At 36.9% G+C, this 71,399-nt stretch overlaps 3 protein-coding genes and 7 non-coding genes across 11 annotated transcripts in view; 2 read left to right on the plus strand and 8 right to left on the minus strand.

Moving 5' to 3' along the window:
* Window positions 1–15,450: 15,450 nt before the first annotated feature.
* trnai-aau lies at window positions 15,451–15,524 on the minus strand. Its single transcript has one exon. It is a non-coding gene; the product is annotated as a tRNA-Ile (tRNA).
* A 664-nt stretch (window positions 15,525–16,188) lies between these two features.
* On the minus strand, window positions 16,189–16,262 carry trnai-aau. The gene has a single exon. It is a non-coding gene; the product is annotated as a tRNA-Ile (tRNA).
* A 602-nt stretch (window positions 16,263–16,864) lies between these two features.
* On the minus strand, window positions 16,865–16,938 carry trnai-aau. Its single transcript has one exon. It is a non-coding gene; the product is annotated as a tRNA-Ile (tRNA).
* Window positions 16,939–17,534: 596 nt separating this feature from the next.
* On the minus strand, window positions 17,535–17,608 carry trnai-aau. Its single transcript has one exon. It is a non-coding gene; the product is annotated as a tRNA-Ile (tRNA).
* Window positions 17,609–22,533: 4,925 nt separating this feature from the next.
* trnai-aau lies at window positions 22,534–22,607 on the minus strand. Its single transcript has one exon. It is a non-coding gene; the product is annotated as a tRNA-Ile (tRNA).
* A 2,235-nt stretch (window positions 22,608–24,842) lies between these two features.
* On the minus strand, window positions 24,843–24,916 carry trnai-aau. Its single transcript has one exon. It is a non-coding gene; the product is annotated as a tRNA-Ile (tRNA).
* Window positions 24,917–26,636: 1,720 nt separating this feature from the next.
* trnai-aau lies at window positions 26,637–26,710 on the minus strand. The gene has a single exon. It is a non-coding gene; the product is annotated as a tRNA-Ile (tRNA).
* Window positions 26,711–29,606: 2,896 nt separating this feature from the next.
* LOC122823058 (G protein-activated inward rectifier potassium channel 1-like) lies at window positions 29,607–45,259 on the minus strand. The gene is made up of 3 exons (XM_044102290.1): window positions 43,954–45,259; window positions 33,574–33,790; window positions 29,607–33,213 (listed from the first exon to the last, which is right to left on the minus strand). Exons 1-3 carry the CDS (start codon window positions 44,620–44,622, stop codon window positions 32,552–32,554), a joined length of 1,548 nt encoding a protein of 515 aa, XP_043958225.1. The 5' UTR covers window positions 44,623–45,259; the 3' UTR covers window positions 29,607–32,551.
* Window positions 45,260–47,813: 2,554 nt separating this feature from the next.
* Window positions 47,814–58,704, plus strand: znf281b (zinc finger protein 281b). The gene is made up of 7 exons (XM_044102287.1): window positions 47,814–47,985; window positions 50,800–51,326; window positions 51,468–51,581; window positions 51,969–52,092; window positions 53,713–53,796; window positions 53,893–54,011; window positions 54,603–58,704. The coding sequence occupies exons 2-7, from the start codon at window positions 50,874–50,876 to the stop codon at window positions 56,214–56,216; spliced, it is 2,508 nt and encodes an 835-aa protein (XP_043958222.1). The 5' UTR covers window positions 47,814–47,985; window positions 50,800–50,873; the 3' UTR covers window positions 56,217–58,704.
* Window positions 58,705–65,878: 7,174 nt separating this feature from the next.
* Window positions 65,879–71,399, plus strand: part of muc13b (mucin 13b, cell surface associated) — a 5,854-nt gene continuing 333 nt past the window's right edge. Inside the window, exons 1-13 of one of the 2 annotated variants that reach the window (XM_044102292.1) lie at window positions 65,879–65,994; window positions 66,786–66,814; window positions 66,917–67,130; window positions 67,244–67,360; window positions 68,397–68,503; window positions 68,675–68,733; window positions 68,838–68,977; window positions 69,428–69,556; window positions 69,633–69,678; window positions 69,761–69,798; window positions 70,324–70,411; window positions 70,581–70,848; window positions 70,931–71,399. The exon at window positions 70,931–71,399 is cut by the window's right edge and continues 333 nt beyond it. In XM_044102292.1, coding sequence (XP_043958227.1) covers window positions 65,952–65,994; window positions 66,786–66,814; window positions 66,917–67,130; window positions 67,244–67,360; window positions 68,397–68,503; window positions 68,675–68,733; window positions 68,838–68,977; window positions 69,428–69,556; window positions 69,633–69,678; window positions 69,761–69,798; window positions 70,324–70,411; window positions 70,581–70,848; window positions 70,931–71,092 — 1,440 coding nt within the window. In that variant the 5' untranslated portion in view covers window positions 65,879–65,951 and the 3' untranslated portion in view covers window positions 71,093–71,399. Of the gene's footprint in view, window positions 65,995–66,785; window positions 67,131–67,243; window positions 67,361–68,396; window positions 68,504–68,674; window positions 68,734–68,837; window positions 68,978–69,427; window positions 69,557–69,632; window positions 69,679–69,760; window positions 69,799–70,323; window positions 70,412–70,580; window positions 70,849–70,930 lie in introns of both variants that reach the window. The other variant, XM_044102291.1, reaches the window with a different exon arrangement.

Genomic DNA, 71,399 nt, shown 5'->3' on the forward strand with positions numbered 1-71,399 from the left:
TAGACCGCAAAGAGCTGATTAAATCAGGAAGTGCAAAACAGAGATAAAACTGAAGTGAAACAATGTGGGCACATACTGTAATAGGAAGGTAAAATGGCACAGCAGCAGAAGATTGATGTCATGGTAGCAAATCTACAGCACAATCCAGATGCACAGGAAGATCATTCTGCAAGCACACTCTGAGTTAATGCTCCACTGTAAGCTCTGGTAGATGTAGGTTAGTGAATGTGTCTGCAGCAGAGAGTTTGAGGCGTTTCACTGCCTTGGCATGCTGTAAACACTGGCAGCACACCAATTCTGTTGGCTATTAATCACCAACATCACTGAAAAGTCAGTTTGTTCTTTTATGCACAAATATACAATTTGTCATTTTTTTATTCATCCTACTCAAATTGCACATTTCTTTGAATGCACAAGTTAAAAAAAACACTCATGCTGTTTCTCCCTGATGCAAAGTCTCACTTTCTGTTTTAATATGCTAACCGTTGAGTGAATCTACATAACTTGGCTTCCCTTTCATTTTGCTGCTGGTTCACCTGAATTTCTCCATGGAGGAACAGTAAAGGTTCCTTCTACTGTATTCTGAACACATCTACTGCAATAGTTATCTAACATGACATGGTATACGATAAGAACAATCTGACAAATATTTGCCTCACTTTAGATGCAAGGTCTGATGGGAAACTTAAACTAATGCTTTTCTAACCATAACTTATTTGTTACTCTTATTATAATCGTAATGTGAGTTATTATAGATGGCCTTCTGAAAAGAAACCAAGAATAATCCATGATTCTAATTATTTGACACCAAAGTTACAGTTACTTGTTTTACTTGTAAGTGTTCCCACAAATGTAAATGTAAATGCAAGTATTCTTACAATAAACCAATATTAATATAAGTGTTTTACTTTGAATCTTATCCAATTACTCAAAATGTTTAGATTTCATTCTTTAAAACTTTCATGCTTTGAAATAAGGAATAGTCTCAACTATTTTTATAAATCTGCAGGCTGGAAACTTACTTCCTCTTTTTCCAGGAAACCTGCTCTTCCTGTTTCATGACTCTCTCTGTCTGACTATTATTTCTTATGATTAGATAGAAAAAGGTAGAATTAAAGCAAAGTTTGCAGGAGACAAAAACAATACACACAACCAAATTGATTTTATTGACATTTAAGTTATTTATTGACCTAGATGTCACCTGAGTGATTCATTTTGAAGATAACTTTATTTATTTTTACTGTTAAACTAAAATCTCCAGCATGGGGAAGTGGGATGAGCTTGGGTTTTCTTGACACTGCCGTTAATGAAAATGAATGCACACTGTTCCAAAGGATGAGAATAAAGACGAAGAGAAGTGGTTTAGTCTAATGTCCTGTATGTGGCATGTTGTTCACGTTCAGTGAGCGCCAAAGTTCATTCCAGCCTTATTTTCTGGGTTCTCTGGATCTAACTGTACAGCTGATGGCCCATCTGAAAACTTAAAGCTGTTCTGCTGATGATGCATCAGTCTGTCACTCTTCTTTATTTGACAAGAAAAGCAAAATTGATCAGTTCTTAACATGACCACAACTGCTTTATATATGCATGAAGCTAACCTTGTTATTTCAATCTGAGTTCCGCGCAGATATTCTTCAGGTTTTATGCTCTCAAAGGGAAACTTTAAAATTAAATCCAACAGAACCAAAATAAAGAACAATCGATCTGTCTAAATATTTCAGATTCTTTCTCCATCACACGTTATCTGTGGAGACGTTTCGATTCTAAATCAGGGTTTGTGACAAACAAATAAGAAAGCTATTCGTTGAACTTTTCACTGATTTAATTTTAGGACTTTTGGTTTTAAGGGTAAATAATATTTAAAGTGTTTGACTCACCTCATAAACTACTCCTGAATTAAGTTTAGCCACCGCAGTCCAACATGGCAGCGTCTGTCCACTGATGGTCGGCCCACAGCGCAGCACCCGCTGATCCTCTTAAGAAAAAAATAAATGTTTGACTTAAGGGCAGTGATGTGTCTTATCTACATACTTTAGCTCTTCCTTTAGCCCTTCTTCTGGTGCTTACCTCCAGCAGGATAATGCACAATTTTACAAAACTAAAATCAAATCTTCTTGAACTGTTACTTTATCTTACCTTACTTTAAAAAGTAATTGAAATATCACTGAAAATTCCTTTTTCCTTTATGCTTTTTCTAGCTAGGAGAGGACCTACAGAAAGTCAAGACACTCACAAATAAAATGTATTATTATTATTATTATTATTATTATTATTATTATTATTATTATTATTATTATTATTATTATTATTATTATTATTATTATTATTATTATTATTATTATTATTATTGTTATTATTATTATTATTATTATCATTATGATTTGGTCAAATAGGAAGATGTCAGCGCTCAAGTTGAATCCTGAATGACAGGAAGAGCATCCTGATGTAGACGTATGTCTTGACTCATATTCATCCTATCAGATGAAATGCAGCAGAGTGTGTGTCTGAGTCACAGACTGACACACTTATCATAATGCTAATAACATAGCTGCCAATCACAGGTAATGATGAGACAGGAAGAAGTCAGTCTGCAAACATCCTGCATTGCGACTGTCAAAGATTTACTTGATATTTTGATAGCTGTGAGTGATAACATCAGGGCACACAGCAATAATAACCTTCATTCTCAATATGAAGCTCTTTGTGAAATCTTTGCTTAGTACAGCACAGAATCTCTTGTACCTCAGTGTGTTCACTAAAGAAAGCTGCAGAGTTTTTTATATCCTGCAGCAATTTTTAAGCATATCGTCAATCCAGCATTCATTATGGATCTTGTCAACGTAATGAATGAGTTTAATTCAAGACCTTTTTTCATTTTGCTTCCTCATAGCTGCAAAAAAACTAATCAGTTAATGTTACAACATCTGAGCGGATGGTCAGCGTTAGATAAAGGAACTTTGAGGGATATTTACTTATCATGGCAACAATATTCAGTGCAATGATTTTATCTGTTTTTCCTGTCTATGGTTAATTAGAGCATAGCAAATTGTATCAAGTGCATTTCATGACACAAGCTTCACTGTGAATACTGATGAGAGAATACAGGAGATGCTCCGTCTCCACATTCAAAACCAACAACAAACAACAGCTAGCTATCTTCATTTCCAGTAAAATTAGCAAGTCAGTATATAGGATCTGGCTTTCACTCTGTAGGTTCATTTTAGGGATTTTCTTCAATATTTATGAATTTATCCATTATGTTTTTTATTTCCTTTTTGGACATAACTTTTTGCTTTATCAAATGTATTTACACAGCTAATTGATCTAATTAGGACTTTTTTTTCTACATTAATAGTTAAGAAAATTTGATATTTAGGCACAAGTTGATGCTTAAGTAATAGAGCTGGTAAAATCTAAATATCTACATATGCTTACGTTGACATGAAAGCAACACCAGATGTCGGAAATAACACAGGTACAAAGAAGTCAAAACAAATCACCCAATAATTACCTTAATAAAGTGTTACTCTGCCACTATAAAAGGTTTATCATTACTAACACCAATAGAGTTTTATAAAGCTGAACTTTGTACATCACATCAGAAACTTCATGCCAAACGCTGAGTGCAGGTGGGAACGTCAGCGTGGGCTGTTTTACAGCATATGGCGCTGCAGGACTCGATGCAAATAAAGGAATGAAATGTAACAGACATCATTGACAATAATCTGGAGATAAAATGTTCTCCCTAGACACACAGGCTAGGGAACTCTTAATTGGTTTCAGTGACAGAAGGCAAAACTGATAGAATTGACTTGTATCCAATTTAAAATCTATGGAGATAACTAAAGATCAAAGCATGGAAAATTATTCATTACAATGTATAAGATTTAAAGACAATTTCCATGGAAAGGGTCAAAGTCACACCTGAGCAAAAATGTGAAACAAGTTTGTCTAAACAAGAGAAATCATCACCAAAAAAATTGCTTTTTCACAAAGTTATTTTATCATTTCTGTTTCTGTGTTCAATTATTTTATTTCTGTCATTACAATTTTTTCCCCCACAAACTTCATTTGTGGGTTTTTTATTCTGTTTACTTGGGTTGCTGCCGACATCTAATGTGAGTTTTATCTCAACAGTTCCATCAGTAATATTTAAGCTGACAAAATCACTGACATGTTCAAAACTTATTTTACCCACAACATGGAGACTCATTTAAAATAATTTATGTATTAAGAGGGAAAAAAAACACCACTTACAGAAGCACCAGATGTTCAAACTGTCTTAATTTTAATGAGGGACAAATGTCAAATTTGTCTTTACAATACAATTAAACATGCATCATTTATCAGCACCATAACCAACAGGGCATGTTGAAACAATGACAAAATAATTCAGAAAGGCGTCAGACAATTATACATTGTCACAGATACAGCTGCTTAAGTGTAATTATATATATATATATGTGTGTGTGTGTGCGTGTGTGTGTGTGTGTGTTTTAACTAGCTATGTGAATTCTACCAGTTTGTATGTTTAAATTAGCCTTTTTCATGGGTATCAATGTTTTAAGGTCTTGACATACCTGCGTTCCTCCCAATTAGACACTTTAAATTTTACAAGTCTTAAATTGTTCAGTTTTGACATAAAAATGTTGAGTTAGTGACTGAATGTACTGATTTTTAGTTGACAGAATATCTAATAAACGCCTCAGGAATGTAACATGTAAGTCCAGGTGAATGGATTTCTGCTGAGCTGATGGTTTTCAGCGTCTTGGCATTAATATTCTGCTTCCCTATTAGGATACTGAAAGGAAGCTGTTAATCATAACGGAAATGAAGGCTGCTTAATGGCGGAGCATTAAGAACTGAAGCATAGATGTAATCTGTACATGCTCAAGGCAATAAGTGTTGAGGGTACAATACAAGGAAAAGATTAATAATAGAAACAGCGGCAAATAAACACAAAACTTTATCATTTCAAAAGCAAGTGTGAGCAGTTTAACAATGTAGCCTTTAAACTTTTTAATCTTTGGGTATTTTTTGAAAATCACTTGTGGCCTGAAGACAGTCTTAACGCCATTCAGCTTATTAATTCCACTAGCCCCATTGTTCAATCACACTGAATCTTAATGAAGCTCATGGAAACAATAAACATATTTTTGAGATCGGATTTTGGTGAAATCCTTCCTCCTCGTTTCCTTTGCACATTTCCTGTATTCACACGAAGCTCATTCAAACTGTGTGTGACCTCCTTCCCTCTGGTCTGTGCAATTAAACCATCTGTTCTGTTTATGTGAAAGCTTTAAACTTAAAACAGTCGGATATATCAAGGCTATGTACACTCAAAATACTGCTAATTTAATTTAATTTGAACCAACTGCTGGGTAAATGTCAACGATTCGTTCCACTGGTGGGAGAAACATTGGTTGGTTGTGACCAGTCAGTATGTGTGGATGTTTAACTGTTTGTTCCCTCCCGTTGTTTCTAAATGCTTTTCATGCTTCTTTTAATCAAATGTGATTCAAGTGAAAATGCACTTTTTTAAAATTTGTCTCTATTTGATTTTAAAATTTGCTTAGAGCTGAATTGCTAAAAGCATTAGATTTTAAACTAGAGATGGTTAAATGTCTGATTAAAGCAAATAATTGGCTCTTAGTGCTTAACCACAAGCTGTGAATAAGATACAAATCTTAGTATTTTTCTTCAAGTCTTTACTCTGTCAAACAGAGAAAAAAAATCCAACTGGTTGATCAGGTCAGCAGTAACCAACAGCAAAGACACAACAGACAGGTATACTTCTTTCCTTGTGACTCCCTCCAGGTCATGCTGCCCCAGGTGGACAGCCATATTCTAAAAATTGCCTTTGAACTGCGAGATTTTCTCATCAGGATGATACAGCACAAGTAGCATTTTTTTCTTATCAAATAAATGCCTTTCAGGAAAGCAGTTGACTATAAAAACGAATTGTGCAATACAAGTTACACATTGAAACCAAGAAAAGCTTCTCCTGAGTGCTAATCGTACAAACCTTCCCCTTGAAATAATTTCCCAACAGTCCAACAGAGCCAGATGGCAAAGAATTTCTCTCTTTTTTAACTCAACAACATCACAGATGTCACACTGTCTTCTTTCTTGCTGCACATATGGCTGTTTTTCTTGAAAACCGACTGGTAAGGCAGACACATACCAGGAAAACGGAACACATTTCCTCCAATCCTGGAGTTAGTAGATAACGATACCTACTTCACTGCGTTCAAAGACAGCCGTGGCTCCCTCGAGGACAAAATTTTAATGCCCTTTAAAGGTTTATTAAGTCCCCTGTAATAGGCTTGGTGTAACTTCTGCAGCAGATACAGTATGAGGTGAATACAAGGGCAAACATAGTGGCTGTTTCACCATTATTCTGTTCTTTATAGCTTTCAGCTGCAATTAGTCTTCAGGGATTTTTCTTTTCTAAAGCCCCTATTAAAACAGAGACACATTTGCTCTGTAATGTCCAATATGAAGATATAATAATGTTATATAAAGTACAAATTATTCAATTTTTTTTTTATTATTGAAGGAAAGAATAGACATATTTCTTTTCTGGTGGGATTGAATTGACTCATTTTTCCTGCTGGTTAGTTCTCCAGAGTGTGGATGAGAGGTACAGTAATTGTTGTCTCAGTGACTCCCACAGCGGCTTGGGCTGAAACATAATGCAGAGCTAATTGATTGGAGCTTGTCCCAACTGATTTGGGATACTTTAGCCAGAGCGAATAAACAGATAAGTCACAGCTGCACTGTAGTGTTCCACCTGACGAACTGACCAAAACATATTTTCTTTGTAATTTCACTGCAGTATTGCAAGCTATTACCCTGAAAAGCCCCAAAAATCTGCTTGTGGAGTAAAACGAGGGAGCAGAGGTCAGCGCTTCCTCACTTACAATTTTGTCTCCAGAACCATCCCTGTGATTAACCTCACCCAGATGCTGTAAGTCAACCTGGCAAGCACTCCATAAAAAAAGAAGAGAACATTTAGCCTCTACACAACTCATGTCCTGGCGAGAGCTGCATCATTTTCCCAGAGGACAGACCGGCTTTGTGGCCAGTCGGGGACATTTGCACTCAACATTAATGTGTTTGCCAGATTGGAGAGCTTGTTTGCTCAGCTGCTTTTTTCTTTTTTATTCTTTATTTTCACATGAAATTGGCAAATGTGTGAGACAAATTTATCAGATAGTGCTACACAGATGACAAATCTGTTATCTGTTGGCAGTTAAACACATTTAGCCATAGTGTGTATAAAACCACTGAAAGACTCACAGACTGTCTAAAATCAGTTCTTCTGCTTGGATTGCTTTTATGCCTTCAGCTTAGTGATTTAGCTCAAGAAAAACAAGAAATCTGACACTGATATGAAAACTTTTGAACAAATGAAAGTGTTCTGTGAAGACTTCTGAGGTTCTAAATACTGTAGTTGTCAATAAAACAAACCCCCCTCGGTGGGTTCACATAGTAATAACTCAGAAAGACTGGAAGCAAATGCACACAATACAATTGATTTTTGTTTTTAAATAATAAGCATAAAAAATGGATGTTAGATCATGGGAAATTCAATAACTTATGTTTTATCACCAAACACTTATATAAAGCTTTCTGTGCTGCATTCTGATTTACTGTTTTCATTTTTTCCTTCTTTTCTTTTACTGTTTTGCTCTAAAGTATTCTCCAGAGCTATTATAAATGGATTTATAACCAGAAATGTGGAGGAATGTAGTGGCAAAGGAGGTAATGTAAAAAAAAAAAAAAAAAGATCTCTTACTTGAAAGCAAAATAACTTTGAATTAAAGAAATAAAACCTGGAAGGAAATGGGATTGTGGAGGAGTAAAATTAATCAGGGATGTAAGAAAACCAAACTCCACCATCACATCACCCCACCACAAGCCACACCAGAAACACTCATTATTCCCTACAATTAAAAACACTTCAATCTAGAAATCAAGCCTCACTTTAGTTCACTTGACGCAGCACCAGGTGAACCAAGCACCATGCATCACACATGCTGCTGAAGGACAGAGTGGCAACAAATCCAGCCCCTCTCCCAGCTTTATTCTTTGCTCTTCAAGGGCAAAATGGGGTCAAATTTCCCCTCCTGGCTGCAGAAACTTAACAAAAGAAACTAAGGGGGGAAGAAATCACTGACATGCAGCCACTGCAGCATGTAGCAACACTCACAACTGAACATTTCAATAGCTCAGACATCAAATATACCTTCATAGGCAGTAAAAACCACATGGGAGCCATTTTGACACCCCATAGCACAGAAGCTAACATCAATTGTTTTCTTTATTCCCGCTCTTAGTTTCAGCCAATCAGCGCCAACCAAAATAAATGCTACTCCTAGATTGGCTGCTTGGCAAACACTAGTCAAAGCCTGTCAAATAAATGAATTTATTTGACAGGCTCCAGTGTTGAATGTACCTTACAACAGTTACAAGAAATTAATTAACAATTAAAATAGATAATTTTAGGATCACTTTGATAAATAATATTGCAAAATTTGAAGTATGGCTCTCTCTCATAAATTATGTTTAGGTAAGTACCTTATTGTCCTCCAAAGGTCTTTATTACAGAAAAGTAAAAGTAATGCCACCTCTGCTTGGGACTGGACAACTATCAGTCCTGTTGAGACTGTTAGCTCTCACTAAGATACTTCTAAATAAAAGTCAGCTATAATAAGCCATGTTGGATACAGACACAGACGATTTTTATTTCTCTATGCAACAATGTACTTTTCAGTTATTTGTAATGCTAAAGCTCTTAATCTGAACCAGAACCCACCCCTTTCTGCACCAACACATCTGATCCAAATCAACTTACTGTCAAGTTAAATAAAAGTCTAGTTGTGGTCTGTTAATTATTTAAATAAAGTGTTTTATAGCTCCACATTATTTTCACATATTTAAAGTCATTTTTCAGTTGTGTGGTGTCTTGTGACCGTTCTGCTTTTTGTCTGTTTTGTGTATTTTGTCTTATATTTTTGGGTGAAACATGGTCTCAGTAGTGCTGAGGTTTCCCTAAGAATGAGTCATTATTTTCATTAATCACCCTCACTAAAAACTTTGCTTACATTTGTTTGTTTTACCAAAACCAGATGTAACTTCATGGCTACAGCTTGTCATGCTAACAGTAGGAGCTGATGATATGAATCAAACTTGTTCCATGTTCCTAGTTCAAAATTTTGATAAATGAGCTCCCAGTTTTTTCTCCTATGACAGGAAAAATAACCCAAATTATTGCTGTTAATTTCTTACTGTAATTTTACAAACAGAACTCCATATATATATATATATATATATATATATATATATATATATATATATATATATATATATATATTTGCATTACAATGGGAATGTTTCATCGAATAAATAAATCCTTTAGGAAATTATTATTATTAGTTGTCAAACAAATTTATTGTGTTTTTTTGTACTTGGGCATTTTCTTTTAGTTTTTTTAAATGAATGACCAAGCAATCCTTGTGAGAATAACATAAAGTAACTAAAATGCAAAAATATTGTAAATATAGAATGCTACTGGTGCATGTACAAGACAGGTGGAGAAGCAAGCAGGACTATGAAGGTATAAATAACCAGACCCACTGACATCTGAATGTTCAGCTTTACGATATGAATATTGAATGAAAAGATGCCATTTTCTTCTTCAAATAGACATGGGCCACTGAGGTACAAAACATACAAACTGTTTCTTCTTCTGTAGATCCTTGAGAAAGCTCTAGCTGTAGCAACTCCAGGAGTTGTCATCTGGGCTCTCCTGGGAATCACTTCCTGGCATCTGGATATTATGAAAGTTTGAATTATTTATCAAATTTAGTCGGCAAGAAACATTCGTGACTCAATTACCTGTCATAGCACAGATTGAGATAATTCTATTCGCTTGGCAAATTCAATTTGTGTTGGACACAATTTGTTTTGAAGAGATACACCTGGATAAAACAAAGAGAGAAGTAATACCAGACACAACAATGTGCACAAGGTATTACTTCAAATACTTTCATGTATCAGAGCCTTTCAAAGTAAAGATACCTTTAACTTCAAATCCAAAGAAAATAAAACAAAAATCTGTCCCACAGTTGAGACAAACATCTCATGTGTAGGAGGAACTATAGAAGTTAACAAGAGGGACTAAGACATCTCTGTGTCCCAGAAAATATGCAGATTTTTTGAAAATATGTAAATTTTCTAGGACATGAACGAGTTGTCTTTATTGAGCCTCTCTTTGAAGTTTACTAAATTATCCCACATGGTACTTACTGGATCTGTTACTTAGGTAATCCAGAGGGGGAGATATAGATTAATCGGATGGAGACTGAGCAGTGTAAAGTAGAGCAAGGCCTTTTTTCTGGGAGATCAAAGGTTTTAGTGCTACATATTAGAGACAAAGAGGGTAGGTGAATAATGTCTTTGTCACTATCCGAAGGTCTCATTTGAATCAAGGTTTGGTGTGTGGGAGAGGCACAGTGGTATTCATATAAGAGCAAAGCAACATGCACCTTGGAGCGTGTTTGTTTACAGCTTTCAGGGGATGATAAAAAAACATCTTTTCATCATCTGAATATGCTTTTTTATAATATTATAATTAAAACTGTAAAATATTTTTACCATCAAAGCTTTTTTCAATATGCCTAGCTTTAAGCTAAACCCATCATCTTGGACTTGAGATGACATCATTCACTTAAAAGTGAAATTCTTCCCAAAGGAATCCTTATCACTTAATAAAAGATCAATCAAATATTTATTAGACAAGCTCACTGCTCACAAGAGTCGAACGTGCTCATCAATTTGAACTCATGTAGCAGTTTAACCATAAATGATTCTGTGCGGTTCGCTAACTCTTCACCACAAGTCTTTAACAATTCAGGACTTCTATTTAAAGCCAAAAAAAAAGACAGAAACGCTATAAAAGACAATTACTTATTCAAATAGGCGCTCCTCTCCAGAGGTGCATCATTCGCTAACGTGCGATGAGTGATTTTGCATGTTCTGTGGTTGGATTGTAATTTGGGGTTTTGAAAGAGCTCTGAGCAGGAAAACCCGATTAGGATGCCAAGGAGGGCATGTAATCAGATTCTGTCACGACGTAATGAAGTGACAGAGGAGCAGATTTCAATCAGGGCTGTCCTAGGAAGCACAACTTGGTTTGAAAAAAATATACTGTTGATTTCCTTTTATACTTTCTAAGACACTATTAATTTGTATTTTTAATGCAGTGAACATTTGGGCTGCACAGTGGCAGCAAGAAAGTCCTGGGATTGAATTCCAGCCTGGAGACTTTCTTCATGGAGTTTGGATGTTCTCTCAGAATACTTTGATTTCTTCCCACCACAGAAAAGCATGACTGTTCGGTCAATTGAATACCCTAAATTGCCCTTTGGTGTGATTCTCATATTAGAGATGAATACACTCTGGTGTGATTGTGTCCACCACTCCATTTTCTTATTCAGAGATGGACTGGTGACCTGTCTCTTGTCCTATTTCAGCTGGAAATCATAACGGATTTACTGGGTTATTGTCAATTTTTGGTCCTCATCTGCTTCATCTTTATTTTTTACTTTTTGACAGATGGTCTCTCATTTTCCTGAAGCACTTTCAATTTGTGCAGTGTTTTCTGATTACACAGACATCCCCTTCCTCTGGATTATCAGGAAGTGTTATGATCAATATGTGATTTGATGTTTTAGTTTGATTTATGTTTCTGTCTTGTTCATTTCCTTATGGATTTTTCTTATTTTGCCAATTTAGTTTCTCTCAGGTGTAAGTTCTTTCACTCCCATTGTTTGTACTTTAGCTTCTGTTTCTTTAGATTTGTCTTCCTTTTCTTTCCTGTTTATATCAGCTTGATAGTTTCTTGAGTCTTTCTGCATGTATACCTTTTAGGTCCTTGTTACTTTGTCAGATTGTCTCTCGTGTTTCTCTGTGGTCCATACTACTGGTCTTTTTTCCATTTTTCTTTATCAACCCTTCTATCATGAGACGCTAGTACTATCCTGTTTGCATTTTGGTCTGACCAAGAAAAACCTTTCCTTATGTTAGGGCTTTTTAGAGACTTTTTTTTTTTTTTTTTTTTACATTTTTTGGACCCATTTCTGGGTGAACTCTTTGACAACCAGACCTGAGCACATGAACAGCTGTTGTGATTGTCTTTAACATATAAACCATTTCCATACTGAGGAACAGCTGATTTCATATTGTTTTTAGCATTTTTTTAAACCCCATACTTCACTCATAAGCTGCTACAGCCTTGTGGCCTTTTTCAGTTCGCACCTAATATGAGCAAATTCAGCATTTGTGCAATGCTGGTTTGATTAAAACCAGCATAAACTACATTCCAAGTATTAAAAGTACAAAAAAACAAGACTGGGTGATGTTTTTCTTGCAAAAACATTTTTGTAGATTCCTATTTTTAGTGACACTACTGAGTTTATGGACTAAAGAAGTAACCATTGTATTGTAGAGGAAAAACTTAAACAATAAGATTGCAGCTATTTGAAATTGCAGTTCTATCAAGTGTTGTGAAGATAAAAAAAATATATAAAAACATCCCTGAAAAAATCCATTTTCAGACTTTTTCCATAGTTACCAATATAAATGATTCCTCTCAACAGTCTGCAGTTCTCGGTAAAAGGACGTCACTGCAATAAAAAGCTTTCGAGCTTATGTATTGAGCGATTCTTAGAGAAAGCATAGAAAAAAAAGCAATTGAGATTCTGCAGGGGAGAGCCAAGCACTGTTTACCACGTGTTGCCCACGGTGAGCCCTGTGGGCGCAACACACGGATGACACTGAGAATAAATGATTCCTTCTTGTGATCAAAAGACAATCTTTCAAAATCTGTTTGACTCTCTCTTCATTTGGACATTTTTTGCTGAATAAAACGTTGAGCTGTTTAGGAGCATTTCAGCTTCAAGAGGATCTTTTCAGAGCATTTGGATGCTATTTTTGCCCTTTGTAAGTGTGATTTTTTTTATTATTCCATTTTATGTGTATAAACAGAAGTGCAGTTGCAGTATGAATACCCCCTGTTTAGTGAGGATGCAAACCTTCAGCTTCATTAGTTTAATCACTTCTCCACCACTGAGAGGGAACATGTACCTTTCAGGTGATATGAGCACCCACAGATAGATGTATTCATCGCTGCTTCAAACTTGTAAATGACTGAATCTGGGCCAAGAGGTTAAAACACAGCTCAGCTGAATCTCCCACATCCTAGATGAGCTCTCAATTCACAGGAAAATGTAACTCGCAAACATAATGGCTTTGCAGAGAAACGCCACTTTTTTCACGCTCATTGACTATGTATGAGCATCTGGTCAATGTGGATGTGTTATCTGATCACAGTGCTCCCCTCCTGAGAGATGCCTGATGTGTTTCCCTGCGCACAAGATAAACAAGCAGACTTGCAGAGCGCAGAGTCACGCTCCACACCCACATCTACCCCTACGGTGGAGGCAAGCGCAACTCCAGACTGAAGTGAAAGTAATGCAGGCTGTATGTTAAGCGTGAAACAATGAGGAAAGTACTGGAGGATTTCCGCTGATCACTGATGAAATCTGTGAAGATTTTTCTTTAGACAATAAAAAGATGACCTGTGATTGTTCTCCTACTTTATGAAAGGTCAACACATATACTGCAGGAACAATGAGATGTGTCCTTTACTTGTAAGTGAAAAGAACAGAAAAAAACTTGCTCTAGCACGGACGTTTCGTACTTCACAAGAACTCCAATGCCGTCTTCAGGTCTCTCATTACAGAATTAGTCAGTGTCAGAACCACCTTCACTTCAACTTTCTGACCAACAACATAATAGCTGTCAGACGCCACACACTAAGAAGTTCTGCCAAGAAAATGTGTCAAGACGGATGGAGAGACAGAATCTCATTTTGTTTTTGCAGCTCAAGGAGAGAGAGAACTGATTATGCTTACATTCATTTGTGTTCAGACCTCAGAAGGATTATTTCTGTTAAAAAGACATGTTTTCTAAACTCAAAGGTTTGTATCAGGAGTCCTGAGGTTTTAAAGCTGTTCTACATCACTGAAACCAACTTGTCATACAGTAAAGGAAATGTGAGATTGTCATTGTAATTAGATACACATTTGAAGTTTCAATCGATTTTTATGTGTCTAAGATGTACTACATAGAATTTTATTGTGTTTAATAACTAGGGGAACACCGATTTACCAGCCATCAAATTATTCTGTGCCAGATTTCTTAAATTTGGGAGGTCAGTGATCGGGTGATATTTACATGTGAAGCCGATCTAATCCATCAATCTTATCTACATCATCAAAGGTCTAAAAATCAACCACAGTCCTCTTTGGCTCTGCTGTGAGAAAGGTTTGACTGACAAATCGGCCCATCATCTCATGTCTGCATGTTTTCGGTTAAGAATCATCACCCCACGGTTGCCAACTCAGCGACTTTCTTGCTACATTTAGTGACATTTAAGACAAAAAAAACCTAAAAAAAAACCAAAAACAAAACTAAAAACCTAAACCTACATGGGGTAACACATCATTACCTGACATAATGATAGGTTTACATCGAGTTAAGTAAGTAAGAGTTAAGTAAGCTAACCGGCCACAAATAAACTTCCGTTTTCATTGACCTAAGTAAAACTTACAAGATCTTGACAAAAGTGTGGATATTCTAATTTTTTTCAAAATCAGCATGTACAATGGTTTAATTTAAAGCCTTCTGCTATTCTACAGAATCACTTGTTTGGCCCGGATGGGGTTTGAACCCATGACCTTGGCGTTATTAGCACCACGCTCTAACCAGCTGAGCTAACCGGCCACAAATAAACTTTAGTTTTCATTGACCTAAGTAAATTTACAAGATCTTGATAAAAGTGTGGATATTCTAATTTTTTTCAAAATCGGCATATGTAATGGTTTGATTTAAAATCAACATTCGTAAAGTTATATTTACCAGGTTTTTTTTATTTTGAAGTGTTGATTTTTTTTTGAGACGTTTTTTATTTTGAAGTGTTGATTTTATTTTAGAGTCATTTTTTATTTTTACGTATTGGTTTTATTTCCCCACCTTTTTATTTTGAAGTTTTGATTTTATTGTTAAACCTTTTGTTTATTTTGAAGTGTTTATTGTCTGAAAGACTTTAGATTTCATTTGACCAGTATGGTGATTGAAACCCATGACCTTACCTTTATAAGTACCACACTCTTACCACCTGAGCTAACCTCAGGTGGCACCAGGTTGCCTGAGATAACGCATCATTACCTGACATAATGACAGGTTTTCTTCGATCTAAGTAAAACTTACATGCTCTAGACTGAAGTCTTAGTATTCTAATGTTTTTCAAAATCAGCACATGTGATGGCTTAATTTAAAGCCTTTTGCTGTTTAAGGAGTTTATTTTCTGAATGACATGTTTGGCCAGTATGGGGTTTGAACCCATGACCTTGGCGTTATTAGCACCACGCTCTAACCAGCTGAGCTAACCGGCCACAAATAAACTTTAGTTTTCATTGACCTAAGTAAAACTTACAAGATCTTGACAAAAGTGTGGATATTCAAATTTTTTTCAAAATCAGCATGTGTAATGGTTTGATATAAAGCCTTCTCCTGCTTTGACGGGTTGATTTCCTTTAAGAAAGTGAGTTGTAATGTTTTTCAAAATCAACATTCGTAAAGTTATATTTACCAGGTTTTTTTTATTTTGAAGTGTTGATTTTTTTTTAGACGTTTTTTATTTTGAAGTGTTGATTTTATTTTAGAGTCATTTTTTATTTTTACATATTGGTTTTATTTCCCCACCTTTTTATTTTGAAGTTTTGATTTTATTGTTAAACCTTTTGTTTATTTTGAAGTGTTTATTGTCTGAAAGACTTTAGATTTCATTTGACCAGTATGGTGATTGAACCCATGACCTTACCTTTATAAGTACCACACTCTTACCACCTGAGCTAACCTCAGGTGGCACCAGGTTGCCTGAGATAACGCATCATTACCTGACATAATGACAGGTTTTCTTCGATCTAAGTAAAACTTACATGCTATAGACTGAAGTCTTAGTATTCTTATTTCATGTGCTGATTTCAAAATCAGCACATGTGATAACAATTTAAAGCCTTCTGCTGTTTAAGGAGTTTATTTTCTGGATGACATGTTTGGCCAGTATGGGGTTTGAACCCATGACCTTGGCGTTATTAGCACCACGCTCTAACCAGCTGAGCTAACCGGCCACAAATAAACTTTAGTTTTCATTGACCTAAGTAAATTTACAAGATCTTGATAAAGTGTGGATATTCTAATTTTTTCAAAATCGGCATATGTAATGGTTTGATTTAAAATCAACATTCGTAAAGTTATATTTACCAGGTTTTTTTTATTTTGAAGTGTTGATTTTTTTTGAGACGTTTTTTATTTTGAAGTGTTGATTTTATTTTAGAGTCATTTTTTATTTTTACGTATTGGTTTTATTTCCCCACCTTTTTATTTTGAAGTTTTGATTTTATTGTTAAACCTTTTGTTTATTTTGAAGTGTTTATTGTCTGAAAGACTTTAGATTTCATTTGACCAGTATGGTGATTGAACCCATGACCTTACCTTTATAAGTACCACACTCTTACCACCTGAGCTAACCTCAGGTGGCACCAGGTTGCCTGAGATAACGCATCATTACCTGACATAATGACAGGTTTTCTTCGACCTAAGTAAAACTTACATGCTCTAGACTGAAGTCTTAGTATTCTTATTTCATGTGCTGATTTCAAAATCAGCACATGTGATGGCTTAATTTAAAGCCTTCTGCTGTTTAAGGAGTTTATTTTCTGAATGACATGTTTGGCCAGTATGGGGTTTGAACCCATGACCTTGGCGTTATTAGCACCACGCTCTAACCAGCTGAGCTAACCGGCCACAAATAAACTTTAGTTTTCATTGACCTAAGTAAATTTACAAGATCTTGATAGAAGTGTGGATATTCTAATTTTTTTCAAAATCGGCATATGTAATGGTTTGATTTAAAATCAACATTCGTAAAGTTATATTTACCAGGTTTTTTTTATTTTGAAGTGTTGATTTTTTTTTGAGACGTTTTTTATTTTGAAGTGTTGATTTTATTTTAGAGTCATTTTTTATTTTTACGTATTGGTTTTATTTCCCCACCTTTTTATTTTGAAGTTTTGATTTTATTGTTAAACCTTTTGTTTATTTTGAAGTGTTTATTGTCTGAAAGACTTTAGATTTCATTTGACCAGTATGGTGATTGAACCCATGACCTTACCTTTATAAGTACCACACTCTTACCACCTGAGCTAACCTCAGGTGGCACCAGGTTGCCTGAGATAACGCATCATTACCTGACATAATGACAGGTTTTCTTCGATCTAAGTAAAACTTACATGCTCTAGACTGAAGTCTTAGTATTCTAATGTTTTTCAAAATCAGCACATGTGATGGCTTAATTTAAAGCCTTTTGCTGTTTAAGGAGTTTATTTTCTGAATGACATGTTTGGCCAGTATGGGGTTTGAACCCATGACCTTGGCGTTATTAGCACCACGCTCTAACCAGCTGAGCTAACCGGCCACAAATAAATTTTCGTTTTCATTGACCTAAGTAAAACTTACAAGATCTTGACAAAAGTGTGGATATTCAAATTTTTTTCAAAATCAGCATGTGTAATGGTTTGATATAAAGCCTTCTCCTGCTTTGACGGGTTGATTTCCTTTAAGAAAGTGAGTTGTAATGTTTTTCAAAATCAACATTCGTAAAGTTATATTTACCAGGTTTTTTTTATTTTGCAGTGTTGATTTTTTTTGAGACGTTTTTATTTTGAAGTGTTGATTTTATTTTAGAGTCATTTTTTATTTTTACGTATTGGTTTTATTTCCCCACCTTTTTATTTTGAAGTTTTGATTTTATTGTCAAACCTTTTTTGTTTTTTATTTTTTTTTTTTTTTTATTGTTTTTTTTATTAGGTTTTAACATCAAAATACAAAATGTGCAAAAATATATGAACAACATATGTAGACTTTTTTCTATAACAGAACCGAACATAAGTCGTACAGAACACATGGATAAGCCTTCCCAAATAAAATCCAGAGGAATAAGAAAAAAAAAACAAGAAAAAACAAAAAACAAAAAGTAGATATGTTAGAAGAAGAAATAAAAGGGAAGGATTAAAAAAAGGCACATCAATGGGTATTAATGACAAAATAAATAATTTGACAAATAATATGATAATGTAAATAAAAAGGTCAGGGAAAAGCAAAATTTAGTTGGGCACCATACGGGACGGCAATGTCTGAACAAAATCAAAAAACGGCTGCCAAATCTTTAAAAATTTAGTTGTGGAACCTCGTAGGGTAAATTTAATCTTATCAAGTTTACTAAAGTGTAAAGCATCTTTAATCCAGATTTCAAATGAGGGAGGTGAAGCTGATTTCCAGCACAGCAATATTCTACGCCTCGCCAACAAAGTGAGAAATGCAACCAGATCAGCCTCAAGTCTTGACAAAGAAACCGTCTCAGAAAGTACACCAAACAATGCAGTTAGTGGATCAGGCTGGATGGACATATGAGCTACTTCAGACAAGACTGCAAAAATGTTTGTCCAATATTGCTTTAGTGATGGGCATGACCAAAACATATGGATCAGTGAGGCAGGTGTTCGATGGCAACGATCGCACTCCGGACTAACGTTTGGGTATATTTTAGAAAGCCTGGCCTTAGTCCAGTGAGTGCGATGCAGGACCTTACACTGAATTAGTCCATGTCTGGCACACAGTGACGAACCATGTACACGGTAAAGAATTCTATCCCACAAGTCATCTGGAAACAGAAAACCCAAGTCCTCTTCCCATGCCGCTTTGATTGAGAGAATTGTTGACTCAAAACAACACAATCTCTCATACAAACATGAAATAGGACCCTTTTTCGGTGGGGAGGTGACAAAAGATTATCCAAAATCATTAACAGGAGGTTTAGAGGGAAAGAGAGAAGTTTTTTCCTTAACATAACTTCGGACCTGTAGGTAACGAAAAAAGTGGCTCTTTGGGAGGTCGAATTTTGCAGAAAGCTGATTGAAGGAGACGAATGTGCCCTCCTCATAGAGGTCACCAAAGCTTTTGATACCATGAGAGAACCAAACGGAGAAAGCACTATCGATCATAGAGGGCCGGAATAAAGGGTTCTTGAAGATAGGAGATTGTAAAGAAAAAAAGTTTAATTTAAAATAGCGGCGGAACTGAAACCAAATTTTCAGAGTCACCCTCACCATTTTGTTGTTCGGAATTTCAGCTCCTGATAGCAATTTGGGAGCATAAACTAAAGCAGACAAAGACGATCGTATACAGGATGAGGTTTCCAAATCCAGCCAAGCCGGGGCACTGTCCAAATCATTTGCCTTTAACCAATAATTAAGAATTCTAATATTGGATGCCCAATAATAAAACATAAAGTCCGGTAATGCCATTCCACCCACACTTTTTGGTCTCCTAAGATATGATTTACGAATTCTAGAGGGTTTATGATCCCAAATAAATCTAGTGATGATTTGGTCCAGTTTGCTAAAGAAAGAAACGGGGATAAAAACAGGGACACACTGAAAGAGAAAAGAAAACTTGGGAAGCACGTTCATTTTAATCGTATTAATTCTCCCAGCAACAGATAAATGAAGCAAAGACCATCTATCTAGGTCTTGTTTGACCTTGTCCACCAACGGCTCAAAGTTAAATTTAAAAAGGTCGCAAAATTTACATTTGACCTTAACCCCTAAATATGTAAAACCATCAAGGGCAACCCTAAATGGGAGAGAAGCAAGTGAATATTTTCGAGCCACCGAATTCACTGGAAAAATTTCACTTTTACCAAGGTTTAGTTTATAGCCAGAGACGCGGCTAAATTGATCAAGAGTTGAAAGTACAATAGGGACTGAAGAGGCTGGTTTAGAAATATAGAGAAGCAAGTCGTCGGCGTACAAGGAAAGCCGTTGTTCAATGCCTGATCTTGTGACCCCACTTAAATGTATATTGGATCTAAGTGAGATGGCCAATGGCTCTATAGCTATTGCAAAAAGTAGTGGGGACATGGGGCACCCCTGTCTAGTGCCTCTGAAAAGAGGAAAGTATTTAGAGTAAATGGAATTTGTTTTGACAGAGGCAAGTGGGGAAGTGTACAAGAGCTTTATCCATGAAACAAACTTATTAATTACCAAATCCAAAACGTTGAAGTACATAAAAAAGGTAACCCCACTCCACTCTGTCAAACCTTTTGTTTATTTTGAAGTGTTTATTGTCTGAAAGACTTTAGATTTCATTTGACCAGTATGGTGATTAAACCCATGACCTTACCTTTATAAGTACCACACTCTTACCACCTGAGCTAACCTCAGGTGGCACCAGGTTGCCTGAGATAACGCATCATTACCTGACATAAAACTTTAGTTTTCATTGACCTAAGTAAAACTTACAAGATCTTGACAAAAGTGTGGATATTCTAATTTTTTTCAAAATCAGCATATGTAATGGTTTGATTTAAAGCCTTCTACTATTCTACCGAAGCACTTGTTTGGCCCGTATGGGGTTTGAACCCATGACCTTGGCTTTATTAGCACCACGCTCTAACCAGCTGAGCTAACCTGCCACAAACAAACTTACTTTTTCATTGACCTAAGTAAAACTTACAAGATCTTGACAAGTTTGGATATTCAAATTTTTTTCAAAATCACCATACTTAATAGTTTGATTTAAAGCCTTCTGCTATTCTACCGAATCACTTGTTTGGCCCGTATGGGGTTTGAACCCATGACCTTGGCGTTATTAGCACCACGCTCTAACCAGCTGAGCTAACCGGCCACAAATAAATTTTCGTTTTCATTGACCTAAGTAAAATTTACAAGATCTTGACAAAAGTGTGGATATTCAAATTGTAATGTTTTTCAAAATCAACATTCGTAAAGTTATATTTACCAGTTTTTTTTTATTTTGAAGTGTTGATTTTTTTTAGACGTTTTTTATTTTGAAGTGTTGATTTTATTTTAGTCATTTTTTATTTTTACATATTGGTTTTATTTCCCCACCTTTTTATTTTGAAGTTTTGATTTTATTGTTAAACCTTTTGTTTATTTTGAAGTGTTTATTGTCTGAAAGACTTTAGATTTCATTTGACCAGTATGGTGATTGAACCCATGACCTTACCTTTATAAGTACCACACTCTTACCACCTGAGCTAACCTCAGGTGGCACCAGGTTGCCTGAGATAACGCATCATTACCTGACATAATGACAGGTTTTCTTCGATCTAAGTAAAACTTACATGCTATAGACTGAAGTCTTAGTATTCTAATGTTTTTCAAAATCAGCACATGTGATGGCTTAATTTAAAGCCTTTTGCTGTTTAAGGAGTTTATTTTCTGAATGACATGTTTGGCCCGTATGGGGTTTGAACCCATGACCTTGGCGTTATTAGCACCACGCTCTAACCAGCTGAGCTAACCGGCCACAAATAAACTTTAGTTTTCATTGACCTAAGTAAAACTTACAAGATCTTGATAAAAGTGTGGATATTCTAATTTTTTTCAAAATCGGCATATGTAATGGTTTGATTTAAAGCCTTCTACTATTCTACCGAATCACTTGTTTGGCCCGTATGGGGTTTGAACCCATGACCTTGGCGTTATTAGCACCACGCTCTAACCAGCTGAGCTAACCGGCCACAAATAAACTTTAGTTTTCATTGACCTAAGTAAAACTTACAAGATCTTGACAAAAGTGTGGATATTCTAATTTTTTTCAAAATCAGCATATGTAATGGTTTGATTTAAAGCCTTCTACTATTCTACCGAAGCACTTGTTTGGCCCGTATGGGGTTTGAACCCATGACCTTGGCTTTATTAGCACCACGCTCTAACCAGCTGAGCTAACCGGCCACAAATAAATTTTCGTTTTCATTGACCTAAGTAAAACTTACAAGATCTTGACAAAAGTGTGGATATTCAAATTTTTTTCAAAATCAGCATGTGTAATGGTTTGATATAAAGTTATATTTACCAGGTTTTTTTTATTTTGAAGTGTTGATTTTTTTTTAGACGTTTTTTATTTTGAAGTGTTGATTTTATTTTAGAGTCATTTTTTATTTTTACATATTGGTTTTATTTCCCCACCTTTTTATTTTGAAGTTTTGATTTTATTGTTAAACCTTTTGTTTATTTTGAAGTGTTTATTGTCTGAAAGACTTTAGATTTCATTTGACCAGTATGGTGATTGAACCCATGACCTTACCTTTATAAGTACCACACTCTTACCACCTGAGCTAACCTCAGGTGGCACCAGAACCCACCTGAGATAACGCATCATTACCTGACATAATGACAGGTTTTCTTCGATCTAAGTAAAACTTACATGCTATAGACTGAAGTCTTAGTATTCTAATGTTTTTCAAAATCAGCACATGTGATGGCTTAATTTAAAGCCTTCTGCTGTTTAAGGAGTTTATTTTCTGAATGACATGTTTGGCCAGTATGGGGTTTGAACCCATGACCTTGGCGTTATTAGCACCACGCTCTAACCAGCTGAGCTAACCGGCCACAAATAAACTTTAGTTTTCATTGACCTAAGTAAAACAAGATCTTGACAAAAGTGTGTATATTCTAATTTTTTTCAAAATCAGCATGTGTATTGGTTTGATTTAAAGCCTTCTGCTATTCTACCGAATAACTTGTTTGGCCCGTATGGGGTTTGAACCCATGACCTTGGCGTTATTAGCACCACGCTCTAACCAGCTGAGCTAACCGGCCACAAATAAACTTTCGTTTTCATTGACCTAAGTAAAACTTACAAGATCTTGACAAAAGTGTGGATATTCTAATTTTTTTCAAAATCAGCATACGTAATAATTTGATTTAAAGCCTTCTGCTATTCTACCGAATCACTTGTTTGGCCCGTATGGGGTTTGAACCCATGACCTTGGCGTTATTAGCACCACGCTCTAACCAGCTGAGCTAACCGGCCACAAATAAACTTTAGTTTTCATTGACCTAAGTAAAACTTACAAGATCTTGACAAAAGTGTGGATATTCTAATTTTTTTCAAAATCAGCATCTGTATTGGTTTGATTTAAAGCCTTCTGCTATTCTACCGAATCACTTGTTTGGCCCGTATGGGGTTTGAACCCATGACCTTGGCGTTATTAGCACCACGCTCTAACCAGCTGAGCTAACCGGCCACAAATAAACTTTCGTTTTCATTGACCTAAGTAAAACTTACAAGATCTTGACAAAAGTGTGGATATTCTAATTTTTTTCAAAATCAGCATACGTAATAATTTGATTTAAAGCCTTCTGCTATTCTACCGAATCACTTGTTTGGCCCGTATGGGGTTTGAACCCATGACCTTGGCGTTATTAGCACCACGCTCTAACCAGCTGAGCTAACCGGCCACAAACAAACTTTCGTTTTCATTGATCTAAGTAAAACTTACAAGATCTTGACAAAAGTGTGGATATTCTAATTTTTTTCAAAATCAGCATGTGTATTGGTTTGATTTAAAGCCTTCTGCTATTCTACCGAATCACTTGTTTGGCCCGTATGGGGTTTGAACCCATGACCTTGGCGTTATTAGCACCACGCTCTAACCAGCTGAGCTAACCGGCCACAAATAAACTTTCGTTTTCATTGACCTAAGTAAAACTTACAAGATCTTGATAAAAGTGTGGATATTCTAATTTTTTTCAAAATCAGCATATGTAATGGTTTGATTTAAAGCCTTCTACTATTCTACCGAATCACTTGTTTGGCCCGCATGGGGTTTGAACCCATGACCTTAGCGTTATTAGCACCACGCTCTAACCAGCTGAGCTAACCGGCCACAAACAAACTTTCGTTTTCATTGACCTAAGTAAAACAAGATCTTGACAAAAGTGTGGATATTCTAATTTTCTTCAAAATCAGCAGGTGTATTGGTTTGATTTAAAGCCTTCTGCTATTCTACCGAATCTCTTGTTTGGCCCGTATGGGGTTTGAACCCATGACCTTGGCTTTATTAGCACCACGCTCTAACCAGCTGAGCTAACCGGCCACAAATAAACTTTCGTTTTCATTGACCTAAGTAAAACTTACAAGATCTTGACAAAAGTGTGGATATTCTAATTTTTTTCAAAATCAGCATGTGTAATGGTTTGATTTAAAGCCTTCTCCTGCTTTGACGGGTTGATTTCCTTTAAGACAGTGAGTTGTAATGTTTTTCAAAATCAGCATGTGTAATGGTTTGATTTAAAGCCTTCTCCTGCTTTGACGGGTTGATTTCCTTTAAGACAGTGAGTTGTAATGTTTTTCAAAATCAACATTCGTAAAGTTATATTTACCAGGTTTTTTTTATTTTGCAGTGTTGATTTTTTTTAGATGTTTTTTATTTTGAAGTGTTGATTTTATTTTAGAGTCATTTTTTATTTTTACGTATTGGTTTTATTTCCCCACCTTTTTATTTTGAAGTTTTGATTTTATTGTTAAACCTTTTGTTTATTTTGAAGTGTTTATTGTCTGAAAGACTTTAGATTTCATTTGACCAGTATGGTGATTGAACCCATGACCTTACCTTTATAAGTACCACACTCTTACCACCTGAGCTAACCTCAGGTGGCACCAGGTTGCCTGAGATAACGCATCATTACCTGACATAATGACAGGTTTTCTACGACCTAAGTAAAACTTACATGCTCTAGACTGAAGTCTTAGTATTCTTATGTTTTTCAAAATCAGCACATGTGATGGCTTAATTTAAAGCCTTCTGCTGTTTAAGGAGTTTATTTTCTGAATGACATGTTTGGCCAGTATGGGGTTTGAACCCATGACCTTGGCGTTATTAGCACCACGCTCTAACCAGCTGAGCTAACCGGCCACAAATAAACTTTAGTTTTCATTGACCTAAGTAAAACTTACAAGATCTTGATAAAAGTGTGGATATTCTAATTTTTTTCAAAATCAGCATCTGTATTGGTTTGATTTAAAGCCTTCTGCTATTCTACCGAATCACTTGTTTGGCCCGTATGGGGTTTGAACCCATGACCTTGGCGTTATTAGCACCACGCTCTAACCAGCTGAGCTAACCGGCCACAAATAAACTTTCGTTTTCATTGACCTAAGTAAAACTTACAAGATCTTGACAAAAGTGTGAATATTCTAATTTTTTTCAAAATCAGCATACGTAATAATTTGATTTAAAGCCTTCTACTATTCTACCGAATCACTTGTTTGGCCCGTATGGGGTTTGAACCCATGACCTTGGCGTTATTAGCACCACGCTCTAACCAGCTGAGCTAACCGGCCACAAACAAACTTTCGTTTTCATTGATCTAAGTAAAACTTACAAGATCTTGACAAAAGTGTGGATATTCTAATTTTTTTCAAAATCAGCATGTGTATTGGTTTGATTTAAAGCCTTCTGCTATTCTACCGAATCACTTGTTTGGCCCGTATGGGGTTTGAACCCATGACCTTGGCGTTATTAGCACCACGCTCTAACCAGCTGAGCTAACCGGCCAAAAATGAACTTTCGTTTTCATTGACCTAAGTAAAACTTACAAGATCTTGATAAAAGTGTGGATATTCTAATTTTTTTCAAAATCAGCATATGTAATGGTTTGATTTAAAGCCTTCTACTATTCTACCGAATCACTTGTTTGGCCCGCATGGGGTTTGAACCCATGACCTTAGCGTTATTAGCACCACGCTCTAACCAGCTGAGCTAACCGGCCACAAACAAACTTTCGTTTTCATTGACCTAAGTAAAACAAGATCTTGACAAAAGTGTGGATATTCTAATTTTCTTCAAAATCAGCATGTGTATTGGTTTGATTTAAAGCCTTCTGCTATTCTACCGAATCACTTGTGTGGCCCTTATGGGGTTTGAACCCATGACCTTGGCGTTATTAGCACCACGCTCTAACCAGCTGAGCTAACCGGCCACAAACAAACTTTCCTTTTCATTGACCTAAGTAAAACTTACAAGATCTTGACAAAAGTGTGGATATTCTAATTTTTTTCAAAATCAGCATGTGTAATGGTTTGATATAGAGCCTTCTCCTGCTTTGACGGGTTGATTTCCTTTAAGAAAGTGAGTTGTAATGTTTTTCAAAATCAACATTCGTAAAGTTATATTTACCAGGTTTTTTTATTTTGAAGTGTTGATTTTTTTGAGACGTTTTTCATTTTGAAGTGTTGATTTTATTTTAGAGTCATTTTTATTTTTACATATTGGTTTTATTTCACCACCTTTTTATTTTGAAGTTTTGATTTTATTGTTAAACCTTTTGTTTATTTTGAAGTGTTTATTGTCTGAAAGACTTTAGATTTCATTTGACCAGTATGGTGATTGAACCCATGACCTTACCTTTATAAGTACCACACTCTTACCACCTGAGCTAACCTCAGGTGGCACCAGGTTGCCTGAGATAACGCATCATTACCTGACATAATGACAGGTTTTCTACGACCTAAGTAAAACTTACATGCTCTAGACTGAAGTCTTAGTATTCTTATGTTTTTCAAAATCAGCACATGTGATGGCTTAATTTAAAGCCTTCTGCTGTTTAAGGAGTTTATTTTCTGAATGACATGTTTGGCCAGTATGGGGTTTGAACCCATGACCTTGGCGTTATTAGCACCACGCTCTAACCAGCTGAGCTAACCGGCCACAAATAAACTTTAGTTTTCATTGACCTAAGTAAAACTTACAAGATCTTGACAAAAGTGTGGATATTCTAATTTTTTTCAAAATCAGCATCTGTATTGGTTTGATTTAAAGCCTTCTGCTATTCTACCGAATCACTTGTTTGGCGGGGTTTGAACCCATGACCTTGGCGTTATTAGCACCACGCTCTAACCAGCTGAGCTAACCGGCCACAAATAAACTTTCGTTTTCATTGACCTAAGTAAAACTTACAAGATCTTGACAAAAGTGTGGATATTCTAATTTTTTTCAAAATCAGCATACGTAATAATTTGATTTAAAGCCTTCTACTATTCTACCGAATCACTTGTTTGGCCCGTATGGGGTTTGAACCCATGACCTTGGCGTTATTAGCACCACGCTCTAACCAGCTGAGCTAACAGGTTGCCTGAGGTAACGCATCATTGCACATGTGATGGTTTAATTTAAAACCTTCTGCTATTCTTCTGAATCACTTGTTCGGCCAGTATGTGGATTGAACCCATGACCTTGGCATTGTTAACCCCACGGTCCAACTAGCTGAGCTAACCGGTCGGACTGGTTAGCTCAGCTGACTTAGCAATAGTCTTAGCAACTATTGCTAAGACTTAACTATTTAAGTAAATCTTACAAGATCTTGTCAATAGTTCTTATATTCTAATGTTTTTCAAAATCAACATGTGCAATGGTTTAATTTAAAGCCTTCTGCTGTATTAAGGAGTTTATTTTGTGAACCGTCTCTGTTCAGACATGTTTACTTTAACTGCTGTTTTCCAATTTAACTGCACAGTTTAAATGCTTTCTAGTCGTCATACATGCAACTCAGTTTAATACAAAAATGCTATTTGATCATGTATTAAATCTTTAATTCCATCATTATATGCTGTTACTCTAAGAGAAAAATGATTTTTGATTTATTCTTCCCACATTCTTTATCTGAGTCACTTTAAACTTAAGCTGGATAGAGGTCATTTTATACTGTCAACAAGTTGCATAATAATTTTTTTTCTGCTATTCTCTGCTGTATGACTAATTAGCACTGGATGTCCTCAGATGTGTAATGTCTGGAAAATTGCCTCTCATCCTGATAGCCATAATCAAGGCAGCGCCAGACCCAGAACGAGCCAGTCAACACCGTGACTTATGTCGGCTTGAAGGCGCAATAATTAGCCGAATCTGGAGATGCAGGGGAAGGTCAAGGGCTTTGATTTCCAAAAAGAAGAAGGAGAAGAGAAGTTAGTTAACCTTCCAGCTAGGAGGTTATCAGCCACCAGGGGATTTTATTCTGGAGTTTCTTATACTTACACATAGTACCCTCCTAGAACTTCCTTTAAAAAGATAAGAAAACCCTAAGATTCACGTGCAAGGCTTTAATATTTGATGTTTTGTTATTTAACCATCCAAGGTGAAATATGAGCTGTTGCTGATGCATTCTGCAGGCTGAAAGAGCTCTGGATATTGAACAATTTCACCAAGAACACTGCAGTCACAGAAATATAATGGCTGCTTTAGATGTATTTAAAAAAAAGCGTTTACTGTTTATTCAGAGAATTTACTATTTAAGAGTTGTAATATAAAGTTTTACTTTATGTTCACATTTGTAATGATACACATTCCCGCATTCCTGCACTTAACTTTTTAGTAAAGCAGTTCACAATTAAAGAAAAAACTATATAATCCCTTTTAGGAGTAGTAATGAAAATGTTATCTTAAAAATGCATCAAAATAAGTTTGCCATTCAGTTAAATAAGTATCTGACCCCCTCATCAAAGCATGGCTTGAAACTCAGTGGATTAACCTTTATTAACAAACTGCAAACACAACACTAAGACATTTTCTGTAGATGGTAAAAAGGTTTGTGATTTTTTTCAGGACAAATTTTGACCCACTTCTCTTTCCAAAAATGAAAAACTAAATCCTTTAGGTTTCTTGCCAGCTGTTCGGTAATTAGACGTATTAGATTGTTCTACATTTCTTTGGACCAAGGTCTTGAGACTGACTTCAGCATACAATGACCTCCATGTTCTTTGACTACTCCATTGTCATCTTAACAGCATGCCAAGGTATGGTCGTACTGGATGACTGATCCATGAAAGTTATCATGAGTTTCACATCAGAGCGTCTTTACTGATGTGAGGTTACACACATCAATAAGTAGAATATTTCCACCAATCTGCTTGACAGGGATGATTGTGGTCTTTAGATCACTCTTAGCATTTATCCTCCTCCAAACATAAGTTGATACAAAACAAAACAGGTTTTGCTACTGTGTCTTACCAGAGGATTTGTTCCCAAGCTTTCTAACAATCATTTAGATGTTCACCGGGAAATGGAGATGGGACTGTACTCTATGTGTGGCTTCTATTGCAAGGGGTTGCAAAATTTCAATCCTGTCACATGCTGCAGTGTTCTTAATGACTATGGTCCCATCTACCTTTAGATTATTAACAAACTCTTCTTGTTTAAATATGGCAGACATTCAACTTTCTCACCCCTTATCCAGCATCTCGCATGAAGAAAAATTGAGGGGAATAGATTCTCATTTCATATTTCTTCCATTTCCCAATTCAGTAGCTGTCGCCTTCTTGATGAGCTTCTAGCTGATATTCTTGGAGCTCATTCCAGTTTTGTTCAGATCCAATAACTCAGCTATTTGAGTCATCAGGGGCATGGTAGTTAGGCCACTTGTGTCATTCATACACATATCAAGTTATGGTCAAAAATGATACATAGATTGATCTAGATGCAATAAAAAACTATTTGTGGGACCAATATTCTGGTTGGGTTGTATAGGACTTAGTATTTATTTTGTTTATTACATTTATTTTAGATTTTTTTCATTGACATTCTGTCTTTTTAAATGAAATCAGATAACAAAAAATGTGGAGACTATGCTTTTATTTGAAATTGAGCAAAATTTGAAAATCAGCAATAAATTAGGTACTGATTTGCCCCAAATGTATTCTAACATGCTAACATGATGGTGTACTTCACCATCAAAAAGCTTAAATCAAGACTTTGAATAACATATGTCGAAAAAATTAATTAATACATCGACTGTATCATCATGGCCTGACCTGATATTTTATTGGTATGTTATGAGACGGAGCACATGATGAACTGTGCCACCCCATCTGTTTACTGTTTACCCATACATATCTCAAAATTATGTCTAAATAGAATAGTGTTTGTATAAAATATAGAAAATAGTGCCAAAGATTGAAAGGATCTAAGCCAACATATGTTTTTGATAATTTACCCATGATTTATCCAAAAGCTTTGAAACTGCTGAAATCTATTGTTAGGAAAATTGTTCAATTTATACATAAAACAACAACAACAAAAATCCAAACCATCAAACCATTTAAGGTTTCGGCTCTATTTTAAATACATAATCAAAAAAAAGCTTTTAATAATGTCTTTTGAAGGCTATTTGATTGTACAATGTGAAAGACTTGATTTTAAAAACATTTAAAAAACAAGGTCAAAATTATGAAGAGCTGCTTCATTCAAAATAAATACTGTTATTGATAAATGTTTTCAAAATTTTCAATCAAATAAATAAAAGCCCCCCCTTTAAAAACAAAAAATAAACAAAAGTAAATTTAAATAAAAATATTTTTATTGTGGAGCTTATTTTGTCAATCAATTTTGTTTCTTTTTCTATTTACTTATTTTATCTTGACCAGACCCACGACAAAGATAATGACATGAAATAAAAAATAATGACAGAGTTAAAACAGTAAAAGTTCATGACATACATAAAGTAGAGTAGTTTAACAAAAAAAGTGTGGCAAAATAAAACACCAATATTATTGAATTTATTATTTGAATAAACAAATTCAAATAAGTACTGGAATTAATTAAAGCTGACTGACAAAATAAACTCTCCATTAAAGAATATATTTTATATGCATTTAGCTTTCATTTTATGACAAGACTAACGACTATTAGCAAGACACAACAATAATACTGTATTCCTCTCCATTTTACAGCCTGTGCATTCATATTCTAAAGGAACATGTTCACAAACGAAGGGTGTACATTAATGCCACGGGGTATTGAGATACAATAAACAGAAATCAAACTGTTCATTTGTGCAAAATTCATTATATTTTCTGTGTGGCAGCCATTTTTTGTGACTGCAAGTAACTCAGGATGTCAAATATTCCACATCACAATTCCCAGTTCATTGGGCGTTTCAAGAAATTTTTCTGAAATGGGACTCAGAAGATGTAAGTCCCAGTAATAAATGTGCAGTGGTTGCTTACAATTTCTTTATATTAACAATGAATATAATACCCCAATGCGTTCACCATATCTAAATTGTTTGTCTTTAGGTTTCTTGCCTAAAGAAGCCTAAAGGTCTGGAGCTGTAAAATGATCTGATTTAGTAAACTTAATGAATCAGTCACACCACACCTCAGTCAATGTAGCACCAGGATACGTGGTACATGTGCAGTTCGCGGCGATTGTGGCAAGCTGATTTTCTTCTTACTTAAAACAAAATGCAATTTGATTCTAGTATATTTTTTGTTTCCTACATTAAGATTGTGTGATGTGTGTTCTCAGGCTGGTTTCATTAAGTTTTATTTACTTGTGCACACTGAGTCACAGTAGGGTACGAATTTATGAGCTGTGAGTTTTATGGTATGTCATAACCACTCAGGGTGTAATTTTCACAGTGTTAAAGAGAACAGAAAAAGGTCCCATTAGGACACACAATGTGTTGAAACAAATAATAAGCCATTAGGACCCATTTTATGCTATACAGCTATTTATGCTAATGTTAGCATAAACGCAGCCTTCGTATACTATTTGTTTTAGATTGCAAGGTTATGATCATGAAATAAGTGACACATGCAGAGTTTTAAGCAATAGCTAACTTTATTTTCTGAAGTAAAGGTGCAAATGCTAGAACCTTTGTATTCTGAAAAAATTTTAAACGTAACACTAGCAAACATAGACTTAGGGTTAGCCATTCAGCGCAAATATTAGCCCTTTACACAGGCCAGTGAGTAGAAAATACCAAACTGATCAAACACATTGAGTCCTGTTCATCACTAGTTTGTAATTAAACCAACAATTTGCCAATAAAGTTCTGGTTTCTCCTTGTGCAGCTCCTAAATAAAGGGATTTATTCATCCCTTTGTTCAACAAGTAATGGCTACATATCCTGAGTTAGGCTATAGTTAATGGCTAAATACAAAAAAAAACCCAAAGAAAGCCAGGCAATATAAAAAAACGACTGCCAATAATTTATACACTAGCTTATAGTGTACAATTTACACTATAATTTATGCTTTTAAATTATAGTGTAAATTATACACCACAAAAATCTACATTATTATAGTAAATTATTATTACAAAATTACAAAAAACCTTTCTTATTCAATACTTTGTCATGTTCATTTTTTGTCCTAAGTTGTGCCTGGTAAAGCAGTGGTTTGGGGGAAGATTTGGCAAATAGTAATTTCTATTTAATTATTCATCCCTTTGTTGCTTTTTAGTTAGAAAAACATACAGCAGTTTATGAAGATCAGAGAACATGTGATGTAACTGTAGAAATAAAAAAAAACAAGCACACACAGATAAGTGTTAGAAGTCTGTGGGGGGCACAGATGGTGATCTATCAAAACTGACTCACAGTTTGAGCGGATGGATGGCTTATTGGCATCGTCCTATTTGTAGCAATCGACAGCTTAGTAAAGAGATTGCATTAAGTGAACAGTAAAGAACAAAAACTGCAGGGGGGAATCTAGGTCACAGTAGTCTTTGTGTCTATGCAATGCCCTTGAAGCCTGTTTGAGATTTTTTGTATTTTTATCAGCGGTCAGCGTTCATTTTGCGCAGTTTTGGGGGTAAATTGTCCTCTGCCCGACTCCCCATCGAGGGGAACGGGACTGGTGCTGGCGTCGCAGAGCCGATGGTGCTAATTGCTGTTGACTGTCTGTGTTTCACCGGATCCCCCTCGTCAGCATCAAGATCAAGCAGCTTGACTTGCTCCTCAGGCTGTCCATGCTTCACAGCCGGGATGGAGCTGGACCTAAACCGCTGGATGCTGAGCGAAAGGTCTCCAGTGCTGTAGGCTTTACCGCCGGGCAAGGCTGTTCCCGTCTTCAGCGCCCTCCACAGGTGCTCCTCCTTGGTGGAGCTCATTCGCTGGAGCTTGCTGGGCAGCCTGGAGGCCTGATCCTCCGGGTTCTCCGCATGGTCAGCTGAGAGAAGCCTTTCCCGGCGGCCCACTCTGTTGCCCAGCAAAGGTGATGGGAGAGTGGGAGCAATAGCTACGGGATTCGGGGACGTCAGAGAAGACTTCTCCTCCTGCTCTTTGACACTGTAGGGAGGCGTGGGAACCTCAAAGGTGTTGTGGAACTGAGAGTAGTCAACTCTGAAGAAACCGTCTTCTAGAGACATGACAGGAAGGAATCGATGGCCCCACAGGACTTCATCCTCCGTGTAAGATGTTCTTGCTTGGCATGTCATACCTACAAAGAGAAGTTACAGAGAAAGGGATGTTTTCAAAAGTAAACAAGAAAAGATGAAAGTACAGAAAAGAGCCCAAGAAAAGTACATAAGTAGTGAGAGCAAAAAACGAAGAGAAATTAATAGTAGTGAACTGCTTCAGGGAGAAGACATGAAAAATACAGCCATGACGGATAAAAGCTTGTGCTACTGAATAATTAAAACCATGAAATTAAACATTCTGTTCAATATTTCATACAACTGAGAAAGGGATCTGTGCCACAGGCTAAAAGACGATGAAACAAAAGATTAGGCACCAGGAGCGGTTATCCAAATGTTACAGCAAAGAAGACAGAAATGTGAATGTAAGATTTTGCGCTCACCTGTGGTTTCGACAATGCCCTCTAGAATAACTACTATCTCAAACTGCTCGTTCATGAGCGAGCGCTGGGAGAGATCAAAGAATGGGCTGTTAGTGTTGATCTCGTGGCAGATGGTGAGAGGTGACACCAAGAAAAGCTGGTCCGCTCCCGTGCCAAAACCCACGTCCAGCTCGCACTGGTCCAGAGGCAGAAACTCACCCTCTGGGGTCTGTCTAGACTGCAAACACAAATGATTCACACGTTTGGGAGTAGAATTGACATTTTTGTTTGCCAAGAGATATATTTTTTTAGGATTATTCACACAGCAGTAAATGTCACCAGAAATGAGCTGATTTAACACACAGTTTGGGTAAGAAGTACAGCCACTCATCATAAACATAAATATCGCTACAACTTTTATATGAGTTTTTGCTTTCCAAAGAGAAATTAGTTTTAGTTGAACGTGACAAAAATTTAGCTATATAGGCCATGATGACATCAGTATTTATTTTTGTTGTATTGAGAACTGGTTAAAAGACTGCAATTAATTTGACGTTTATGCTAATCATAAGACAAGAACTTAACTATCGGCTTTTCGCTACTCCAGCCAAATTCAAGTTTTATGAAAAGGGTGAATGTTGATAATATCCATGGAAAATCCCAACGTGAATCTCAAACCTAAACATTAATTAAAATTCCTTCTGTCAGAAATATTCTACATCAATGTTTTTACACAAAGTAGTGAGCCCACATACATATTTCAGTGTTTGCACATTCACCTATTCATGGATTTTTCTGTGGAATATAACGCCAAATTATTTGAGGAAAATTTCCCTATTTAGGGTTATTTTTGTGCAGCATATCAGATGAAAATGCAGCTTGGGAAGCTGAAATACCAAAGCAAAATGCTTTTTGACACGCTATTGGATGCTTTTTGCAAAGCAACAGATCCAAAAGTTCCATTTATTTTCCTTTGCACTGATTGGCTGTACCCCAGAGAGAAGGAAAACTACGGATGTTAGTTCCCGCTAAGATCTGTGCCAGCATCTAACTGTCTCCTACTACAAGCTTCTGATTTACAACAGTGATTTAAATAACATCACTTTAAGTTCTAATAAGACCTCCCAGATGAGGGGAATACATTAGAGGCCTTAAAGACGGTTGAATGAGCTCTTCCAAAATTCAAAATTCAAGGCACTTCCTTTGCTTTCTTTGTTTTATAACCCTATGGGTGACAGCTATTCACAATTCAAGGCTACTCTGACAGACAGACAATGTCTGGTAAACAACAGCACTTTAGGGGACAGTTTTTATTCACAGCTACTTCCAACTGTTTTGCTGCAAGCCTATATTTTATTCTATTTATTCATATTTTTACCTTAACTGACAGGTGAGGAGGGAAGTGTTGAAGGCTGCATGTAATTGCTATGAAAAGGTGATTTCCTTCTGTATTTAGGGACAGAAACGAATTGCGCAGGAAGTTATTTTGTTGTACAGTAGTAGATGGCATGATGCCAATAAACGTAAAGACGCTGCAGCTGTCTGGGACTGTTTCCATCACAACCCTCTTACTGAAGAGGAGGATGAAAATAAAGAGAAAAAGAGGGATTTTCCCTACACTTAGTTAGCTTTAACAGGCCAACAACATTCATAAATTGAGTAACATCACATTTAATCTGGGGTTTCAATGGATAAGGCAACAAAAGTATTTTTGTTGAAAGAACTACTGTGCTTCACTAGTTTAACAATTCATCCAGGAGCTGCAGCAGCAGTAAAGCTTTGCCGTCGATGATTGACAGTTTTGCAGTGTTAATAAAGGTGTGAAAACATTAGTCTTCCTTGTTTTCCATCTCTCTCTCAAACATTAGACCACATTGTAAGCCGATATTGGGACTTCAGTAACAAATTAAGTTGTCAAGGATGATATTCTGACTAAATGACAGAAGTATGGAATGATAAACTGTGGAATCACATCTATTTACTGCTAATTCATGTCATGAGTTAAAAATACATAGATAGCAAGATGTGTGTTGTCTATGTATTTTATGTATCTGTTCATCCAGTTCATTCAACCAACCAACTGTCCATTGGACCAACCAACCAACAGTTTTTACAGGTCTGGTATATAATATTGTCAGCAGATTTATTCTGAACTGACATAATTGTACTAATAACTGAGACCTCTGCTGTTACAGTCTAATTTGAGTCTGTAACAGTGTGAGATTAGCTGCTTGTCTAGCATCAAGAACTTCTTCCTGTTGCCCAATGTTAACTTTATTTCTCTTCCTGGCTTCCTTAGTAAGTAGCCACTTGGTCCACAGATGGCAAACAGGCTGTCATTTGTATTCACAGTGATGTTGAGGACAGAAGGGTGTGACATTTCACGGGAAGACGTCTGTGCCCACAGATTCCTGGCTCGTCTTCATGACGGAAAGTGTCACCCATCATGCAGCATCAGTGTTTATTTCTTCAGTAATGCGCAGACATGCAGCCGATGTTACATGTCCACTAAATTTAGATCAGAAACTCAGAGAGCAAGGCCGGCAGCTGCTTAATATGATTAATGCAAGGCTAAGAAAAGCTAGAAAAATCCACAAGAATCAATGATCTGATTGTGTATCAATCCCCAAGGTGTGTTATTTTAGGAAATATAGGATATGGCTCAAATTTAGTATGTCTGACAGTACAGAGGGTGGTGGGAAAATATTCCAGTCTCGGTTTTTGGATGCAGAACAACGCTATCCTTCTTAAAACTGACAGAGACAGTCACATACAAGCCCAGTCTGGAGTATTTAATGTGCAAATCTTCCACTCTGAGCAAACTCTCCAGAGAGGAAATCTGTGAGTGTGAAGTCTTTAGCTTCTGTGAAGCTTCTAAATTCATTAATTTTCTGGAGCTTGGCTTGCTTTAACACGTAGTTGTTCAAATGTAGGTTAAATGTCTCCAAGTAATTGATAAGTATATTTCAGAAATTGTTTTAGGTCACTATATTAGACAGTGTACAGCTTCAGTCAAAGCAAAAATAATTTTATGCAGTGTGTGTAAAACAAACTGCATTAAATTTTTCTCTTTGTCTGATATTAAATCAAAATGATTTTTTTTCCCAATTTTATGTTAGTTATGATTACCAAAATACTTAATATTTTCTGAATCCCATAGCAAAGAAAGATATTTTCATAATTTTAAAAAATTGTCCTCAAATTTTAGAAGTTCGCTTTTATCAAAATGTGTATGCCTTCAAATTATTTAGGGAAGTGCAGATGATGTTGACTTTGTAAGATTCTAATATTTTAATCATATTGTGGGAAAAAAAACTATTTCCAAGCACTGTTCAGGTAAAATCACTCAATCGGGTTTATTCATGAATTGTGCTCAGAATTTTTTTTTTTTCCACAATAAGGTCACAACTAGCAGGTGTGACCTGATTGTAATTTTCCCACATCAATCTACAATACATGAAGATATTTGAGGATCATTTTTGGATGCTTTTTTCTTATTTTTTCATAAAGATAATCAACCGTACAAAATAAAAACAAACATTCTTCCAGACCCCATCCTGCAGTTGGTTCTGCAACTCATGCCATGCTTAATATAATTTTTAACTAAAACTGAGTACAACCAGAAAAAACAACAGAACACACCCATGCCCATAAGGGGTTGCAGTGCCTTTTCTGGGACACATGATGTCATTTGTAGAGTTTGGGAGGAAAAGCATAAATCACTAATCAGGTTTAAAAAACATTATCTGAAGAAATCAGCAAAACTCTGGAAAAATGCCTTTTGAAAAGATGAAAGGACATGTTTGGCAATTTTTCTATTCAGCAAGAAATGCACACAGTGTGCCAAATAATTCTAAAATAAAATATGAGGCTATCTGTTCATCTGCTAAAGCTTGGCTGTAATTTGGTAAGCCAAAAAACAATAGTAAAAACAAAAATCATAATTATTTTACAATAGTCTAGTCAATGTCTGCAGCTCAGACATTGACTAAGCCATTTCCTAGGGGATGGGGAGCTGTATGTAGATGCTTGTAAACCTCAACGCACTGAAGTACTGTGTTCAAACATTTCAGTTTTTATGTTTATTGTTGTTTAATACATATGCTCAATAATTCAATAAAAACCTCAGATACTGTGAATGCTTCTTACAGTGGTTGACTGAATGATGCTGTGGTAAAAAAAAAAGAAAAAGATAAATTACTTTGATGCTGAATGACTTTGATGCTACTTTTCTAACTTCCTCTACCAGCTAGCTGTGCTGTTCCAGTTTACTCACATTTCAAAGCAGTATCTGTTACATATTATATGTTTTCAATAATCTACGCTGAAAATTAATGAAAATGAAAAACAAGTTCCCTAGATATCACATCTAAAATCTTTCGTTTTAGATGCACTGACTTACACTAAAGTATTGTGGCTAAATTATAACCATACAGTTCTGCTAAGGAAGAATATTTGACACTGAAAGGTCTAACAAGGTGAAAGCCTTGTGTGTTCTCCTCCTGCTGCTAAACACTCAGTGCCACAGGGGGAGGAATTAATGGCCTCTGAAAGAGCTCCTGATACGGAGGGAGTGTTTAATTTACCGGGCCACCTGAGAGTCAGGTTGAGCACAACCAGAGCCAATCCCCGGTGACTCACCCCCACCTGGAACAGAGCACCAGTGGTTCTGAGCGCTGACGTGTTATGTACTGATGTAAAGAACCATCGAAAGCTAAAGAAGCGTGTTGCTTCAGATTTGTCCTTGGCTTTATGTTTAGTCAACAGATTTATAGCTCAGCTTCGAGGACATAAATCAAATGTTCACGTCTCATCTGAGACATCATTTACAACATTTCCTAAGTGAGACTGAAGCCTGGTCATGTGTAGGTGTTTTTTTCTGCCTTTTCTGGTTGTCCTCCTGTGTTTGGCAGTGCCAGATGTTGTAAGTAATGTGGACTTGTCTTCCTGCATGTCTGTCTCCCATCTCCTGCTGCCTTTGCAACCCACTGAGAGAGCTTCTGCTGACACTGATGAGCACCACCCAGCTGTCACTCTCTTTCTCTGGATTTTAGTTCTGTTTGCCACTGCTTACTGCCTTTCTCCTATGTCTCTTCTTCCATGCAGAGGTCTAACAGCAGACATTGTTTAAAAGCATTTCCCACCAGAGCTGCACAGCTCAATGCACCTCTGCATTCTGCCGTTTTATTAACAATAGCAGCATCAATATTAATGAAGATTCAAGGACTTTTATCTCTTTAAGATCCCACGCATGGAAAGACAGGAACATTCACTCTGCGTTTCTGCTGGTAATTAAATTACTTAAAAATTAGAATCTAATTAACATAAAATATTGTTTAATTCAAATTAATTCACACTTAGAATACACAACCATCCCTATTCTTTTTGGTTGAGGTAATACATTCTTGTCAATTTAGTCCTTAAAATATTTTTTACATTCAAAATGAGCAATAATCTATGTTTATAGCGTTTCAATATGATCCCAGCATATCCCCTTCCCACAGGTACTATTTCTCAGTCAGGCAGAAATACTAAACGCAACAATATCGGGCTCTTCTGCAGGAGTTAATTAAAATTTTAATAATGTTATTCAGATAAAATGAATTAAATCAAGGCTAACTTCAATGCCCATCAACAGCAGATGCATCAGAAATAGAAATACTTATGTCTCCTTTCACTAATTTTAGTATGATTTTAGAGTTATATGTTGTACTAAAATGCATTCCATCTACTTTTTTTTTTTTTTTTTTTGCAGAAATTCATAGTATCCATGCCACTTAGGAAATTACAGCCTGTGCCTGAGCCTAAATTTCTTTGTAACCGACCGGGTCATGCAGCAGTTCAGCAGCATTCAATGAGATTACTGCAGCAGCTCTTATTTCTGCAAGACAGAGTTTTGAAAAGAGTTTTACCAGACCACTAACTAATGCTCCGTTTCTAAAAGTGATTGTGTAATACTTCCTGGTGATGAATTCTGATCTTTTACCACCACAGACTTCAGTGAAGTTTTATTGGGGTGTTACATGATATACCAGTATAAAATCATGGATCATTGTGAACTCGAAGGGAAATTATTCATGGTTGTCTCATTTTTTTGCAACTAAAATCTGAAAAGTGAGGCCTGCATTGGTGTGCAGTCTTTGAGAAACAATACTTTGCAGAACCATCTTTTGCTGCAGTCAGTGCTGCAAACGTTTTAGAGAATGTCGGTTTTGCAGTGACATTCACATCTACTGAATAAAACTTTAGCTGTTCTTGCTTCCAACATTTTCAGTACTGCCACCTCCATGTGTTACTTTGCAAGAAGCTCAGTCAAGGTCGACGTCTTATTGTAGTTTGCCACCACACATAACATTTACAGTACTTGCCAAAAAAAGTTTGATTTTGATATTGTCAGACAAGAGCACCCTCTTCCCCTTGTTTCTTTCCTGGAGAATTGGTAGCAAATTAAGAAAAGGTTACTTATGGCTTTATTCTGACAAATATAAAAATCTGATTTGTACAGAAGTAATAGCTGCTGTGGAGCTACTTAGCTGCTTCTCTTACTAATGATTTACTTGCCCAACCTCTAAGTTTAGGTACATGTCTTGGACCCTTTGCAGTCGTGGCAAACTCTTCTCAGTCAGATGATGAACATCAGTGAGATGTTCAAATTTTGAGGTATTGTTTTTAACCTATCCCTGAACTGATGTTGCATTCATACCAGTTTTTTCCGTTTTAATCAAACTCTACTTCGTTTACCTAGAAAGTCCGGTTTGTTTGGGTGGAATTGTAAATGTGCAACTGAACTCTGATGTAGACCAAAAAGTGAATTTTGGTGAGGTTTGAATACAGATGTGACTGTAAAGCGCTCTAACAGTAGGAAACAAACTATACCCAAGGCATTTTGAGTAAATATAACCAAAACAAATTTACGAGTCTAAAGCAAGAGGGAGAAACTTTTTGTGTTCTTTTGCCAACAACAAAAAAGAAATCCTACAACCGCTGAAATCTGACGCCACTCCATTTTTGTTAATAGGAAGTTGTACTCATATCTTCTTTGCAGGTTTTTATGTCATTTCCTTCAGTGGTTCTTGGTGCAGCCCTACTACGGGTGAGGAGGTGAACACGTTTTTCAAAGGGTTTGGTTTGTTTGAAAGGGTGCAGTGTGAAAGTGAACCTCCTCAGCTGGAAATGTAACAAATGTTGCAACTATATGGGCCCCAACTGACCCAAATTTACCGAATTCTCCATGTCTTTCTCCCTGATATTTCTGCTGGGTTCCTTTGTCTTAGTGATGCTATTTGTTCTCCAATATTCTGTAATAAACTTCTGAGGCCTTTATAGAACAGCTTGGTTTATACCGAGTTTAAATTGCACCAACTATGTACTAAATAGGATGATCCCAGAAGGCAACATTGCCTTGTTTTATTTAGTGGTTTTAGAGCAAAAGGGGATGAATAATAAATAATTCCACACATTTCAGATGGCTAACATTAATGAGCATTTTGATGCTGCTCTCTGACCAACAATCCTCTCCAAAAATATATCAAAATGTTTGGTTGAGTGATTAAATTTGTAAAAGTTCAAGTTGTACAAAACTTTTGTCATAATATGCAACTCATCGTTCAGGGACAGCTTTGTGGTTTCTTAAACTTTAATCTGAAGCGGATTCACCTTAATGCTACACACTGTTTAAAACTGCAGAATCAGAGTTTTATGGCTGTGTAGATTTTAAAAAAGTACTATAAAAAAGATGAGGATAACACAATTGGAATTTTTTTTACAGGTTGTCCTGTAGGCACTACCGAATGTAGTGCTTCAGGATGTAATTTAGATAATGATATTTAAACACATAAATTGGCTCAAAAGGATAATTTAATGACCACATAAGAGATCATGATCTAATTTCTGGCTTGAATCCCAAAAAGATGATTCATATATATCTAACAAATCTGTATCTGAAAGAATGCCAAAGACATTTTTAAACTAGGGTAAAGTCAGGGAGAACAAAAAGAAGCAACAATTAAAGTTCCTACAGTACTTTATCATACAGGTAAATTAAAGCTAAAAGGTAAAGAGAAGATGGAGTGGATGGAGATTTCTGCTTGTAAGTCTAATACTACGGTAGCTGTTGTAATAAGAGTTCTGTTGATGATGAAAACAAAAGCTAAAACTGTCCCAACAGTCTTCTTGAATAGTAAATCCACAGAGATAATGTCAACATGATGTATGATTCTGTGTTTGCTGTTTAAAACAGTAACAGACTTAGTTAGAGAGAATGATAACAGAACATAAAACAGTCCAAGACTTACTACTGTCCTCTGTGGAGGAAGAAACGGTGATGATTGTGCATTTTTCCCCCTGATTAGTCTCTCTTTGATGGGTTGTTAAGTGCAATCAAGAGACCATATTTTTCTTTGCCTTTCCAGGCTATTAATTAGAGAAGAAATGATAACAAAATGAAATGTAAGTCATCTCAGAAGAAGCTGATACCATAACCATAAACAGTTAACTAATCAAAGCTTTTAAATCTGCAGTGACAAGAAGTACTGGTGTATGAATTATATCATCTAAGCTCTACAGAGAATAAACTTAAAATCCTGTGGGAGCACTTCTAACTGAAAACTCTCCCTTCGACGTGGAGAATGTAGCCTGTCACGTCAGATTAAATCGCAGCGACTGTGAATGCACCACTAACTCTACCTGTCAGATACGCAGTAATGCAGACATCTTTAAGGGATTTGAACACTGGAGGTACGTTGGAAGTCCGTGCCGTGTGATATTTTGGTGCAGAGACTACACTTTTTTAGCACAAATACAAAATATTACTGTGGAGAAATGTAAAACACATCTCCCCGCTGACAGCAAAAGATGCAAAAATCCTGTTTTGTTGCTGGAGTTTGTCTGTTTTTGTCAGTTTGAAGTTGTTTGTCATGTGTGTTCCTCCTCTCTTTTATCACAGCCACCAGAAGCCGCCTCAGCTTTGCTTTTATCCTCTCTTTTTTTCTTTTTTTTTTTAGAACTGACAGTGTTTCATAAAATGCTTTCTCACTGTCAGCTCTCTGTGCTTCAGATCTGTGCAGGGGCTTTATGTTCAAGAAAATGTATAACCTAGAGGTTTGCATTCACTGCCACTCGCCCAGTGTACACAGAAACTGATTCAGCCAATCTTTTAATCAAAAGTCACAGTTTGGGTGTAATTATCTGATGTGGACACCTGGATATCGAGTGCTTTGCAAAAGTATTCATGCATTTTGAGCTTCTTCACATTTTTTTTTTCACATTACAACTGAGGTTAAACAATGCATCACAACATTCCTGCTGTATACAGCTGCAAGCTTTTCGATAAAACTATGTTGTTGGAATGATAATAAGGATTTCTCCTTAATAAACTACTTACTTCTGTTGTGTATGTTTGGAATAAACTCAAAGACAGTAACAATAAAAACAAGTCATATAATCATTGTAACGTGTATTGACATTCTATATTAGATTTTTTGAGGAGTGCAAATTTAATGCAGCCCTACTTGCAGCTGCAAAGAGAAGCCATGGTGACTCTGGAGGAGCTGCAGAGGGAGAGAAGTCAGTCAGAGTTAGAGTAATATAGATACAGCTAAATACTAGGGAATCCTAGGTGGGATCCTATCTGAGACTGCAAAATAATTAGGCCTGGGAAAGTCTTTTTTTTCTTGGCCTGTGAGTGAGGTTCACCTTCCAGCAGGACAACATGTTTCAACAATGCAGCCAGCGCTGCAATGAAATGGTGCAGAATCAAGCATTTCTCATTGTTATAATGGTCCAGTCAAAGTCCAGATCTAAATCTGATTGAGAATCTGCGGGTCAATTTTTTAAAATCAATGTCAACAGATCATCTCCATGGAATTGCAACAATTTGCAGATTTGTAAAACCTTTGGGGAACATGCGATTTTTCCTTCAGTTATGAGCAGTTCATAGTGGCCATTAAAATAATCCCCACCAAACAAATTAAAATTTGTACTTTTAATATGAGGAAATGTGGAAATAATAATTTTGCAAGCTAGTGTAAAGCTCTGACACCTAATGTGGGGGACATTGTTTCTGATGACCCTGACTCCATCAGGCAGCACACTCAGCACTTCTGGAACAAAGAGGAAGAAAAGCTGCACAAGGCGGTGATTAATTCGGCTCCGAAGTAGATCTTCAGGAGGTAGAATGGTGAGCCATTAACAAATATCTAATAATAAAATTATAAATCTTCTGGGAATTTCGTCAATTTTTAAAGCTGAATAGAAATTGAATGCTTGACTTGTGGCGTCCTCTGAGAGTCTGATGAGCACTCAGCAAATGAAGTGACGGACAATTAATCTGCTTCTGATAATGACCTCTCCAGAGTTAGGATTGTGCATAAAGGAGCACATTGGACTCCGGCCTCAGCCTACCTTGATGAGTTTGCACCTGATCTGCGCGGAGACCATGTGGCTGTTCCGTAGGTTCCCCACGCGGAACATGAGGCACAACTTTCCGTCCCGCTGAGAAATGACCGCGTCCTGGCTGAACATGAGTGTCTCCGCGCGCTTCTTCGGCTGCGACATCTTGATGAACATGCAGCCGATGAGGAAGGCGTCCACGATGGAGCCCAGCAGGGACTGGAAGAGAAAGAGGATGATGCCCTCCGGGCACTTTTCGGTGATGTAGCGGGAGCCGTAGCCGATTGTCGCCTCGGTCTCGATGAAGAACAGGAACGCGGAGGGAAAGTTGTAGACGTTGGCGACGCACGGCGTGTAGGACGGGTCGTGGCCGCTGGTGCTCAGATCCCCGCGGATATACGCGATCACCCACCACATAGAAGCCATGACCAGCCACGCCACCGTGTAGGTTAGGATGAAGATGAGCAGGTTCCACCGCCACTTGAGATCCACCAGCGTCGTGAAGAGGTCGGACAGGTACCTGCTGGTCTCCCCCCCAAGGTTACCGTGCTGGACGTTGCAGCGGCCGTTCTTCTCCACGAAGCGCTGCCGCTTCCTCTTCGCCGGCGCAGAAAAAGTCATGCTTCTGCTGGTGTTCACCACCTGATAGTCCGCGCCGAATTTCCTCCGTAGAGCCGACATCGTGCCACTCGCCTAACTGAAAACAGCCGGGTTCTCCTGGCGCAGGACTGGGCTTTTTGCGCAACTTTTCGTCCTCCGTGCCTAAAACCAGGCAGCACCATTCAGCGCGCTATTCTCGCATCCTGTGAGGTGGAGATGCGCCTCTCTTCTGTAAATTTAAGCGAGCAGCGATTCTGCGCAACGCACAATCCAGGCTCGCTCCTTTTTACGCAGAGAGGTCTCTTCTAAGTGCCAACTTTGTGTTTCTTCCTCATTTGTGGGAAGGGCTTAGGGCTGAAAACCAAAGCTGTGAGTGGTATTCAAATACAGTTTGAATACCACGGTATTCTTGCTCCAGTGAGCAAGAGGAACAGTTTAGTGCGCACTTATGGCACAGCGGTATTCTAGTGGCGTCTTTTATTATGCACCTTCCTCCATTCAGACACTAAAAGTAGTGCGCTGAAAATTTACGTAGGGCTTTTTCATTTATAAATGTATTTATTTTCTTTAATTATATCAAGCAGATACGTTCAGACTATTGCACAACTAAGAAATTACAGCTTACTGTCGCCAGCTGCCTATTTACAGCTGTTTAGTTCCCCCTAGTGTTGGTGCAGCAGACGTAACCCTGAGGCAATTATTGGTTTTAAAAAATGGCTGTTCAAAAGTGAGGAATATTTATAATCAGAAAATAAACTAGTTTACTGTCACGGCATTCTTTAAGTAAAATTTGGAATTAAAATGATATAATGGCTTTTATTTTTTTTTTTTTTTTTTTTTTTTTTTTTTTTTTTTTTACTCAGTGTCTGTTTTTTTGTTGTTTTTGCATCACACTTCTGCGAAATCATCAAAGACAAAGATAAGGAGTTTTGCAGCATTGGTGTATTGTTTTTGATTGTCTCAGATCCAACACTGATATGAAACATTATTATATACAAGAAAAGAGAAAAACCAAGAAAATGAACTTGGAGAAATATTAAACCTCCCTCAACAACAAGATTCAATTATATTTTGCTTAAAGTTAAAGTTACAACTTTTTTCAAACATTTAAAAAGTGATTTTAGGAATGTATTTAGCAAGTTACAAAACTGAAATGATACTTTTAGACATTTAGATGTACTGGATGAATGAAGAAGCCACACCCACTGAACTCAAGCTAGCCTTGTTTGCATAAATCAAATCAAATTTTATTTGTATAGCACATTTCAGCAGCAAGGCATTTCAAAGTGCTTAACATCATATCAAACACAAAAACACAATGCAACATAGAATTAACAATCAAAACAGAACATTAAGTCAAGTTCCATCAATAAATTTGTAATTGATTACATTTCAAATACAATTCTAAACAAGTGGGTTTTTAGTCGAGATTTAAAGGAAGTCAGTGTTTCATCTGTTTTACAGTTTTCTGGATGTTTGTTCCAGATTTGTGGTACATAGATGCTAAATGCTGCGTCTCCTCGTTTGGTTCTGGTTCTGGGGATGCAGAGCAGAACCAGAAGACCTGAGAGGTTTGGAAGGTTGATACAACAGCAGATCTTTAATGTATTGTGGTGCTAAACCATTCAGTGATTTATAAACTAAAAACAGTATTTCAAAGTCTAATCTTTGAGCTACAGGGAGCCAGTGAAGGAACTTTAAAACTGGTGTTATGTGTTCTTTCTTCCTGGTTTTAGTGAGAATACGAGCAGCAGCATTCTGGATCAGCTGCAGCTGTTTGATTGATTTGTTGGACAGACCTATGAAGACGCTTTTGCAGTAATCAATGCAACTGTAGATAAACGCATGGATGAGTTTCTCTAGATCTGGCTGAGACATAAGTCCTTTAATCCTGGAAATGTTCTTCAGGTGATAGAAAGACGACTTAGTACCTGTTTTTATGTGGCTCTGGAGGTTGCATAATGCAATATAATGTAGTGTAATAACATATCTTTGTCATTATGGTTTTATACATGACTTTTTACAAGCCAGCAAAATTTGATGCAAAATTAAGTCCACCCTGCACAGGTTATCAGCCTATCTTAGGAACACAGCCAGGGGCAATTTTTTTTCTCTCTCTACTCTCAATATGATTATTCAAGTATAAACAGTGTGAATCACGAATCAGTGAGACTTGAGACAACATTTAAGAGGGGTTTTCACATTTTCTCGCTAAAATCTTTTAAAGGAAATAATTCATTTAAACTAAACTAAGAAACCTTTGATTTGTGTCCATTACAGGATGTCACGAAACAATCAAAATTCCAGCATCCATCAAAGTACATTGATTTATCTTATAGACTATAAAGAAATACAGACATTTAGATGTACTATATGGGATACTACTCAAGGAAGATGCAATTATTTTTAAATCAAGTCAAAGAATTATGGAGGAAAAGAATGTTGAAAACCATGTTTAAAATTTCCTTCCATTTCTGAGTTGTTAGTTCTCAAGTTTTGAATGGAGTTTGCAGTGCGAAAGCGAAGAGGAATTGGTCAAGACTGAAAAACTGGCATGTCTATTTTTAAGAAACAAGCTGGACAAAGTGACAGTGATACAAAAGTTTTGTTATTTTGATATATCACACTGACATGCAGCTGTAAGTTTTGTATAATTAGCATTCTTCTAAATTATTTATTTGACACAATTAAATGTACGTTCATAAAATTGTATCCTAAATGCAAACAGTAAGATGGAGAGAAAAAAAAAGCAAGAATAATAAATAAATAGGGAAAGTTAGTTGGGAAGTGGAGGGAAGACCCGCCAAAGGGCTTTAGAGTTTTATTTTCCAGGGAAGACCAGGAAATTAAATATTACAAAATCTATCTTCAAAAGACAAACACAATGTTGTAGAATGAAAGATAACTTGAATTCTTTACCTTAATATATTGGCGTTACTACATTAATAAAACTGTTACACTTTATCAAACAGTATCTGCCATTTTACCAAACTTTTTTTTTGTTTTTTACAATAAACCACTGAGCCATGCTTTTATAATTTTAATACATCTTATTTTTTTCTTAGAAACTGAGTTAACTCCCTTTGAGTTAATTTGAGAACTTGATGACAAAACTGAGCTGATTAGTTACAAAAATTGACGCAGTTTATCTGATTTCACCATACCAGACTCAAAAAGTTTTAAAAACAAGACACATTTATGGAGTATTAAATCTCAACTTAAAATCTCTGTCTGTTTTAAACTGTTCAGTGAACACCTCAGACCTCCACAGCCTTCGCCTGTCTCCTCTCACGACCCGTCCTCTGCACCCATAATTCCCCGCTCCGGGACAAGATGGAAGAAAGCAGCGACCGCCGGAGAACAATGTTTTGGCAATAAAATCCCCTCAGCGGCGAATACGGACAGAATATAGGCACGTTTGAAACCAGCTGCGGTCATGTGTAGGTGAGTGGGAGGCTAAACTGAATTTTGTTTATGTCGAGCGTGGCGCCTTTGTCGAGATTTAGGCGAACAATTGCGTGGCTAAGCGCAAACAGGAGATGCACGGAGTCGCAGCATCATTGTTTCTGTTGCATGGGCCCTAATGCGGCTTTCAGACGGGGCAGCTAAGGAGCTAACCTGCTAGCTCGTGGCGGCTTGATTGTTATAAACACAACTCCCCCTTGCCGAAGTGAGTAGTATTATTCTGCTCGGTGTTTTAGAGCTCAAAGCTACTCGGAGCCCAATCGGTAATGAATATTTCGCTAGTTGGATTTATCCGCTGGTAATTACAGCTAAAGTTAGCTATCAATAAATAGAGCGCCAGAGCTGCTCGCAGCCAGACAGATTTGATTTCACGGGCGTCATCAAAGCTGGGGAATTGGAGAATGAGCAATACGTGCCGCAGACATAACTTCAAAGCAAACGTGCTATTTCAACCATTTAAAAAAATAAAATAAAATGCAAAAATAAGCCACTATTTTCCACGGTTTGTTCAGCTGATCTCTGACTTGTATAATATTGTTTTCTCAATGGGTTAATAAACGTGTGAATCGCATTAAATCACGAGTCCTATTTTAGCCTTAGCTAGCTTAGTAGCAACTCCAGGTAACATGCTAAAACGTTACAATGGTGATTTTAAATCGATTTTATAGACTACATTTAGATATATATGTGGTGTATTTATTTTAAAAGTTAGCCCTGGTTCATTCGAACGATATAAATTGGTTTTGGGGGTGATTGGATTAGGTTGTTTTGGTTGAGGACGCAGAGATGCTTTGATTGTCTCATTGTAGCACGCTAACTATGCTAACTAGCTGGCTAACTATTATGCATCACAAAAGCTCATCCGTTTTCTGTTGAATGCGGCGTCGCGTAGCCAAATGGTCAGCAGGTCTAGACTAAACAATAAATTCTTACGTCGACTTTTCCTCTCTACGTGTTTAGCTACACGTCTCACTCAAAGCGACCGGAATGCGCCTGTCTAATATAACCCCGAAATGTATCCCCAGATTTGACCTAAATATTGTTTTGTTTTAGGGCGAGTGGGCTGAAGCGATTAAACTGCGAGCGTTATCTAGTCAGCCTCTTGACCTTTTGCATTTATATATAATTTCCAGTTATAAGGGACTTGTTTTTGCTTCTTTCAAAGTGCGAAAACAAAAGGGATGCGTTTTTAAAAGCTGTATCGATACCAATTATATTTTGGCTACGGCCCAAATCGCATGTGGTGCTGAATTTGAAACAATACGAGATGGATAAAACAGCTCAGATGTTTTATCTTTCTCTACGTCATTTTAATTAAGAGACGTAATTTTAAAGCTACTATTTAATAATAAATACATATGTGTTTATTATTTGTTAAAAGCTTGACATTTTCTACTGTCACATAATGTAGATAGTGCCACTTCCATATGTATGGTTATGTGATAGGTTATTTCATAAGGTGTTTTAGCATTTACATTGTATGTATTTAAAAAGCAAACATACATTAGTAAATATTTTTGAGGTTTTGCGTTTATTCCATTGTGATGATCAGGCCTGGCTATCTACTATTTACACAATGAAGATCATGCAACCTATCAGCACATTTCAGCTTTTAGTTTTATTTTCATCAGTATTTTTAAATTAAGAGCTGCACAATAAATTAAACCAACATCGCAGTATCAAGTTGTGTGACTATCACTGTTGCAAAGGGTTACTTGTTACTTGTATTTAATTTCACTTATTATATCCTGGCCAATAATATCCCTGGTCAGTTAAATTGACTCCACTGCTCTGGAAGGCTAAGCCAGAAGAAGGTTGAAGTCTATATTGGTTACATTGCAATAATACAAAGTTATAATAACACTGTAATTACATGTTTTTCCTTATATTATATTGTCTTAGATGTCTTTTTTTAGAGATCTGTGAATCATTTTCAATCTATGGTTTTTATTGCTCTTTAATTCACAGATAAAACATTTGTCTTTAATAACTACAAGTAACATTTTATTTATCTCACCTCCCGTGAGTGGCTATTATTAAAAAAGAGCGTGAGACACTACATTTTAAAGAGAAAACTGGACATTTTAGGCTACTTGAGCCTCTTATTAGCAGTTAGCATGAGCAGCTTTACCAAAACAGCAATCTGTGTGTAGTCCTTAGTGAGCCATGTTTTAACTTTGCTCTATTCTATTCAGACTTATTAATTTCTTAAAGTCTTGTTCTCTCTTGCAAACAAGCACTGACCACAAGGTGTTGGGAAAAAAACAAACACAAAAACAGATTTTCTTTTTAAAATACTTCTGGCATCTCTGTTTGACAAAATATCAGATTTTTTAGTATCCTGCTGACTGGTTGGTTAGGGTGCTAATCAAGGGCTAATCAAGAGCTAATCAAGCTGAAAATCATCTGATTTAATTCACTAGCTGGTGTCGTGGTGAGTCTCAAATTGTGACTTTTCTCCAGTCATGACGGGGTGTGTTTCAGTGGTCTAAGCAGAAGAAATTGAAGTTGAGATTAGGAGTTAAAAATATATGAGATTTCCCAACGGTTCGTTTCCTTTACATTGTTTTTTGTCACAAAGGTGGTCTGCTTGTTTTGACTTATTCTCATTTTTTAACAAAACAGAGGACTTTATGTTTTACGTACTTCCTTTAAATAACCGAAATGCTTGCAATTTGAGGTGCTAAGAACTCAACTAATGGAAATGTTGCTTTCAATTTTGTTTTCTATACTTGTCATATCTGTTTTTATTAAGTCTTTTATTTAATTTTTTTTGTCTGTCGTCTTTTGCAGAATGGTCTCCTCCTGCATTCCTCACTAGATTAATTACCCTCCTTCTCCCCCCTGGCACAAAGTAAATCAACACCATGAGTATTATTCAAGACAAGTTAGGTAATGAGTTTCTGCGCAATGGAGGCATGGACCCCAATTTTGCTCCAGGTATGCTTATGTTCAGCCACTTGCCGCCGGTCACCAGCTTCACGCGGCTGGCATCGCAGTCGGTCATCGGCGAGCTTCCCCAAGAGATGATCCTGAAAAAAGAGCGAGATTCGCCGCCGGAACACCAAGGCCCCGTCGCTGCCAGCACGGGCGGCTTCCTCCACAGCATGGGCATTAAGCAGGAGCGGCTGAGCGAGCTGGACTATCGGATGCCCCTCTACAGCGGGGGCGGAGGAATAGGGGTCAACTGTCCTGGAGGGGGCACGGGGAAAAGCAGCACTGACATGCCCGACATGTCGTTCGGCAACCAGCACCAAAATCACCAGAACATGCTACTGCATGACCTTAGCCTCAGCAATGTTCGCTCCTTGGGAGAACAGGTAAGCAGCAGCAGCTGTTCTGGCTTTAAATAATAATTTTCTCTCCTGTGGTTCTTCTTTTCTATTCAGAAGTAGTTTAAGTGTGCTTTCTTAAAAAAAAAAAGAAAGAAGAAAAAAGCCGGTTTTTGTTTTTGTTTTCAGATGCCTGGAAGACCAGGTAAAGAGCCAAAAGAGTCCTCAGGTAGAAGAGGCCGGAGGAGCAATGGGGATGGGCAGGGAGGCAAAGCACGGAGGAAACGCAACGATCCGTCAAAGGTTAATTCCTGATCTTTCCCCTTAACGCAATTAAAGCTGATCTGAAAAGGAACTGAGATTTTCAAAAATTTAGACTCAGAACGGCGATGGTGGAAAGATCCATTTCAATTAAAGGTGTCAGTTTATGGAACAACCTTGACATTGAGATAAAACAATTTAAAACTCTTTATGCATTTAAAAGACATTTGAAAATCATTCTAATGAAGTGATCTGGCATTAAATAAGCTGATGTTTGTTGTGTACTTTTGTTTTTGTTTATTTGGAATATTCCTGTAATAGCCTTCTAAGTCGAATAGCTAATTTCAGATAAAAGTTTAAACTTCTTTCTGCTTGTTTTTATTCATGAAGAAGAAGAAAAAAAAATCTATGTTTTTGTATTTTCTCTAGGCTATGATGTTGGATGGGGATGGAGCTTGCCTTTCCCCAAACTCAAAACCACATATCTGTGAGCACTGCAACGCTGCTTTCCGCAGCTCCTACCACTTACGTAGACATGTGCTCATACACACAGGTGAGACTTTCTCTTCTTTATGTCGTCTCTTCTTTATTGCGATGAAACAAACACTAAAAAAGATTTTCTTTTTAAAAAGCTTGTAGCATCTCTGCTAAAATATCAGATGAGTGAATGAAATAAAAAATAAAATGAAAGTATTTACAAGAAGATACTTGCAAAAATTTTGTAACTGAATTTCTTGCAGTTCTTAGACACAGTTCTTGCAGTGTAAGAACTGTAAGAATATTGCAGTTCTTACACTGAAATATTTATCAGGTCTTGTATTTAAAAAAATATAGAAGCTACAGAGAAAACATTCAGATGAACAGCAGATGTTTTCAGATCACTGTCTCTGATCTGTTAGAGGCTGCTAAGCCTGAGCGACACACCCTGTTCTATCAAAGGATTTGATGGTAAAATGATTAGAACCATAATAACAGAGTTTGATCATAAAAAACAAGGTGTCTGCTCATAACACTTTGTATTTCTGCGATGAAAGTCTGTAGTCGTCACTTGGGACCAGACATGCACTGATGACTCAATCGTTACTCACGTATTTCTCACCATCTTAGTCACTCTCTTTGCTGGGAACTCTTCATTTGATTATTTGAATCTGACCTCATAAAAGGCTTAAAGGATTAGTCACACTTTTATTTTTGGCATTTTGTTCACTTCTGTGCTAAAGTCTTTTACCACCAATATTTTTTTATTTATTCCAAATCAGCTCTAATTGACTCCAACTAAAAAAAACAAAAAACATTTTTAGAATTATTTTGGTTATGGTTAGTTTATTATTCAATTGGTGTGTATTTATTCATGATGTTTGCTTAATATAACAAAAATTGACATAAATATGCAAATTTGAGTCTAGCAAAATGTCTAGGATCTTCATACCTGATTTTAATGAATTAAGATTATCTTTATGCAGCAACATTTGCATATTTTTAGATTAGTCTTTAATCTATAATTAGGCTTTTACATACAAAACCCAAGTTATTATTTACAGACAAAAGAATAGTTTAATCAAGAATCAATTGGAAGTTGCATGTTTAGCTACTTACTAACAATTGTGCACAAAGCAGATTTTTACCAGTGACTGTTTATGTGCTAAATATCAAACTTTTGTAATATATTTGCACCACCAACATGTTTACTGAAGGTTTGTGGTATAAATAATATTACTTTGTTTATTCAAAAGTAATAGATGGATAGATGGGATTTGTTACATGTAATGCACATGTGATAAAATTCATCTAATCAGAAACAAGTTATTGAAGATGGATGTTTTATCTTTATTTAAAAAATATATTTTAAGCTTTTTTGACATTTTTGTTTGAATTCAATTAAATGTGTTTTTATGAAATATTTTGTTGAACTTATGAAATTTAGTAAATTGCCCATATAAATTGACAGTTTTAAATCAAATAATGTGTTGATTTTATATTTAAATCCTACAAGCCAAAGAATCTCCCAAGATGAAACATCAAATATTGCAAAATATCCCAATTTGAGTAATACAAAAATACCTGTGTAATTTCAATTCTCTTTGCAAAAATGTCCTTTTTTTTCTTTGGTTTTAGCCTCTTATTGGGTATTATTTTATATTGTGTGGAAATGTTTTTGTTCTTGATTGTACAGGTGAGAGGCCTTTCCGTTGTAGTCAATGTAACATGAGCTTCATTCAGAAATACCTTCTTCAGCGGCATGAGAAAATTCACAGCGGTGAGTCAGTTATTTAATTTAGTGAGATGTATCGCTTCATGCCATGATCTTGGCTGAAGTAACCGATTCTGACACTGCTGCTGTTATCGTTCACAGGGGAAAAACCTTTCAGCTGTGACCAGTGTAACATGCGCTTTATCCAGAAGTACCACATGGAGCGACACAAAAGGACACACAGCGGCGAGAAGCCTTACCGCTGCGATACATGCCAACAGGTAAAATACCTCCATATTTTCTGTTTTTAAAGGCCCAGTATTGCGTAAAATCAACTTTTATTCATTTAAAAAATGTTATTCCCGCATCAAAAACATACTTTGATTATTTTATGCATGTTTGAGAAATCCTTTAATCTCCCTTTGCAACCTTTCATCTGTCCAAAACACGTCTTTCCCACTCGGCTCTTTCAGACTAGCCAGCAGCTAATAGCAAACACCTGGCAGAGCATCAGCTGAGCTCATTATGCAAGCTATTTCTGAGTGCAGCGCTGGTAAAAAAGAATGCTAAAGGGTTAATACAGGAGCCATGTTGTGATGACTTCCTGTTGGAGCCCAAATTTCAAGGCGTTAATTTACAAAGTCAAATGTTTTTCAAGCTATATTTGATACATACAGCATTTTTATCTCTGATGTCAACATGGTTACATTATAATGCTATAAAATTATACTATGTTGTTGATGTGAAACACATAAGTCTGCCCTTTTAAATGCTAAGTTCTGATGTTAGGCTAGTTGGTTGAATCGTTTAGTTTTATCCATTATTATTTTTAGTTTTCACGTCTAAACTTAGTCTGATTTTGTTTCTTTCAGTTTTTCTCAAGAACAGACCGGTTACTGAAGCACAAACGGACTTGTGGAGAAGCCATAAAAAAGGGTCTAGATCCAAGCATGCTGGAGCTCAGTGAAGCAGAGCTAGGCCAAGGCAGCTATTCACTCTCTCAGGGAAACTCAACCACCTCCGGACGAAAGAGGGCAAAGTCCAAAAACGGTGAAGGTGGCGAACGCAAGAAGAAAAAGAATGCCCCAGCAGCAGCATCGTCTGGGGGGATGGCCCGCGACCTGGGCCTGCAGGACTTCAGCATGGAGCACCCCTCAGGTTCTGATCCCACCATGCAGGGGCGCACCCCCAAACTGGTCTTCAAGAAAACTGGACGCAAAGGGCTAGACAAGGGCCTCCTGTCCCTGGAAGATGGTGCTGATGGGCAGAAACTGTTGGGCCAGAAGCCGGACGCCATGGATCACGTGGATGGTTCTGCCCTTGACAACATGGCTCTACTCCAGGGACCTGGGGGCAGCAAACCCGGTCCCACCACCAGCAGCAACTACGACGATGCAATGCAGTTTGTCAAAAAGCGGCGCTATCTCCACGCGGTCAACAACGACTACGGCGCCGGCTCGCTTCACATGACGTCCCAGGGTAACAACGTGATCCAGGGTTCCCTGGGGCCCGAGCCCACCCTGGCCATGCTGGACTCCTCGTCGCTGGAACTCAAACACGACAAATCAGGCATTCCAGACGAGGTGCTGCAAAGCCTGCTCGACCATTACAGCCATAAACCAGAGGGAACCCACCATGATGTGACCTTCGACTTGTCGGACCACCCGCACCATGTGGACCTCCAGCCAGCAGCGCCCGTCACCCCGGAACTGGAAGACGATTCTCCCAACGGCGGCGATAAAACAGCGGTAATGAGCGAGTACTCAAAGTTCCTCCTTCAAGCCTTGGAGCGCACCAGCCATAGTGGACCCTTCCCCAGCCTCGGCCCAACGGGTCCCTTCCCTCTTCTGTCCAGCAGCTCCAGCCCCACGGGGCCCCTGTTCTCCGACAAACACGCATACAGCACCTCGCCTCTGGATTGCGGCTACCCGCCTGCGGTGTCCTCTCCTCTGCCCATTGCCCCGCCTTCGTCGGCTTCCTCTTCGTCGTCCTCCAAGTCCCACTACGGGATGCTGGTGGGGTCCCCCTCTCAGGCGGGCTACCACCTCACCCTGGAGTCCACCAGCCACCAGCAGCTGACTCCGTCTCAGGAGCTGACCGAGCAGCTGGAGAAGCAGCACTCCCCGGGGACCTTCACCCTACCGCCCCAGGAGCTCACTGCCACTGCCGAGGGCGCCAAGGGGCCACAGTCGAAGGCCGGAGGGAGCGCGGCGGCCTCCAACGGCTCAACCTACCCCGACCTGTCCCCGCTTAACCCCCCTAAAGAAACCACGTACCAGATCGAGAACTTCGCCCAGGCCTTCGGCTCCCAATTCAAGTCCGGCCGGCGGACCCCTCTGAGCTACGGCAGCGACCCGGGAGCAGAGGTGGAACACAGAATACGGACTCCGGTGTCAGAATTCTCAGGGTATACCAGCTTGTTAGCTGATGTCAGTGAGCCAGTGAGTACAGGATCAAAAACCCCGACAAGCCAAAGTTTCAGATAAGGGTCAGACGAGGTGAAGCCTGTAAGCGGGGCCATTTTCTGTTTCTTGTTTTGGTCGCTGTCCACCCGGCCCCCGCACTCGCTCCAATTTAGTTCCTGTAGCAAAGTTTTTGTTTTTATGAACACTGCCATTAAATGTTAATACAAAATGACCAGGGAGGGTCTTCTATGGCCTCAAAATGCAATTTTTTAAGATATTCTCATTTTTATCATGTAGTCGCCAATGTTTTTGTTTAAGAGTAGTGATTTTTGATATGAACGTATCGTAGATTTAAATGTAATTTAAAAAAAAGTTTAGAGGGTAGCTATTAACTTGCTTGTTTTATTTTTTTCCTCCTTTTTCTGATCTATTTGTGATTTTTTTTTTTTTTATCAATCATACCATTGTAAAGTAATGAAAAATGTTGATGATTTCAATAATAATAACATTGTGTCAGGGAAAGGCCCAGAATTCAAATGGCAAAAAAAGTATATATTGTCTGTTACAAGAAACATATAAACTCAGGAAAATAGGCGAAATTGTGTAATAAGACTTTGTATTATGAGATGCAATTAGCACAGTTTTTACAGGCGTATTTTGAGACTACAAAGCTTTTTTCTTGTCTTATTTAGTTTTTTATTTTGTTACTTGTCAGAACAACAAAATTTACAATACACGGTAATGTTCGGTTTGTACTGCGCATAGCTTTGTCGAGATTATGGTACTGTTGTCTCAACGTGAAGACATTCACATTTCTTCTGAGATCCACGTCTACATGAATTTCTATCAGCTGTAGCAGCCCGCTGCGTTTCACGTGGCACGCTTTTTTAAAAAGACGTTTCAACATTACTGAGTATTGTAGCATCAGGTGACTCATTTCTATCCAGAAGTAGCTGCAGGATGTGACGAGCGTCGGACAGTGATCTTTTTATCATGCTGTTTAGTTTTTGTTTTTTTGTTTGTTTTTTTAAAAACAAGTCACCACTTTTCTACTCCACTCCTTGCTGTTCCTGTTTTTGTGTCAATGGAATCAAACAAGCACTTTTTTAAAGAAATCATTGGAAACAACAATAACCCATTCAATTTGCATATGTGATACGTGATTATTATGCTAATGGTTATTGCTATTTTTTAAGAGGAGAAAACTGTGAATGGGGAGGGAGGGCGGGTTACTGGGGGGGTCGGCCGAGTGATTTGTAAAGGGCGGCCGTGGGCATTTAAGCGTATTTTTGTTGCTTTTTTTGTTTTAAAGGGTGGGACTTCTTTATTTTTCTTTTTATGATTTTGTTTTGCGGTTTTTCGGGTGTTGTTGTAAAAAGATGATTTGCCATAATGTTTGTTATTCAATATTTTGAGAGTACCTCTTTGTATTTAAGTGTTTTTGAGAGTCGGGCTGACATGCTGGATCCCTTATATTGGTATGTTGGTTGCATACCCAAACCCTTCTATTTATTTACCAATTGCATCACTCAAACAAACTCTGTAGCAGATCCTTTTAGGCAAATAATCACGGACCTACACCTACTCCTCTTTGTTTTCTTTTCTTTTCCTTTTTTTCCCCCCTTGAGTCAAAAGAAACGCAGTCCAGAAACAAAGTTAAGTTCAATCCACATCTCCCCAACCCAAAATGCAGCCCTGCACTCACAAGAATAAACAATGGCCTTCTTTGTCTTCCTTGGCTAAAGCCAATCTGTCCGGCAGCCAGGGTTGATATTTAATTTAGTTGATTTCCTGTGAGCCGTCGCCCCCTCCCCTCCCCTCCCCTTCCTTTTCCCACGTCTGTGAGCGCCACAGCTTCACCGGAGACTTCGAAGCTGCTCAGATCACACTGAACAAAGACCGACTGACCAGCAACGTCACTCCAAACACACTATGCTTTCAAAGAGACAAAAAAAAAAATGAGTGAATGAGATGGAGGGGAGAGAAAAAAAAAAAGACAAAAAGATTGACCTAAATATACCTCATATCATTAAAGCGTTAAAAAAAAAAAAGCAGGGACGCGTTTTATGTATGTAGTGAACATATTTGTAGTATAGGTTCGACATATTGTATAATCATTTAACACTGCCTGTGTTTACAATTTTAGAGCAAACAACTCATCAAAATGCAAATGTATTATTTTTGTTTTCTGTAAAAAAAATAAAATAAAAAATACCATCCACACCAAGCAGTGTTGAATTATAGATGCCTCATAGAACATTCATTCTTCTCATTATATCCCTTATTTTTGTTACTTGCCATAATGTGTTTTGATATGATCTCTAGAAGGATATTGTTTACAAAAATGTACAAAAACACTAAAAATCTGTTTTGTTTTTCCAGTATGCATGAAAACATTTTGTACGGATTTTTTTTCTGTCACCTCAATACCAAATTTTTGTAGCAGATGCCCCGCAGTTCCTTTGTCTTATTCGTTCTAGTCCCCTTGTGTTATGATTTCCCAGGCTGTACCTGTTATTGAGATGAACGGATTAGACCAGAAAAGCCAATAAAACTTTTTGTTACTAAAGTTGTGGGTGATGTGGTTTTTTTTCTTTCTCATAAGAGGTTTGTTTTATAGAAAAAGCACTTGGATAAATCGGAACTGGAAGTTGTTTATATCCCTCAAAGATTTAGGTTTAAAGTTATTTACCGTAACTTTACTAAAATGTAAAGTGATCCAGAAAGAGACTCTGTCAATCTGAGGAGGAAGCTAAAGATTAAGTTTATGGTAACACAAAATGAATGGAAATAAATATATTTTTTCCCCCAAAATAGTTTCTTTGGACAGATGCACGTCTCACTCCATAAGTGTCTCTAGTCCTTTTTATTTTTAAGACCAACTGAAAGCAAAAAATATATAAATCAAACTCCCAAATTTGCCAAGTGTTTTTGTGTTAAAACTTGTAAAATAGAGATTAGGTGTCATTAAAAAAAGACTTTTTCCACTGTATCCCTTCATGTATTAAACTTTACTACCATAAGATGGCGCTGTTTTATTACCATGTTCACTATAATCTGCAGAACAACGTAAGCTTGAATGGAAAAATAGTCTTAAAATTAATCAATTTAAGTGCCCATTTTGCAGATTGCATAAGTGGACTCAGTAACAGTGGTTAATTGCTGCAGTTTAATGAAGCATTACAAGAATGCTACTTTTTGCTTCACTTTAGTGTTGATAGGTTTTAGAAAACATGTTCTCATGGTAACGGAATAAAGTCCAACCTCTTGTGTCGTGTCTATGCAGCCTCTATAAACACAGGCCCTAAAAGAGTGAAAAAAATGTTTTTGGTCCGTTTACTGAGCAATTGTGTCTCCCCCCTGCACTTATATTCACTTTCTCATTTTAATGAATCATAATATTCCTCACACAGACTGACTGGTTCTAAATTAGTCAAATTGGATGGTTAGAAGTTTTATTGCTGTGTATCACATGTCCAACTGTATTACCTCCAATATACCTGTAGATTAAAATGAACTAAATTTTCCTGCTTGCTGTACTAATTTGAATAACTTTACTGATCTGCAGTAAGTAGTTCAAGCAAATAAGGTGCAGTAAAAATTTACCCTAGTAGAGATTTCTTTTGTTTTATGAGAAGTTTTTTATGCCCTCCTTAAATGTTTCAGATCATAAAAACAATTTCACAGAGTCTGACTTAATACAAAGAGGATTTTTGAAATAACTGAGAAACACAGTTTGAAAAACATTTTTTGAAAAGCAAAACACCAAAACACCAAAACACCACATTAGAAAAAACCAACTTAAATTTTTTTAAGTCATGGCCGGGTTATAAACATCTTTTGAATGAGAGTAAATATTTAAAAAGTAGAGAAAACATGAAATAGTGATGAGACTTTTAATCAGCTAATCATCATCAACTCATACAGGAGGTCACAAAGAACCCAGACACAAAATCCAACACACTATAGGCCTCACGTGCCTTTATTTGAATTATAACACACACGTTTATTTGTGAAAAAATACCTCAACATAGCCTCCAAAAACCACTACTAACCAAAAAAATTAATTTTTGATTATTCCAAATACTTTTGAAAAGATATTCTCTGGATTTATGACTAGAAAAACATTTTTGGAAAGTGTATTTCTTGCATCTGGAATAAAAAAAAATTCATAAAAATAACACCATACCTTCAGTGAGGCATGGTGGCGTTAGTATGATGATCTGTGATTTATTTACTTCCTTGGCCTTTGTAGACTTGACTTTGACTTGAAATTGTGAGTTTTTCTCTCAAGAAAATCCAAAAGAAATCCGATAATCACTACAGTCAGATTAAGCAAACTCTAGTAGCACAAAGAATTGAACTCAATGTGCTGTTTGATAATTAGCATTAAGTGGCATGTATGTGTGATTGAGTTGAAATAAGTTTCTGTGAGGTGCCTCACTGCGACATTTGTTGCGAGGTGGTGCTATAAATAAACTGAATTTACTTAAACCGAACAGTTAAAATGCTAGGATAAATAACATTATGATTAGATAGTTCACCTTTAAATGCAATATAAAAACTAAATGATCTTCTTGGAAGAGCCTAGTCAAAGTTCAGACAGAAATAAGTTTGTCCTTGGTCGAATTAATACACAGTAATGTAGCCCGAATGTCCTCTAAAGTGACGTAAAAGACTCATTGGCAGTAATGGAAAATATTTGATGATAGTTGTTACCATCAATACACAACCAGTTATTGGCCAAACCCATTTTGGGCTCAAACAAGCAAATTAATCTTTTTATTAACCTCTCAATCTTCTTCTCGTGTTTCTTCTTTCACTACAGAGGCTCTGACTTCCGGGTCAAAGGCCTTTAGGAAAAAGAGGAGTCCGGACAGTTTTCGCTCACCTGTTATCAGCCTCCCTCCCTCTTCACAAACATGGTGTTCTTAGCTTAATCACTGCTGTCGTCATGCAGCTGCCTCGCTGCCAGGAACAGAGCTGCTGGGCAGCATTATAAGGAGAACACGTAAATGGATGTGACTTTGGACTTCCACTTGTCAGGAGGGGCAGTTATTGCTGTGTGATTGCTCTCATGTTGACACTCCACCAGGTGATAAAACCTGAGGGTAAAACTGTTGCTGAAAGTTCTGGACGCAAGATTGGGAAACATGTTTCCTCTGAAGTGTAACAGATGGTATTTTGTCAGCAGTGTAACATCTAAAGTGATATAAAAGACTCATCAGTAATGGCAAAGAGTCATTACTCATGTTCATGTTTAAGGCAACATGAACTGTGTCCCAAATGTCATCAATATAATTTCTAAGTAGTTGGTCTGTTGTACATGAAGAGTGCAGTCACTAGTGTAAAGGTTTCCATTTCACAACAACCTAATAAAACCTTCATATAAACACAGTGCAGTGACTCTTGGAAAACTGATATGCATCACTTTAGGGTTTTAGGATAAGAAAACTCCAGATTTGATGTTTTACTGTGGTTTTAAACTGTGGTGACCCACAAGGCCACACATTGTTGAAGTTGTCTAACAGTGGTATTAACTGTGTTGTGAAAAAATAAATACATTGCTGTGAAACATTTATGGTTGCAAAAGAAAGTCTTCAGTTTTTCCCTTTATTGTCAACCAGAATTGTTTTTGATCATCAAAAAATATATTTTCAAAGAAAATCTGCATAAGTACAGAAAGCATTTTTTAAAAGAATGAACAGATAAATAACAGATAACAGTTGTTGAAAGGAAAACATGATTTCCCCCCTTGTTAAATCATAAAATAACTGTGTTAACAGTTCTGAGAAAGCTGATTTTAATTAGTCAGACTCAGACCTGAATATTACCAAACTTCTAGTGTTGAGAAATTGTTTGAATAGAACTGGTCTGAGAATGTGACGTAGGCTAAAAAATCTCAAAAACCAGTACAGTATGCCCCTATCTAAAAACATCCAAGAACACATGCAAAAAAAGGCATTGACATCCATCAGTCTGAAAGGGCTACAAGCCATTTCTGAGGTTTTTGAACTCCAACATCCACCAGTGAAAGCCAATATTCAGAACTTCAAAAACCAAGGAACAGTGAAGAATTGGCCAACCTACCAAAGTTACTCCAAAAGAGCATTAACAACTCTTCCTGGAGGTCACTAAAGAACCCAAAACAATGACTTGTCAGCATCTAAAGTTTTGAAAGCTTCATTTGAATGACTTGAGATCAAAGTTCATGATTTGCCAGTAAGAAGCAGCCTGGGCAAAAACTGATGTCTACAGAGCTTTAAATGTTGGTCATGGTCCTTCTTTGACCTCCTGGATGAGAAATTGATGTGCTATTACAGAGAATTTGGTAGGTCTGTCACTTCTTACCACTGTTCCACTGTACCACTGGCTCTTTGGAGTTATGAAGCCCTAGAAGTGGATTTTGAACCCTCTCAAGCAAAATAGAAGCTAATAATTCAGTTCCTCGTCTGTCAGAAGTCCACAGGTATGTCTTTTCTTATCAGAGACAATCCCCACTTTATTGAGACTAATGGAATCAGCACTGTGTTAAAGTGTCTATAGAGGCCTGACAGAGAAACTGTGAAACTCTGTTCATGCCCTTCAAACGATAAAACACTTATAAAATTGTTAAAGTTATACAATGAAAAGATTAGATAAGGATCTAACGCCTTCATTCATTGGCAAAGTCCATGATAACAAATTAAATTTCTGTTTTGTCCAGATTAAACTGATAATCTCAGATATTTAGAAAAGGCATAGTACAATAGAATAGAAATATCCCTTATTGTCCCTCAGTGGGGAGATTCCAGTGCAACAGCAGCAAAGTGACAGGCAGCCAAACGTGTAAGTTAATACAAAGATGAGAATACAAAAAATATAAACAAAACAGAATGAAGATTAAAATAAAGAACAAAATTTCAACATAAATAGTGTGAAGTTATTAAAAATAACGTACGCCATCCAAAGGAATGTGCAAAGGAGAAGGTTAGTTTAAAAAAAAAAAAAAAAAAAAACTAAATGTGTATTTGCACATTAAAAGACAAAATATTTACAATAAGTGTCAATAAAAACTTGCAACAACAGAAAAATGCCGATACCAGCATGACAATAGCTATGGATTAAAATGCAGTTTTGCATCTTTTACCAACATAGCTGTGATAATCAATAGTATGTCTCCCAGTGATCCATTTTACCTTACAATGAGTCAATTTAAAATGCTTTGGACCTAAATTAGAGCCTTGCAGAACACCATTGTTTACCATTATTTATTGTTTTTAACAAGTAGAAGCTACACTACTTGGCTTTACAAAAAATATTTCAGCATCTTATTCTGACATATAGGCTATTACAGCCAGAAAATGATTGATACAACGAGGCAAATGAAATAATATATGACCGTTAAAATCAAATGTCCTTTACTGTTGTTCTCGACACCAAAGTAGAGTTTAGTTTGCTAATTTTGATTCCTCTCAAACTTAGCTCTTAATGAGAACCCAGATACTCCATCCATCCATCCATCCATCCATCCATCCATCCATCCATCCATCCATCCATCCATCCATCCATCCATCCATCCATCCATCCATCCATCCATCCATCCATCCATCTTCTAACATCCTTGTCCCTTAGTGGGGTCAGGAGGGTTGCTGGTTCCTCTCCAGCTGACATTCTGGGCGAGAGGCGGGGTCACCCTGGACAGGTCGCCAGTCTGTCGCAGGGCAACACAGAGACAGACAGGACACACAACCATTCACACACACACACACACACACACACACACACACACACACACACACACACACACACACACACACACACACACACACACACACACACACACACACACACCTACACACACACACACACACACACACCTAGGGAGAATTTAGAGAGACCAATTAACCTGACAGTCATGTTTTTGGACTGTGGGAGGAAGCCGGAGAACCCGGAGAGAACCCACCATGCACAGGGAGAACCCAGATGCTCCCTTTAAGTGATTCTTTCTCCTAATTTTTCAAAATTTTCATCTTTTAATCCTGTCAGTTTGTGATGTTTACAATTCATCACCTTTTGAAAGCTGTGGGGAACAGACTTGCAACTTTGTCAAGGATAAACCTTCCCTAATGTCAGCATGATACGCAGAATAACTTCGAGTAATTTTGTGATGGTGATGTAAATGAGTATTTGAATGAGCGGGAAAAAAAAAAAGTTATCTTTTTTTCCACCACCACCTTAAATGACGTAGAAATGGTGTAAGAGTTTCATTTCCCACTTTATGGGCATCCATATTCTCAGTAAACAGTTGTTCAGTTGAGTTCATTCCAATTTTATACACGTTTTATTTAGGTATATTTTTATCTGTTTATACCTGTGATTGCCTCCTTTCACAACATAAGCCGTCTTAAAATCCAAGGTCAGGTTGATTTTACTGTTTCACTGGTAACTAAATGTCTGTGACGATACAGGAAGTAAGTGGGTCAAAATATCCTTCAGCGACAAAATTTTAAGACTTATTGTGAAAAAAATATATTAGTGATGATTTGCGATTGTATTCCAATTTAGATTATTAAATAAATCAAGCTTAAAAACATCTCAGTGTTAAGGAAGAACAGATGGGACAGTTATAAAAGCATTAAACAACTGACAAGGAATGTAATAGTTCCTCTGGTTTATTATTAACATCTGTCAGTAACCTATAAAGTCAAAGTCAGAGATACAGTATGTCTGTGAAAAGGAGTGAAACAGCATGAAGAACAAATCTGTCCTCAAAAGTCAGAGAATGCTTGTTTTTAGTAACCAGTTTTGTTGTATTGTCTCTTTGGGTTTAATTGTACAAATTCTCCAAACTCTTTGTACCGTCAAGGGCAAATAAACGTGATGTCTTGGATGCTCACCTTCAAAACTTATGTAGAGAAACTTGTTGAAACATTTTGCCTGTGCTGAACTGGGAGGATATTTTATAAACAAGTTGTTCTGCTCATTGTCTTTGATTGTCTAGTATGATGTATCATGCTTCTCTGAGGTTCATTACAAATTGCACATTTTTAAATCTCTACTTTGAGTCATTCTCTCAGGTAAGATAGCCAGTCAGAGAAATATCCGTTGTTATTAAACCTAAATTCATGAGAGCACATAAGGAAGCTTGTAATTTTAGGTAAGCTATAACTCTTTACATGACACCTTGTTCTAAAAATTATTTCAACTATATCCGAGTCTGGAAAAAAACTACAGATTCCTGTCTCCCCTCCCCTGCCTCAGGTATGAATCTTTATAAACTGCAGCTGTTTTGGCTTCAATGAAATAGTATTTGAAGCTCCTGAAGACAAAAAATTAACAATAAAATATGTCAATATAGTGAGAAATCTTTTCATTTTCATACACTTTGATGTGAATATAAAGAACTTGGTGAACTGCTTGGTCCAGATGAATAACTGTAGAGTGATTTAACATTTTTCTTGCTGTTTTTTTTAACCTAGCAGACATCAAGTGTGACAAACTCACCCTTTATAGCTTTCCTTCTACTGAGAGTGTTTTGGCCCATGTCTTCGACCAGTGACATACTTTCAGCTCTTCAGAAAATCTGTGCCAGAGACAGTTTATGATATTGGATAGCAATAAGGAAATAAAATTTAAAAAAAACATGGCCTCTGGGTTTTTTTCTGGAAGACATTTAGTGGCCAGCGACGCCCCAGGAGGCGTGGTTACTGATTAAAACTTCGCTGTCAGGCATGATTTCACATTCATCTTAGGCTCCCAACCTTTCAGGTGTCATCCACTCATAGGTTGTACTGTATTTTTGTGGGATTTTGACCTTATTTTATTTTTGGAACAATGGCTAACACATTGATTGTGACATTCCTCCTTTGTGTTGCTGGTAAGTAGTAATTCTTTTATATCCTATCTTTAAATCATCTCGGTTGGAAGTAGCTGTCAAGGGAAACATCTTTTTCTGTGCTAGCTTGATTATTTTGTGACGACGATGTTAAAATAGTGTCCGTTCTTTCATTAAAGCAGAAACAGCTCTAGTCTAGAAAGACTACAACAAAGAAGGTGAAGCAACAGTTTAACAGAAGAATTACATCTCTTACAAAATATTTCTCATTTTTTAGCTTGTAACTGAAATAACCCCCGACAACATATTGAACACATTCAAGGTTATTTTTTTAATTCAAGCAATGGCCTCAAATCGAAGGAATTTTAATTTATTTAAGGATAAAAATTAACAATAAATTGAATTTGCCTAATTTTGTTAAGGCATTTTACAGGTTTAATGTATAAGCAGCTATATTTATTTTAAAAATAGATAGTGTCTGAAAATCTGAAAGGGTTAACTCTTTAAGACGATACAGCTTCTGCTGCAGAGATCATAAACTTATTTGGATTTTTCATTCAGAATAATAATCTGTAATATGTTTTATTACCAAAAGCAATACCCAAAGCTCTATATTTAGTTGTTGAGGAAGAAAACATAACAGAGACAAAAAAAAAACCCAGCAACCTCCTAAATAATTCAGCTAAATTTGTTATCAATTAGTTAAGAAACACAGAATTCATGTATCGTTAGTTAAACTGAAAAATTGTCTTTAAATAATGATGGATTGATAGCAATGGCAACATATGTTTTATAACTTGGAACTAAAGAAAAACTAACATCTGTTTACACAGCAACAGTTACAGCAACCGAGGACCTTAAGACTCCAACAACACTAGAGCCTTCACCATCTACATCAACCACAGAAGTTACAAATGCAACAACACTAGAGCCTTCAACATCTATATCAACCACAGAAGTTACAACTGTAACAACACTAAAGCCTTCAATATCTACATCAACCACGAAAGTTACAACTACAACAACACTAAAGCCTTCAACATCTGCGCCAAGTTCAACAGCTACTCACCTAACAGGAAGTCCAACAACAAACGGTTCGACTGTTTCACCGAACACAGGATCTTCCCAAACAAACGCTCCCTCCACAGCACCAGTACCTACAACTCTAAAACCTCCAGGTAATTCAGATACTTTACAAAAAGACAGAAATAAAAAATAACTGGGAATGTAATTTATTTGAAATATAAAATTCTTACATTGTGTGTTTGTGGTTCTTGTCATAATTATCAAGGTCCTTGTGCTTCAAACCCATGTCCTGCTGGAAGCACCTGTGAAGAACGTTTCAACCAGGCTTTCACTTGCTTGTGTCGTCCTGGTGAAGTTTATAATGGTCTATTCTGTATGAGGGGTACGTATCTGAAAAGCAACCTGAGAATATGGTGCTTTTTATAACTAAGTGTAGAAACCTGTGCAGACAGACAAGATGAAAAAATCTTATTGCAGAATGTCACCTAAAGACGTTGTGGTATTTACAAGCTGGCTTCAGTAAACAGACTGAACAGACTAGGCCGTCTTAATGTCATTCTTTGGTTTGGGGGATATCACAATATGTTTAATTTGACCGTATGATTATATCAGTAGAGATACAGGTTAAAGGAGTAGTGATCTAGATTATTTACTTTATTGCCTGTTATAAATAGGACTCAGAGATTGACATCCTTTTGAAACCCAAGTGGCAGACCCCTGCTGGTCAATCTGAGAATTTTTAGCACCTTTCAAAAGGGATTTCATCTACTTGAAAAAATAAAGTAAAATAAGAAATTCAGTTTATCAACTGAAGAATTAATAATATCCTTAATGAGATGCATTTCGCAACTTAATTCAAGTTGGGAAATTATACTTCATTGAAAAATAACTTCAATGTGCATCACGCATATTCATTCCATGGTTTAGCAAACCATGAAACATAGACCCACTAACAAATTCACCATATTGTGTGTTTTTGTTTCCTCTGCATAATTAAAGATCAAAACAATGTAGACACTCCCATAATGAGTAATTTTGAACAATATTGTTCAGCTGCATTTTGGCTCCTTCAGTGATAATTATTTTAAATATATAGTCCCAAGTTATATTTAGTATCAGGATTTCAAGCAGTGACTCAATTTAGAAGTAATGTCAGTGGTGGAAGTAGCATCATTTGACTTGTTTTAAGTAAAATAATAATGATATTTTTTTATTAATTCAGTTTTGTTGTCACCAGTTGCTGGGCTAATGGGGTTACCAGACTAAAAGTAATTTAACTGACTTGTGGGAGACATTTCAATGACAAATTAAATACTATGGTAAACTGTAATTTTAAAACTCAAATTACTTGAATATATTTATTTGTTCCTGTGATTTTTGTGGAAATATTCTTATAATGATCTTATTTTCCTGAATAGTCAAGGTCTTCCCTGGACTGCTAGTCTGGAAGAAAGAATTTGAGCCTGAAATGGCTGACAAAACATCACAAAAATTTTTGGATACTTCAAATATTATTAAGGATGAGGTAAGCACTAATTTATTTTTCCCTTTGTTTTATTTTGCCCCAAATGTCACACAGAGTAATACTGGTTTTGTCTGGCTTGCACTTACAATTTAATTAAGACATTTTGTTCTGTGGGTGTAAATATTGCCTATACAGCACACTGTTCACTGGAATATTATTTCTAATAAACAGGTTCGTGAACAGTTTAAAGATGAAACAGAATTTATTGGACCTGAAGTGCTGGAGCTCCGGTAAGTTTCAAAACTGTATTTTCTGTACAATAGTGTACTGTGTTCTATACAGTGTGACGAAGACTTTGTGCAATCTTCCTTGATTATGTCATTTTTCCACATAGGAGAAAAGAAACAAAAGAGAGGTCACAGTCAAGCAATATTGAAGCATCAATACAAATTATCTATGACCGAACTGCTGAAATCACTGAAGAAGTTGTAAAAAAGAAAATGGGAGGCATTCCAATGGCAGAGAGCTTTGCAGGTGGGTTTTATACGAATATGTATTTATTCTGGGGATTCTAATGTAGTTTACCTTTCTCTTAATCTATAAGAAAGTCAGAGTTATATGTGCGAATGGCACATTCATTACACTTGATTAATATATCTGTTATATTAATCAGAAATATGTTGTGTTAAAGCTGTTTATTTTTATTATTATTTTTATTTTTCTATTATTTTATTTTCCTCCAGTATGGTTTAGTTCTGGTTTAGGTTTTGTGTTACTACACACTCATTTTCAACATTTTTAACAGGCATGGCACTACTGCATAATCAAAACATGGTGTGGGTGTCAAATGTCAGGATTTCAGTCAGGACTTTAATTCTGAAGACGTTCTGAGGAATTTAGTTATCAGTGATGTTCTTGATTTTATATCTGTGTTATGAAGTTTTCCGATGCCATCAACCTTTTTTTTTCTGTCCCATTCAAAAGCCAAAAGCCTTTGTGACTCCGATACATGTGACTCTTTATCTACGAAGTGCAGTTCTGCAGACGGCAGTTTCACATGCAGCTGTGGCGATGGCTTTATTGAAACAAATTTCAGTGACAGATTATGCGTGGGTAAGGATATTTAACAATCAAAAGAGTTGAAATCTTTATCTGAGCTCTAACTGTAGTGTAACTTTCTGTACTTTAGCTCGATGTCCCGCTGGTCAAATATACGTGAACAACCAATGCAAATCGTAAGTGCATCGATCTAACTGTCTGGCTTTATGGTTTTCTGTAAGTCCATCAGTTTCAAGTTAAACTATGTTTTTTTTCCAGATGTGACTTTGGTTATGCTGGTCCTGACTGCAAGGACAGTGAGTATACTGTAGCGAAAGTCAAAGCATATCCGTGAAGATGTTCATTTTTCTGTTTGCTCGAGGGGAGGAATTACAACAAGCATGCAATTACAATTCAGCATACAATAAACCATGTGTAAAGCAAATTATTTCTGTCATTTTGAGTGGAAAACAAATTATTATAGAATTGGGTCAATAACTCTGAGAGGCTGGGGAATCTTTTTCTATGTGTCAAACAGAAAACAGTTTTCAACACTGGTTCTAATGCTGACCTTCAGCCATTAGCTGCATGTCTTCTTCTTTCTCTGCCATACAGTGCAGCTATAAAAGCCTTTACTTGAAAAATTATGAAACACATAAAACACCTACTAAAGAAAATTAAAGTACTTCTTTAGCCAAGTGAATGTTCCCTCTCAAGCTATAATAAAATCTTTAAATTCAAATTTTCAATTTTGAGACAGAATGATCTCTAAAATGTGATCCTGTTGTATCAAGATCATAAAAAGGCTGAGACTAATTACTGGCTGCTTCTCTGTTTGTTAGACAGGTTGTTGATCGTCGTGATCATTTGCTCAATCCTCGGAGGTCTGCTGATCGCTGTGGTGATCGCTTTGCCATTGGTACTAAAAAAGTAAGTTTGAACTCTGTTCATTTATCCACCTTAGTGACTTTTACAATCACCTTTTCCTCTAAAACTGCATTCATATCTTTGCAATGAACTGCAAGCTATGCTACATATGCAATTTTAAACACAACAAGAGAAACATTGTTGCAGTTTTTTATATTGTTCTTTCTTTCAGATCCAAGAAGAAAAGCTCCAAGAAAAAAGAGGAAGACATTGGGATACCCTATCAAAGTCATTCTATTGCAAAGGCCCCACTGTCCTACAGCAATGGCAACAGCAACGACTTTCCTGCTTCAGTTAAAGAGCCGACAAACAGCCTGGCAAATTCTGGGGCCCCTCGAATCCCACGGGCCACAGCCAACAGCAACTGGGACAGCAGGACCAACCTGGAGATGACTCCGAGCAACAGTCGGCAAAACCTGATTCCTTCGGGGAGAAACTCGGTGGGTACAGCTCTGCACGAGAACACTAACATCTGTGATTTATTCACGCACAAATTATGACGTCTCTTCTTCTCTGCTGCAGCGATTCAACGACAACCAAGATGACATGTACTCGTTCTCCCAGAATCGACCCAAGAACCACACTTACGAGGAGTTCCAACCCAAGAGCAACCCTTATTCCCAGAACCGAGCCTCAAACCCTTACCCTCAGAGCCGAGGCCAGACTAACCCTTACTATAATTAAGGAGAGGGAAGCTGAATCACTTCAGGGGTTCCTATTATGGTGTTTTTTTCCCAAGTGACTGCAATTCATTGGAAGCCCCTTGATGTAAAAGATGTAATCAGAAGCATATCAGCTAAGATGTGCAATGTAATGTAGTAGATATTATTGTATCGTGTTCCTTTACTACTTTTAGCTGTTATTGTGTGACTTCTACTCTATAAGCTGTTATAAACCAATCTGTCTTTAGTTCTTTAAGTCTTTTTAATTCTTGTATTCTGAGTCACCCATAGTTCTGTATGCTAATTGAACATGAGTCCATAATTTACAC

The sequence above is a fragment of the Gambusia affinis genome, linkage group LG20 (assembly GCF_019740435.1).
Source record: "Gambusia affinis linkage group LG20, SWU_Gaff_1.0, whole genome shotgun sequence".
NCBI lineage: Eukaryota > Metazoa > Chordata > Actinopteri > Cyprinodontiformes > Poeciliidae > Gambusia > Gambusia affinis.

Excerpts from the sequence above, each read along its gene's own strand:
- LOC122823058 (XM_044102290.1), bottom strand. The coding sequence starts at position 44,622 with ATGTCGGCTCTACGGAGGAAATTCGGCGCGGACTATCAGGTGGTGAAC. Across the intron at positions 33,791-43,953 it reads TCAGGTGCAAACTCATCAAG|TCTAGACAGACCCCAGAGGG; the intron begins GTAGGCTGAGGC and ends TTGTGTTTGCAG. Across the intron at positions 33,214-33,573 it reads GGGCATTGTCGAAACCACAG|GTATGACATGCCAAGCAAGA; the intron begins GTGAGCGCAAAA and ends TTCTCTTTGTAG.
- znf281b (XM_044102287.1), top strand. The coding sequence starts at position 50,874 with ATGAGTATTATTCAAGACAAGTTAGGTAATGAGTTTCTGCGCAATGGA. Across the intron at positions 51,327-51,467 it reads TTCGCTCCTTGGGAGAACAG|ATGCCTGGAAGACCAGGTAA; the intron begins GTAAGCAGCAGC and ends TTTTGTTTTCAG. Across the intron at positions 54,012-54,602 it reads GCTGCGATACATGCCAACAG|TTTTTCTCAAGAACAGACCG; the intron begins GTAAAATACCTC and ends TGTTTCTTTCAG.